The sequence below is a fragment of the Thalia democratica genome, chromosome 3 (assembly GCF_965202585.1).
Source record: "Thalia democratica chromosome 3, ktThaDemo2.hap1.1, whole genome shotgun sequence".
NCBI classification, from domain to species: Eukaryota; Metazoa; Chordata; class Thaliacea; order Salpida; family Salpidae; genus Thalia; species Thalia democratica.
The window spans coordinates 5,109,021-5,181,109 of NC_139167.1; the positions used below are offsets into that span (position 1 = coordinate 5,109,021).

Consider the following 72,089-nt stretch of genomic DNA (forward strand, 5'->3'; position numbering starts at 1 on the left):
CTTATCTTCATACTTTAATTTATAAAAATTAAGTTCAGTTATTGTAAAAATCGCTTCATTAATTTCTTTTTTAATTTACAATAGTTTATTTAACTATTCGAATGTGAAATGTTTTATATTTTTCGAACTATATTATCAAATAAAATAAAAACTACCTTTTTAGCACAAAATAGTTTAGAAAAAAGTTTTTGTAGAAATCTTTCAGCTTATTACATTTTACTTTCTTTAAAGAGGTTGTAACCTATAATTAAAATATCCACACGTTTGCTATTAGTATTGTTTATGTCGTTTTAAAAGTTAATTTAAAGTTATATATATTTTTTTGTTCTTGTGCCACTAACCAATATTTATAGTACATTATTAAACACAAAATTCAGTTAATTTTCGTTCAGTTTTATTTTATTCATTTTATTTTCTTTCGTTTTGTTTAACTGATTGTTTTATTGGTAATTGTCCTGGACATGACTTTGAACTGTATCATGGTGTATGACTCGATAACCGAAAGGTTTTTTCGTACACCAATTCCTTGGACCAAATATTTGAGCGATTTTTCCGTTCAATAAACATTTTAGTTAAAATAATTGGAAGTAAACCTTAAATTGGTCCTACTCATTTGATTATATAATTAAATTTTTACTTGGTTACAGCTATGAAAATTACTTGAATTTATTTATAATCTTATTTTGCTTTTAAAAACAGTATTAAACTAATATAAATCATTTAAGCTTAGTTCAAACCGTTTTGCTATAATTAATTCCATTTTTAAGTATTTTTGGTTTTAATAATTGCCTAAAACTTAATTATACTAAAGCTTTAATTCATTCAAAAAGTATTTTAGAACATATTTCATAACATATTTTAATAACAGTTTAAAGGGGGGTTTTTTAAAGTGGGCGATACAGTCCATTGTTTTAAATTTTAGTTTATCAAGAGGCGATTTTGAAATTTTGACCAGTTATAAAACTTTCATTTTTAGCTTGAGGTCGAATTTTAGATTAAACTAGCACTAGATATTTTCCGGCTCGTAACGACGAGAAAAACACTGACGGATAATTTAAGGGAAGTTTAGAACTTACACTAGATATTCTAAGGTCTATAAGAAAGAGTAGTACAAGATGTGGATATTCTGTTAATCAGCTTTCTTAATTTTAAAAATGAGTCTTGCAAGCTCTGGTTTGACATTAAACTAAGTTTTTTTTTTAATACAAACATGTTAATTTTTCTATACTAATTAATTTGTTTTTGCTAACTAGCAAATTTATTTGAATTAAAACAATTATACTTAAGTTAATTAAACTTAACACTAGATATTCTTAGGCTCGTAAAGAAGAGAAAAACACGGTCTGAGGGATAACTTAAAACTTACATTAGATGTTCTAGGGCAGGGTTTTCCAAAGTGGGCCATGCCAGATATTTAGGGGTCCATGAGCAGTAGGGGGGTAAGAGGGGGTCCATGAGCAGTAAAGGAGTCACAGGGGGGCAATGAAGTCATAATTTGAAATTTACACTAGATATTCTCGAGTTGCAGATGAAAAGCAAAATAAAAAAAACTTACACTAGATATTCTCGAGTTGCAAATGAAAATCAAAATAATAAAACTTACACTAGATATTCTCGAGTTGCAGATGAAAAGCCAAAAATAGGTCTTAGGTGTTTTTAATGGTATTTTTTGAGTAATCTTGTTGACGGGGGCCATGGCTTTTCTACATTCTTTAAATAGGGACATTTGTAAAAAAGTTTGGGAAACCCTGTTCTAGGGTCTCTAATAAAGAGTAATATTAGTAGCTAACATTTTTTTAACTTAAAAAGTGAGTTTAGCAGGACTGGTTTTACATTTAACTAAAAAACTTCTTTTATTCAAATTACAAAGATATTATTTTTTTCTTTGCTAATTCATTTGTTTTTGATAACTAGCAAATTTATTTGAATTAAAACAAGTAAACAGAAACTCCTGTAACTAGTTTCTAAAACAAAAATAAAAAATTTTTCTACCACAAGTTTAATTTAAAATTACAACATTTGTTTTAACTACCTTAACTTTTTAATTACTTACCATTTAACATATTTTAAACAATGGATTTATTTAAATGGTCCTAATATGGAGTCAAAAAAAATTACTTTGAAATGTTTTCACATTTTTTATTAAAAATTTTGTTTAACTGGCTGTCTTATAGTACTTAATATTTGAAAAATAAATTCGCTTTTAACTAAATAATTAGTTAAACTACTGTTATTATAGTATGTTGTATAATAGCTTATACTTGTTTTTTAGAAACATATTTTAAACTAATTATGTTAATATCTGTAATAATTTTAATATTTTTTTAATTTTATCATTAAGTATCTATACAATTTATTTAAAATAAACATTTTCTTGGTCGCTGATGTTTAATTAAAATCGCTACTAATAATAATATATATATATAAATATTTACAATAAAAATTCGAAAACACAACGAAAAAAAGAACTCACATAACAAAATTATATGAGAAAAATTATTAGTTTCCGCAGGTAAAAAACATTTAATATTTACAATATAAAACAATTGTTATCTAATAGCAAAAAAGTATCTTTAAAATGGAAAATTTAGCCTAAAGTTTCCCTTAAAAAGTTACTAAATTATTTAGTTTTTCAGCTAAAATAGAAAAATAAAGTTTTTAATATTCTAGAGGTAGCTATGAGAGGTTATAACTATTTTTTTATTTTTAAATGGAAACTTTTTGTTAAATGTGCAACCAAAATATACGAATATTTATGTAAAAGCTGGAAACTATCAATTGTACTAATAAATAAAAGGTCTTGTTTTCATTATAAAAAAAGACGTGTTTTCTGTAAGCAAATTTAGTTGGTCAAATATGTACTAAGAACAAGTTCAATAAAATGACAAAATTAAATGACACTCATTTAATGACACTAACAAATTTTTTATCAAACATTTTCCTCCATAATCAAACAAAAACCTTTTTTTTTTTTCCAAACAGAAATTAAAATCAATCCACACATTTTTCAAAAATCCTCAACAACTTTATACCTCTTAACAAACAAAAATTGTTTTTTAGACCCAACTTAGTTATTTACAAATTTTTTGTTAGTCAGAATGTTTTTTTTCACACACAAACAAATATATAACAATAACAACCGGTATTATTTCATAATTATTAACATTATTAGTTTTTTTTTTATAGCGAGGTATATATATAGCTAAGTTATTTTTTTATTCAATGCAATTGGTTATTATTTGAAAGTTTGGACTTCTATTGAAAAATTCGCACTTTTAGAAAACTTTTAAGAAGTTATTTAACTATAAAACAATTTGTAACTAAACACTTATATAAAAAACTACTTTTGTACTTGTTAACTTATTTATATCTTACAAATTAAAAATCTAACATTTAAACTTTTTTTCTAATGAAACATTTTTCTTAAAATACCCTGAAAACGTTCAATTTACCCAAACTAAAAACCAAACCCCCCCAAAAAAACCAACAAACATAAAATCCAGCTCAAAACACAACCAGAACAATTATCAAACTAAATTTTAATTCAAAATAATTATCAAACATATTTTTTTGATGTATCTCGACTAGAAGGTTGGCAACAATATTCTCAGGTAGAAATATTTTCAACAAAACAATTTGTGTGCAGGAGAAATGAACTTGAAATATAAATGACCTAAAACATCAGCAACACGCATTATTACGTCATAATAAACAACTATCACGTCATAATCAAGTCACCAGAGAATGTACTATGTGACGTAAAAAACCTAAACGCGCCCTTTAAAAAAAATTTACCCAAAAAATAAAATCCCCTAAATAGTTCCAGGCTAGCAGAGACGTCGCGGCACCCGTGGAAATGTTTCAGCTTCGGGGTTTTCCCTCTTGTACGAGAGAAAATGGCGACATCTGATTGGTTGGAATCACTCATCCGGAAAACTGTTTGGAAAAATCACTGAATGAAACGGGTTCTTGGTTTAACTCATTTTTTGTTTCTTTTTTTATTTCTTTTTTTAATTCTTTTTTTAATTCTTTTTCTGTATGGTTCTTAACAAACAAGAAGTACAAAAAAATTAATTTAGTTTGAAATGTTTAAAATAGTATATATAAATTTTACGAGCTTTATAATGAATATTTTTTAAGTTTTTAACTTAGTTTTATAAAAAGTAATATATATTAATAACATTTTAGAATTTATTTCTTTTGTGTTATTTTTTCACTGAACACTTTAAAACCAGGAAAAGAAAATGTCTTTAAATTAATTCAAGCATACCTAAATATTATTAACTGTTTTACCTATTATTTCAATTAAAAATACTTATATCAAAATTTTTCAATAACTAATACCAATATTTATCTTAAATATTTCTATTTTTTCCGAAAACATTTTTAATTTTTATACCTGAATGTTTGTTCCAAGATTATTTTTTATCCGAATTTTTATTTTTATTAATTTTACACCAGAATACTAATTTTAATTTAATTTAAAATTAAAAATACTTTTATCAAATTGTACGTATTTTTCAATATTTAATAATATATAATAACTAATAATACCAATAACCAATATTTATATTAAATATTTTTATACCTTAAAACTTTTTATACCTGAATGTTTTGTCCCTGATGAAGTCCATACTGCTGGTACTGGTTCATGTTGATCCCTCCCTGCTGCTGCATGTTCATTGACTGTGACGTCATATTCACCGCGTTCTGTGACGTCATATTGAGCGCTTGCTGCTCCATCTGAGAGCTTCCGTTCTGCTGCTGGGCCAAGCTCAAGCCGGAAGACTGCTGACCGCTGCCTCCTAGAAAATGTAAAATTTAATTGTTATATATAAAAAATAAATAATATACCAGTCTTGTAAATTGTAGGGTACTTTTATGTAGTATTTAATTAAATAAAATATTTTAAGTAATATTTAATTTAGTTTCTTGTCCAAAATTTAGTTAGTTTTTTATAAAGTATTGACAGAATTTTTCTGAGTCAAACTCAAAATAGAATATTGCTGACTACAGCCACCTAAAGGATGGAAAAAAAATACAAGAATGCAGTATAATTGATTTAACAAAACAAAGTAAAAATTTTAAGTGTATGTTGGTGTAAAATTAAGCTCAAACCGGAAGACTGCTGACCGCTGCCTCCTAGAGGATAAAAAAATCATTATTTATAAAAAATAACTTAGTTTTATAAATTGTATTATATTTTTATGGAGTACTTAATAATATAACATATTTTTAACTAACAGGCTGACCGCTGCCTCCTAGAAAAAGTAAAATTTAATTGTTATATATAAAAAATAAATAATATATCAGTCTTGTAAATTTTGGGGTATTTTTATGTAGTGCTTATTAAACAAAATATTTCAACTAATTTTCAATTTTGTTTCTCGTTCGAAATATTTAATAGTTTTTCATTCAGTATTGACAGAAATTTTCTGAGTCAAACTCAAAATAGAATATTGCTGACCACCGCCACCTAAAGGATGGAAAAATTTACAAGAATGCAGTTAAATTGATTTTAGAAAAATATTTAAGTGATAAGTTGAAATTAAGCTGGCCATCTGAACACATACTGCTTTTTGTAAACTTTTTTCTTAATGTAAACAAAACTTTGAAATTGAACAAGTAGTTGTCTTATACATTACCTTGTTTATACAACACAAAACAAATTATTAACTTATATACTTGTAGTATAAATTGCTATTTACTATGTATTATTTCTTTATCGAACTTTAATTAATCATATACAACATATTGTATAATTATTAAAATAAATTATTATAAACTGACCAAAATACCTTGGTAGCTAATAAAAAAAGTTTGAGTTTTAAAAAAATATTGTTCTATTTAAATCTACCAACAACAAACCTTTTAATAATAAAAAGGAAACCTTATTTAGTAACTTAACATATGTAACACCCTGATTAGTTCAGTAATCTTTTAGTAATTGTGATTTAATCTATATTTGAAACTTTACAACATTTAAAATGCATTACAAGCAATTAAGTTGAAAACGCCTAAAACATAACATTAATTTGTTTTAAAAATAAACTCATTGAATATTTTTTATAAGTTTTAATAAACAAATTGAACTCATTTGGCATATATCTATAGAGATAACAGATTTCAATTAACTAATTTAATAATGTTTATATGAAAAATTGTAAATTGTTAGCCCTAATTAGTTTTTAAGTTTTATTATTTTAAATATTCATACATTATAAATGTATTGATAAGAAAACTAAATTTGAGTAAGAAGTAAATTTTATTTAGACTCACAAAATATCAATAAGTGATAACAAAAGTTTGAAATAATAACTTTTGGTTTTATCGCGAGTGTAAACATTAACTATAACCCGAGGCTACATAAATATTCGAAATGAACTTAATTTTGTTTGTGTTTCAAAAGTTTGTTATATGTCTCAAACTTTATTTCAAATCTGAATTTATTGTTCAGCTTATTTTTTTCTTAATTTAATTTTGTAAAATAATTTTTGAGTCCAATATCTTATAAAACTTAACAATAAGTTAATTGTTTCTGTGTTCAAAACTTAATCACTATGTTTCTATGTTATTATATCTATTTCTTTATTATGATATTCCTATATACTTTTATACTTTCATAATACATTTTATCACAAATGTTAAACTAAATATCATTAAAAACTTTTAATAAACATAATGTTATAGTAAAACATCTAAGTTTAACAATATTTTAATTGTAATTTCATTTTATATAGCATTAAACAAATTTAATTTTATAATGCCTATTTTTTAAACAGTGTATAAATGTGATATTAAAAAAATATATTTAATAACTTTATCTAACTTGCGAAATAAAGCAAATTAAGTTTGTTTTAAATTAAAAAGTGTTGATATTGATTTTATTAAATTGTAATTTTTTCCTACCGTAGGGAATAATAAACTCTTATAACTTTGGAATTGTTATTGATTTAAAATGTTAGTATCGATTATGTTAATACCTTAAAAAGCTTATGAACAAGTTGTACTTATTACCACTTAAAAACTATAACAGGATTTAAACTAAAACCATGCAAGTGTGATATTTTGAATAGGATTTATGTTATAACAAATAAAAAACTTTTAAAAGAAACAGAAGTTTTTGTTAATTTACTTATTTTTTTAAGTAAAAAATACTTAACTACATAGTTCTTAACTAACAAAAATTTATATTTATTTTATTTAAAACATTAAAAATTAAAACTTATAAACTAAACCACAATGAATGTTTCAAATTTAATCACGATTTGATTTTTTTTTAATGAAACCGGTAGTACTTTGATACTCACTTTTTAAGCTTAACACTTGATTATTTCTTCTGTTAGTATATAATTTTAGTTTATGTAAGTTTTAATTTTTTAATAGTCTTATTAATTTTAAAACTAAAAAACTTACTAATTACTGTTATTGATAATGTTTCTTTTTTTAATATTGGTCTTGAATGGTAAAGAATAAAATATACAAGACACTGTAAACTTTCATTTTGTAAATAAAACATAATTTTATTCTTAAATGTTGTTATGATTAATAATAACATTTTTAATACTGTTTTTTTAATTGATACACCTTTTTTATTACTTTAACAAATTCTTAAACACATAAGTGTAAGTCAACAATTTGTTGCATAGCTAGCCAACCTACATTGTTCAACCGTTCATTACATATTACCTTACCAACCCTTACTATTTATTTTTTTCAATCAATTTACTAAAACTATTTACAATTTCGTACTATATGTACATATTCAACATGCATACCTACCATGCATAGTTGCCAGATTTTTTTTTCTTACCAAATCAAGATCTAGTTATGATTATATCAATTTTTACATTAGTTTATTTTATATATCCATTCTAGAAAATGAATATTAATTATTGACGCTGTTGTTGAATGAAATCAAGACTGCCATTGTTATCATCATTATCTTATTTATTCTATTTATCTTATATAAATATACCTTGTTGCATCAAATCAAGACTTCCATTGTGAGAGTCGTCAATATATTATTTATTTTATTTATTTAATACTTATTTATACATACCTATTTTTTTAATTCATAACCTTACTTATTTTATCTGTTTATTTAATATTATTATACCTTGTTGCATAAGGTCAAGACTTCAATTGTGAGAATCGTCAATATCTTAATTTTATTTATTTAATATTTATTTTTTTACACATACCTTGTTGCATCAAATCAAGACTTCCATTGTGAGAATCGTCAATATCTTATTTATTTTATTTATCTAATATAAATATACCTTGTTGCATAAGATCCAAACTTCCATTGTGAGAATCATCAATATCTTATTTATTTTATTTAATATTTTTCTACACATACCTTGTTGCATAAGATCAAGACTTTCATTGTGAGAATCGTCAATGACTTATTTATTTTATTTATTTAATTCATAATCTTACTTATTTATCTGTTTATTTAATATTATTGTACCTTGTTGCATAAGATCAAGACTTCCATTGTGGGAATCTTTAATGTCTTAATTTTATTTATTTAATATTTATTTTTTTTTACAAACCTTGTTGCATAAGATCAAGACTTCCATTGTGAGAATCGTCAATGACTTATTTATTTTATTTATTTAATTCATAATCTTACTTATTTATCTGTTTATTTAATATTATTGTACCTTGTTGCATAAGATCAAGACTTCCATTGTGGGAATCTTTAATGTCTTAATTTTATTTATTTAATATTTATTTTTTTTTTACAAACCTTGTTGCATAAGATCAAGACTTCCATTGTGAGAATCGTCAATGTCTTATTTGTTTATTTAATATTTTTACACAAACCTTGTTGCATGAGATCAAGACTTTCATTGTGAGAATCATCAATATCTTATTTATTTTATTAAATTTTTTTATACATACCTTGTTGCATCAAAATCAAGACTTCCATTGTGAGAATCATCAATATCTTATTTATTTAATATTTATTTTTTTTATACATACCTTGTTGCATAAGATCAAGACTTCCGTTGTGAGAATCGTCAATATCTTATTTTATTTAATATATAATATTTTATACATACCTTGTTGCATAAGATCAAGACTTCCGTTGTGAGAATCGTCAATGTCTTCATCAATGTCCTGCGGATCCGAATGACTCGACAGAGATCTGTCCATTCCTGGCATCTGACCGTCTCCTGACATGTTCTGCACTTGCGGCGTCTTCATCGCCTGCTTAAAATTATTTTGTTTAGTTGATTTAGTAACATTCATTTATTTATTTTCTGTTGGGATTTTTGGTATTATTAAAACTTGTTACTTTTATACTTTATCGCTGTTTGTAATTTATTTGTTTTTGCAATGTACTTAGGTGTCCTTAATAATGATAAAGTTATAGCTCTTTGGTATGTATTAGCAAAGAATAAATGGAGAAAAGATTGTTCTAATTTTAATTTTTTTTTGGCCATTTAATTTTAGACGATTTTAAAATTTACTGAATCAAAATATCAAGAATTGTCCACTAAATTTATTATATACAACTTAATTGTTTTTTAATACTAGCATAAAGTATATAGCATACTTTTAGGTCGTTTTTTATTGATTAGAAGCAGCATTAATTAACATGAATCTAACAATACTTTTCATTAATGTTAATTTTTGAACTCAACTTTAAAATTCAAATATTTAGCATTACATGAAAGTATTTTCTAACCATACAACATAGCTATATAAATAAAACTTGATGCATGTTTTTATAATAATTAGTATGAATAAGCCGTTATACAAATAAATTATTTTTAATCTTTTCAGCAAACTTATTTGTAATATTTGAACAGATGATTTGAAATAACTCAACCATAAAAAAGACCACCCATAGATTTGTTTAATCTAAAAATAAACGAATTAGCTTTACAAGTATTTTAACGAGACTTTAATTAAACACTATTTGTAATTACTAAGAAATATTTCTAAAATATTGATCAAAACATACTAAAATATTTAGTAAATTTTCCCAAACAATAATGATGAACTACCTTATACAAAACGATACTTAAGTTAACCGAAAAAAATTCCAAAAATTTATTTTAAACGTATAATATTTGTTTAAACTTTGTTATAACTTTTAATTCTATATTTTTCTGAGTCTGAATAAAGTTATTATGTAAAACAATATTTTTGATAAGAAACTAAACGCTTAAATTACGCATTTTAAACAAAAGGAATTTTATTTTATCTAATAATAAATATCTTGTACTCACTTAACTTTGTAAAGTAATCTTTACAACCTAAATATAATATATCACAAAATATCAAATTTTAATAAACAAATATTTCTATACTGGAAAAATATATGCGCTATGTATTATTTCTTAGTATTTTATTCTAAATTTACATATTTATGTTATCTAAACAATAACTTTTTTAGGTTATAGTTCATTCTTTATTAATATTTTTTTACTTAAATTATTTATACTTCTATTTGTCTAAATAAATTTATCAACTTGTGCTAAAATATTTAAGCTGACCGTAGAAAAACGTTGAGAATATTTTAATAATTTAAACAAAACTTTTTTTTCAACATATTGGTAAAATCGATATACTACGAAGCCTAAAATAAACTTTTTTTATTGTCTAAATTTAATCTTAACTTTTAAAAACCATGTATAACTAGACAAATAAAAACCTTTTTTGTTTACACTAAAATATTATATTACTAAAAAAAATGACTCGTATATTAATAAATTAACATTTTATAACTTTAAGAAGTAATAAATATTATTAATATTTTTATATATGGATACTATTTTTAACTTATGAACATAACATAATATAACAGCAAAATATTTACAGTATGAGTCTTCAAATTTTAAAATTGTTTATATTACCTAAACAGTAAGTTTATAAAAACATTAACAAGTTAATTAATAGCTATAAACCATATTAGAATTTTTTGGCAAGTATATATGAAAACATGAAAATTTTTGAAATTTCTTTGGCTGAATACCAATATAAACTTAAGACGTTTGAAGTTTTATTTTTTGAATGTTTTATTCAATTCAATATTTTTATATGACCTTGACAATACAACTTTACTATTGTTTGTATTTGAATTAGAATTTCTGTTTAAATCTATAATACAATTATCCAATTATCTAGCTCAAGTCAAATTAATTTCGTAAAACGTTTTTAAACCTCATTATCTCTTTAACTTGATTACAAAAGCGTTTATTTGTAGATTTAACTGTAAAATTTATAACTATATCCTTTCTTGTAATACTGAATTTTTTAACTACACTGTTTTTAAAAACCTATTTCTTGTAAATTCATAACTTTTGTTTATTTCACTAAAATTGTTTCTTCATTTTGTTATTTTGAAGAAAAAGAAACAAAATATAATATATTGAAACGCATAAAATGAATGTATTATGTTTTTATAGTTTTTTAAAAATGGCTTAACAATTTAGTATTTTGTTTTAAAATTTCAATTCGACTAGCAATTTTACTTATCATTTAAAATTAAAACTCAAAAACGATTTTTAACACTCAAATTAATGTTCGAAAAATTCATAATTGAACACTACTTTTTATAGCTATTAAGTAAAAGTCCATCTTGGTTTAATGAGGCTTTATTGTGTTTATTTATACTAGGTTACAAGCATTTGTAATTGCGATTGTTATTTTTTAATTATTTCTAACTGTTTACCGTAACGTATTTTAAGGTACTTTATATGCATATATATATTGATTATACTAACAGTTGAACAGTTTACTTTTCTATATATTCACTAATTTTTATAATAAATTATGTATTTGATGACAACATTAGCCTTATATTTTTCAAGATCTTGTTCCCACTTATTCCTAATAACTTGAGCATCTCTTACTTTTTATTATTAATAACTTATACACAAATACTAACAGTAGCCTTATATTTTTCAAGATCTTGTTCTCACTTATTTCTAATAACTTGAGCATCTCTTACTTTTTATTATTAATAACTTATATACAAATACTAACAGTAGCCTTATATTTTTCAAGATCTTGCTTCCACTTATTCCTAATAACTTGAGCATCTCTTACTTTTTATTACTAATAACTTATAAACAAATACTAACAGTAGCCTTATATTTTTCAAGATCTTGTTCCAACTTATTCCTAATAACTTGAGCATATATTACTTTTTATTATTAATAACTTATATACAAATACTAACAGTAGCCTTATATTTTTCAAGATCTTGTTCCCACTTATTTCTAATAACTTGAGCATCTTTTACTTTTTATTATTAATAACTTATATACAAATACTAACAGTAGCCTTATATTTTTCAAGATCTTGTTGCCACTTATTCCTAATAACTTGAGCATCTCTTACTTTTTATAATTAATAACTTATATACAAATACTAACAGTAGCCTTGTATTTTTCAAGATCTTGTTCCCACTTATTTCTAATAACTTGAGCATCTATTACTTTTTATTATTAATAACTTATATACAAATACTAACAGTAGCCTTATATTTTTCAAGATCTTGTTCCCACTTATTTCTAATAACTTGAACATCTCTTACTTTTTATTATTAATAACTTATACACAAATACTAACAGTAGCCTTATATTTTTCAAGATCTTGTTCCCACTTATTTCTAATAACTTGAACATCTCTTACTTTTTATAATTAATAACTTATATATACAAATACTAACAGTAGCTTTATATTTTTCAAGATCTTGTTCCCACTTATTTCTAATAACTTGAGCACTTCTTACTTTTTATTATTAATAACTTATACATACAAATACTAACAGTAGCCTTATATTTTTCAAGATCTTGTTCCCACTTATTCCTAATAACTTGAGCATCTCTTAGTTTTTATATTTTTTTTATATATACAAATACTAACAGTAGCCTTATATTTTTCAAGATCTTGTTCCCACTTACTTCTAATAACTTGAGCATCTCTTACTTTTTATTATTAATAACTTATATACAAATACTAACAGTAGCTTTATATTTTTCAAGATCTTGTTCCCACTTATTTCTAATAATTTGAACATTTCTTACTTTTTATTATTAATAACTTATATACAAATACTAACAGTAGCCTTATATTTTTCAAGATCTTGTTCCCACTTATTTCTAATAACTTGAGCACTTCTTACTTTTTATTATTAATAACTTATTTATACAAATACTAACAGTAGCCTTATATTTTTCAAGATCTTGTTCCCATTTATTCCTAATAACTTGAGCATCTCTTACTTTTTATTATTAATAACTTATATACAAATACTAACAGTAGCCTTATATTTTTCAAGATCTTGTTCCCACTTATTTCTAATAACTTGAGCACTTCTTACTTTTTATTATTAATAACTTATTTATACAAATACTAACAGTAGCCTTATATTTTTCAAGATCTTGTTCCCATTTATTCCTAATAACTTGAGCATCTCTTACTTTTTATTATTAATAACTTATTTATACAAATACTAACAGTAGCCTTATATTTTTCAAGATCTTGTTCCCACTTATTTCTAATAACTTGAGCACTTCTTACTTTTTATTATTAATAACTTATTTATACAAATACTAACAGTAGCCTTATATTTTTCAAGATCTTGTTCCCACTTATTTCTAATAACTTGAGCACTTCTTATTTTTTATTATTAATAACTTATATACAAATACTAACAGTAGCCTTGTATTTTTCAAGATCTTGTTCCCACTTATTCCTAATAACTTGAGCATCTCTGTAGTACGGAGTCTTATCTGTGTCACTCAAGTTATTCCACGCTTCTCCTGCCTTCTTTGTGATTTCCTGTATATAAATTTGTTTCAGAATAAATTATTTATTAAGTTTAAAAACACCTTAGTGTCGTCATAATTTTAAATGTATATATACAAACTTTATCTTATAAATTTAGACTAGGTATTGAAAAACTACACTATCATAATATTAAAACAGGTTCAGCTTTAATGTAATTCATTAAAATTTTTGATTGAAAAGAGTTTTTGGTTTATTTTAATATAATAAGATTAATTTGTTCTCAGATATTATTAAATACAAAACAAGTTAGTACAAATATATTGCATAGCTTTTAATATCTAAGATCATTTTTATCTTACTTTTATCATAAAACTATCATTTCTAAAAACAAACCTTAGCGGGGTCGCTCTTTCCCTTGTACTGCTTCCTGAAGTCGGCAAGGAACAAGAAGTAAGCGCTTGGTGGCCTCTTGGGGCGGTTGGGGTCCCTCGGCTTCTTCTCCATCGCCTTGTCCTTCAGCCACCGCTCCCTGTCTCGCCTCGACAGCTCAAGAAAAGGCTCCTTCTCCTCTTCGCACATGTTGCGCCACTTCTCCGCGCAAGCTTGCGTGATTATCTTGGCCTGTTAACAAAAGTGCCCTGGTTTGTTAACAAGCTTGTATACTGTTTCTATTGTAAATAATTAACAGCTTAGGGTTGCGTGATTATCTTGGCCTGTTAACAAGTGCCCTGGTTTATTAACAAGTTTGTATACTGTTTCTATTGTAACTAATTAACAGCGCAAGCTTGCGTGATTATCTTGGCCTGTTAACAAGTGCCCTGGTTTATTAACAAGTTTGTATACTGTTTCTATTGTAACTAATTAACAGCGCAAGCTTGCGTGATTATCTTGGCCTGTTAACAAGTGCCCTGGTTTATTAACAAGTTTGTATACTGTTTCTATTGTAACTAACTAACAGATTAAGCTTGCGTGATTATCTTGGCCTGTTTAAAAAAAACCCTGGTTTATTAACAAGTTTGTATACTGTTTCTATTGTAACTAACTAACAGATTAAGCTTGCGTGATTATCTTTGCCTGTTAACAAGAGTGCCCAGGTTTATTAACAAGTTTTTATACTGTTTCTATTGTAAATAATTAACAGCTTAGGGTTGCGTGATTATCTTGGCCTGTTAACAAGTGCCCTGGTTTATTAACAAGTTTGTATACTGTTTCTATTGTAACTAATTAACAGCTTAAGATTGTGTGATTATCTTGGCCTGTTAACAAGTGCCCTGGTTTATTAACATGTTTGTATACTGTTTCTATTGTAACTAATAACAGCTTAAGATTATGTGATTATCTTGGCCTGTTAACAAAAGGCCTGGTTTATTAACAAGTTTGTATACTGTTTCTATTGTAAATAATTAACAGCTTAGGGTTGCGTGATTATCTTGGCCTGTTAACAAGAACCCTGGTTTATTAAAAAGTTTGTATACTGTTTCTATTGTAACTAACTAACAGCTTAAGCTTGCGTGATTATCTTGGCCTGTTAACAAAAAGCCCTGGTTTATTTACAAGCTTGTATACTGTTTCTATTGTAACTAACTAACAGCTTAAGCTTGCGTGATTATCTTGGCCTGTTAACAAGCGCCCTGGTTTATTAACAAGTTTGTATACTGTTTCTATTGCAAATAAATTTGCCCTGGCATGCTTACTAGCTTGTATGTTGTTTCTATTGCTAACATGCAAACTTATTCTGCTGACTAAAACTCCCAGTGCAACCCTGGGCTACTACATTCGCCTGTTCGGGGAATAAACTTTTATAGTGTTTCTATGAGTCAATGATTTAGTACTAATATTATCGTCTGTTTTCCGGATAGATACTTACAACATACCCTTACTTATTGTTTAATTTTCACAATGATTCACTGTGTAATTCTTATGTCAAACATATAAACCATGTATTTTTAATCAGCACAAATCTTATTATATTGGTCTGAGTGGAAGACTTGCTAATAAATTGTATTATACTGTTTTTATTGTAACTAAATTTGTCCTCATTATAAAATCAAACAATGTTCCAACAATTCTAATGTTGCGTGATTTTTTAAATATTAAAAAAAAAATCTCAACTACTTATTTATTACTTTTAATGTATATGTTTAGTAAATTTCTCATCTAAGTATTTGTTATTTTGGCATTCAACTCAACAAAAGTATATAACTTCTATGTGTACCAGGAAAATAAATGATTGTTTAAAAAAGAGATTGTATACTTATTTACCTCATCTTATAACAACAATTGATCACCATTAGTTGCAATATAATTGTCATTAATAGTTTGTTTGCATAGTTCTTTTTGTTGTTTATTTTTTATTTAAACTACACTTATTGCAGATAAAGGGGTAAAGTTTTCAATATAGTGTAACTGGTATACATTAAATAAAAATTTTAAAAGCAATTACTTACTTTTAAAACTTAAATTTTTTATTCTTTATCATAGTAATAACTAAAACAAATTTAGTTAGCTTATACATTTTAATAATTTTCAAGTAGAATTGTAAATAAATAGATCAATAATACTAAAAAATATATATGTGACGTTAAAAAATAATATTTTGAAATTAATCAATAAATTTTTTTGTACCGACGTCAAATTGTCAAATTTAAAACTGAATGACCAACAATTAATGAAATTGACCTTTTTTTTAATAAATAAATATATTACTAGAAAAATAAGGTTATTGTGTACAAAAGTTATTAGAAAAGTAAAATATTAAATCGAAACTCAACGGACCAAAGGTATTATTTTGAAAGATTTTATTGAATTTATGCTTTTTATTTAAACAATTGAAACCTGTGGTTAAATGTGAACAGCATTTTTGACCTTTATGGAACAAATTTGACATACAATTTGAAATAATTTCAAGAGATTAGCAGGCACAAATTTTTATTTTTATTTTGTAAGTGAAATTTTGTTACAATAATAACCTATATAGAGGAAAATAATAATGTCAAAACTGGTAATATTAAAATTTAATTGACAAATTAGTTGCGAACTAAAAATGATTCAATTTCTAAAACAAGATCAAGCTTAAAATATTATGCAGTTTAACTTTATGATATATATATTAAGTAACTTCAACCCATATTAACAAAAAATATCAGTAAACATTTACAGACTTATTGTTCTTTTCTTTCGTTTTAACAAACCAATATGATTTCGCAATAACCACGTATACGTATTATAATGTATATTTAGGAGTTAATGTTTTTATAGACATATACGTATTATTTAAATACGTAAATACTAAAATAGCAGATTATTTCAAAACAAGCTTTTTCATTTTGTCAACGTTTTTAAATGTTACTACATTGATTTGGACTAAAAAATAAAATTATAAGTAGAAAATTTGTAGCAGAAAAATTTATCATATAATTTGGTTTATAATAAATAGATTAAATATATATAAAGATTCATATTTTTAATATTGGAGAAATATCTAGGCATATTTAAGTAGACTATAACAAATCAAACTAACAAGTAAAAACTTTAATATATGCTAAACTAAAATTATGATACTATTCAATATAAACATTAAGATTAAAATCAAAGATTACAAATAACTTAATGTATAAAATTTATAATTAAAGTATTAGCTATAAATTCTATCACATTAGACATGTTTTAGTCAAAAAACTTTAACATGTTTTAAAATAAATTCAATTAAACTTGATCAAAATAATTCAAAAATATCAATCTTTTTGTACAAAGACAACTTTTTACTAAGATAAATTGGATTAATCTCGAAAACAAGTTTAACTAAGTTGAATGTTTTTATATCTCTTTACAATAACAATTTACAAAAACAAGAAAATCCTTGAAAGTTGTTTTGTAAAATTAAGCATGTATTTATGCTTATAATTAATTTTTAAATTTTTATTTTCATAGCAACAAAATTTTAGCACGATTTAAGTATCATGAAAAATTAGTGACAACTGTTTAAATTTTTATTAAATTAATAAAAACAAATTAAATTTCCAATTAAAATTTATCATTTTGTAATTAGTAGCACACTTATACAGTCTTTTATAATCTGTTTTTAAATTTACTTTAATGATATGTTGACATCATATTCACTTTCAAAATATTAATAAACTTAAACTTATTGAAAAACAAATATAACTGTTTCAAAGATTATGTTTACTTTATTATTATACATATAGATAATATGAATCTTAAATATAACTTTAAAGTAACTAACACATATTTTTTAACTACTATTAATTTAAAATTTTCGCTTATTATTAAACACAAAATCAGATTATTTATTTCAGAAATTGTCGTAAACATACTCATATGTTTTAGTCAATTGCTGTTTTATTTTATCAAACTTTTTATAACCAAATTTTATCAATTCTTATCATTTTAAAGTGTGGGCAAAGATATTTATCAGTAAAAATGTTCCCAAACAAACAGCTTATTGATATAAAAGTTAACTTAAGTTTGTAGTTTTTAAACTTCAAAACATTTAAGACCTTTGTACATATTTTTTTTAATATTATATGGTCACAAAAAATATTCTCAAGTTTAGATCAATGACTTTTTACAAGTTAAATCAAAAACACTAATATAGTTTAAACCCGAACTTTTTTTTTCGGAAGCTTATAATCTGAATTTTGTAAAAAAAATTGCGTTTTTTAAATTTTATCTTAATGAAATTTTCAAACATATACCAAAATGAACTATGCGAATAGTAGTTACACCAAAGCTCAGACCATACAAAAGTTTGTGATTTTTAACACATATTCACTATATAAATAATTTCAACCTTCAGTTTAACTAACAAAGAATTTTTTATTTTTTTGCATTTGTAATTTCCATACATTGTTTTAACAAACAATTTCAAGTAGTAAGAAATTAATATTACTTAAAGTTGAATACAAACTACTTTTAACCTAAAAAATCATAATACGTACTTAAACACTTGTGACTTTTAACACATATTTAATTTATATTATTAAAACCACTTTAAAGAACTTACGTAAAATTTTATCACGTATAATGGCAGGTGATTTATAAAAACATGTCAGAAAAAAAATACTTGAAACTAAAATTAAGTTTATTATTTACAATATAATATTAATTTTCGTTTTTTTTCTCTTAATAATAAAATTAATCATGTATTTATTTATAAACTTAAACTTTTGGGAATTCTAACTATATTTTACCAAAATCAGAATGGAATTTATCTAAGTCTAATTAAAGTTTTAAATATATTTTTAAACAGTTTTTAATAATACTAAAAAATAAATAAATTGTGTATAAATAAAACTAAATTGTAAGTTTGTTTTTCATACAAAATAAAAAACAAGTTACGTAAAATAAAGTCACGTAATTTGGCAAACAAGTTGTTAAAAGTTTAATAAAAAATCTATATGACTGTTTATTTCTTTATTAGGCTGGAATATACATAAAATTAATATTTAACTAAAAGAAAAAAGCTTGCTTTGTGTTTGAACAAAGTCTCTATTTTTATTTGCTTTTTATAAAAGTTTATTTGCGTTTCTGTGTAGTGGTTTAAAATATGTAATAAATCTCTAAGTTTTAAAAACTTTTCCTTTTGTACTTTTTTATTATCATTAAGTTTGAATCACAATAGTTATAATTCTTATTATATATCTATTAACTTTTTTATAAAACTAAACTTAACAGAATAAAAGTTGTAATTAATAAATTAGTTGGTTTGTCAAAAATTGTATACATTAATATTACTTAAAACAAGCAGTTTTAAAAATAGTCAAATTCTGAATTAGTAATTTAATTTACTTAAGAATTATCCTTTATATTGATATAACTAAATATACAAACATATATTTCAGTATATTTATTAAAACAAATGTACCTTTTTTATAATTAAATCAATAATTTGATACCCTGATACGAAAAACCCCAAAAATAAATTAAGTAATCAATAATATTTTGATTCTAAATTAGGGCTAATTTTAATTTATTTGTAATAACACAATTAAACAAAACAAGTTAACCTTAGCTCTTATATTTAGGTGCAACTAACGTAAATGGAAAATTTTATTTTCTAAATTAAAAAAAAATAATAGTTAGATGTTATCAATCATGCCTTATCTTATTTCAAAAACTTTTAAAAACTAATAATTGATTAGAAAAAAGTTTTAAGTATCTTTTATTTTAGCCTATTATTAAATCAGTTAATTTATTTAATATAAACCTAAAATAAATATTTCAGATAATTTGTTGAAACAATTTTGACATTTACGTAAAAAATATACAAAAACACCCAATATTTACTGAAGCCTGTTTAAATATTAATGTAGTAAAACAAAATTTCCAGTTATTTTTAAGGTTATAAATGTTAACATTTAATAATAAACCGTAGAATTATTCAGAGTTTAAGTTTATTTTAAGTTTAACTACAAATTTAACAAACAAAAAATACCCAATTAGTTATTAAATATATCTTTTTTTTATTACTTTACTACAAACTAAACCATTTTGATCTTAATTGGATTTGTTTCATTTATAATTTGTTCTATTTTAGTCGAAGTATAAAGCTGCATAAACATCAATATTTAAACTTATAAAAAAATTCCCAATTATATTCAAGAACAAATCAAATTTTTTTTTACCATAAAAATCAATAAATTTTAATTCAAAATTAATATTTTAAAATTTAACTAATTCAGGGTTCATGCGCGAAATTTTTTTCATTTAGCCTGACTGGGACCAACTTAGCCTGACATTTTTTCAAAGTAAGAAAAGTTCCTATTAGAAGTCATTTTAGGTATTTGGGGGTCTTGATTAGTATTATTGTAGTCTCCGAGTTCAACCAGCTTTATCTCAAAAATATTCTGAGCTTTAAAAATCTGCAAAAAACAACTTTAAGCTTATTTACAACTCAATAAAACAAGACTAAGTTGTGAAAAGCGTGATTTACCCCCCTATGCCCTTATATAACAAAGTCAGTGATAAGTTTTAAAATAAGTGTTATATCTAATCTATTACTAGTGTAAAAATTTAATATATACAACTAAACACAATTGTTCAATTTAATTTAGCACTAAGTAAAAACTTTATAACCAGAACATTTATAATATAACGACATGACGTGCATTGTAATGTTAAATAAAAATAAAAATGATGAAACGCTTACACAAGTATTAAAATAAGTAAAAAATGTTTATTTTAGTATTTTGACTAATACTTAAAATTGATACATAATTATAAATCCTAAACTGTAAATAAATACAGTGATTGTTGATGTCATATCAGATTTAAAAAGCTTACACTTAAATTAAAAAAACCCTTAATATTTTATTCTTGTAAAGAAAAATGAATTGTACCTAAAATTTGTACTCCCACAAAACTTAGTACTTATATCTTAAAGCTAAGTTTTAATATTGTGAATATCTTTAATAACTTTCAACAAACAGTAAAATGTATAAATAAACTGTTAAGAGTTTTAATCTAAAAAGTATTTGGTATAAAGCCTTTAAATTAGAAATTAAAACAGTTCAACCAACTAAGCTCTGAAAAAAATAGCTGGTGTTGACAAATTCAAACAAACAGTCAAGTTGTTAAACTAAACTGTAATGTTTAAACTGTATTTTTTATATGAATGTTTATAGTTATGACGTTTATAGTCTACTCAAAACAAAATAATGAAGATTCTTAATTTTTGTTTAGAGATTCAACAAAAGCATTTAATTTTACAAATTCTGACTGATCTTGTCTTTAATAACTAAATTTTTATATAGAAATGATTTCACATCCCAATTTGATCTTAAAAGATTTCTTAATTTATTTTAATCAAAAAATTTTAAGCATTTGAACTGAGAAAAACTGAGATTCTCAAGTTTTTAGTTAAAAAACTGATCTAGCCTGACGTTTTTCAACTTTTTTCAAAAAAACTGATTTAGCCTGACTTAGCCTGATTTAGCCTGACGCGCACGAACTCTGCTAATTGCTAAAACATTCGTAAAAAGTAAATAATGCTAATGTTTAGACATTGAAGTAAACACAAAAAAATAAAAATTATTTAAAAAAATATTTTTTTTTGTACAATCGATCATATTTTTATATGCTTACTTGTACATCTATATATTAAATTTTTTATTAATTAATTTTATATTTTAACAAGTGAATACTTTTTTGTATTTTAACTTTAACTTCTTATTATAAAACACTGAGTTCAAACTTCGAGTCACTTAGAATCAATAAAAGTGATCAAGAAATTCAAAAGCATGGAAAATTATTTAAACTTTACAATAAACCAAACAGAAAGTTGGAAATATTGATTTATTTTCACTTTTTTTCCCTTACAAGCAAAAATTTGTTATAAAAACAAGTCGCGATTTTCTTATTGTGTTTTGGTTGGAAACAATTAAGTTTGAAATTTGTTAAAACAACACCCTTTATTACCTTTAAAACTTTTTTTTTAAGAACATATATTAACATTTAAAATTTATTTTAATAAAAAAACTATAAAAACTTATTTTCATACTAAACATACACTTTTGTTAGTGTGAAACTAATTTATAGGTTAGTATGTATTTTAAAAAAGCTTTTTTTGTCTTAAAACAAAATCTATTTCCAAAAACAATTGTGTATTTTTTTTGCATCAATTGAATTATACTTGCTTTGTTCAAGTAAGTTAAATAAACTTAAATTCATTTTAAGCTTTTTGCAAAAATACAAACAAAACAACAAACATTTGTTTGATATTTTAATGACCAAGCCTTTTAATAAAACAAACTTAAAATATAAAAACTATTCAAGTTTAATATAATCAGGGTTGCCACTCGTTTTTTCAAAAAATTTTCCAGGTTTTCCAAATTTCTTCCAGGTTTTTAAAAGTAAACATTTTTGGGTCTATTTTTAGTTTTAAGTTAATTTCTATAAAATAAACTGTGTTAAATAGTACAAAAACATTTAAAATATTCTTTAAAGTTACTTTAAATGTGTTTTTTAATAAATTTTTTTTTTGATGATGATGACAAAAAAATTTTATTTATATGATAGATTTTTTGTGTCAAATTGAAATTTTAGTAAAAATTATTAAAAATTCTAGGTTTTTTGATCAAAATTCCAGGTTTTTCCAGGTTTTTTACAAAATTTCTCAAATTCCAGGTTTTTTCAGGTTTTTTTTTGCCTAAATTGTCAAATTCCAGGTTTTTCAAGGTTTTTCCAGGTTTCCATGTAAAGTGACAACCTTGTATAACACAATGGAAGATTTTATAGTTATACTTTTTATTAGGAAATTTGTATTTGTATCCCTTTAAACTTATTCTTATGATAGTAAAAAAAATGTACACATTACAAATTATTACACCCATGATAAGTTAAATACAGTGTTTAGAAGTATCAAGTATAAACCAGTGGATTAAATTTAATAAATATATAAATTAGAAAGATTAACAACTGAGCTATTATAAGAGGCATTATATCTACAAGTATAAGAACTACCAAGTATATTTAACAACTAATAATTAAAAAACTTTTTAATACAAATAATATAATTTTTCATTTACTTTATAAAAGTTAATATTCATTAATAACATTTTTGTCAGTTTATCTAGACTTAAGTTTGTTGAACAGTAGTAAAAAAATCATTTCAAATCATAAGTAATATGAATATTTTTATTAAAAACCCATTAAAATAAAATAAACTTCGAAATACTTTTATTATTTTATGTCAAATATTTTATTCTAAACGTATTGTGGAAAGTCTGCATTGTACGAAATTCATAAATAATTTAAAACTTTTAGAACTTATGGTTATGTTGCAAACTTATTTTATTTCACTTTTCTTCGTATACTTTTCAAATTATATACTGTTTATTTTCATAACTATATTTAAAATATATAAAAAATCATAACATACTTTTAAAAATATCTATACTATAACTATTTTTTTTATTTTTCTTGTATAACTTCTCATTTTAATGCCACAAATTTTAAACAGTTGAAGAACATATGATTTACAAATAAACCAAATAAACTTTTCGACATTTTGTCATCATACCAGACTATAAACAACCAATAATTGGAATTTAAAAAATATTATTTCATTCAACCAGTAGTTTTAAGTGCTAATTCTCAATAATTTTGCAATTTTTGTCTAAATATCGTAACTATGAATCACTTTGAAAAACAAACTTATGATTAAACTATAATAAAATTTTATATGTACTAAAAATATGTTTCTACAAGTATGTACCAACATAGTGTTTAAATAAATAAAAATTATTATACTCATCACAGTTTTAAATTAAATTATAAAAAACTTGTTATATCAATAAAACTATCGTAAAAATTTATCTCATACTACAAAGACCAATTGAGTTCACAAATAAATATTTGCGGTCAAAATTGATATAAACAGTGTAGTGCACTACACATAACAAAATTTAATTTATAAGATAATTTTTTTAGTTTAATCAAGGTTTAAATGAACTCAGTTTATCAGTAATTATGTAGTGAGATTAAATGTTTATATTATTATCATAAATATTTATATTATTTTAATAATAAACTTAGCTTTACAGTCTTTGATACCAAACACATTTTAAATAAACTTTATACTTTCTATAGATTAATGGATATTAATTTTAACTACAATTATATGTTTATCAAGCTTTAAAATACATGGGTGTAATTATAAACAAACTTTAATAATCAAATAATAATTAGTTAAATCCATCATAATTTTAACAAAATGTAATTTGATTTCGTATAAGAGTTAGTTGTCATAACTTTTTTTTTTGGGCGAAATTTTATATTTTTAATTATCAAAACCTATTCGTATTTAATAAAGTATTTGAAACTTTTGTTTCATAAGTTGTAATTAAAAAGTCATAAATCTCACTTTTAAATCAACTTGTATGTAAAGTGCATAACAGTACATAATTGCAGACAGGCTGGTAGAAGAACACAAATTACTTTTATAAATCATCATTCAAAGTCGATTTTTTTATGAAAATTTTGCGGTCTACATGACAGTCTGTTGCATAAATCATAATTTCAATATTTCAACAACTTCAAATTCATGCAATTTCTTATTATGAAAAAAATTGTGTAGTTTCTATCTACTTGGTTATGTTTGGTTTGTTCATAATTTAAAGCAAAAACAGTATCATTTTTTGTTTTTGACCATAATCATTTTATCAAATTTATCACAATTTAAATGATTTCCTGACATTTATTTCAATTCCTGACATCCTATTTCATTTATTTCAAATTACATGACTTTTTTGTTGAGCTTCTTAAGTTGATATACTAACTAGTTGATATACCGACTATACAACCAAGCAGTAAAAATTAAAATGGACAGTTGCTTTTTTTTTCTCAACTATTTCTTTAGTGCTTAATTCAATTAAAATATTAAACCACACTCACCTTTGTAAAGAGATATTTTAAACTAGTTTTGTTGCCAGTTAAAATCCATATAAGTTAGTTTAGTTTTATTTGCAAATGTAAAATATTGTAATGACAGTGCAAAATTCCTTGCATTGTCATTGTTTTAGAGAATATTTAGAGTTAGATACGCTTCAATGCACGAGCCAATGAGAATCATCTGATGTAATGTTGAAACTAAATACTGATGCAACGGGGCGTCAAGGGTGATGGGCAGTTTCATGTAAGCAGTAGTTTAGTTTTGGTGTGCAGCTGGAAGCAACAACATATATTGAACTTGTTTTGTAAATGCTTATTGTAAGTATTGTTTTGTTTTATAAGTGAATATTTCAACTGGTATTTAATTGTTTAAATATTCACTTTAAAACAATACTTACAATAAGCATTTACAAAACAAGTTCAATATATGTTGTTGCTTCCAGCTGCACACCAAAACTAAACTACTGCTTACATGAAACTGCCCATCACCCTTGACGCCCCGTTGCATCAGTATTTAGTTTCAACATTACATCAGATGATTCTCATTGGCTCGTGCAATGAAGCGTATCTAACTCAAAATATTCTCTGAGCTCAACTTTAAACAATGAATAATGCACGTATTCATTACAATATCATATGTTAACTTTTTTCAAGTTTATAAGATTTTAGCTATTTTTGATCTAACCATAATGTTAACATAATTACTAGTCCTTTAAAATATTTAAAACCTTATACTTTATTTATCTGGATATTTAAACTAGTTTTGTTACCAGTTATCCATTCAAGTTAGTTTGGTTTTACTTACAAACTTTAAAAAACATATAATACTTTTTCCAGGCTTATCAGTATATTGAAAAAAAAAATTAACTAAAACAATAACATAATTTACATTTTTTTATTAAATTTAAAAAACCATCAACCTTATACTTTATAGGTCTAAATCTTTTCTAATATACTTATATTCAATGTATAAATTATATTTGTACCACCAAATAAATGTAAATCAACTGAACTGACTTGGAACTTACTTTGGATTTTTTTCAAATTATTTTTAAATGTTTGAATAGTAAAATAAATAATCACTAACAATTTTTTTCCAATCCATATTTTATCTTTAAAACAAGATTACACCAGAAATATCCATTATTATGTTTTTTTACGAAACTTTACTTGTCAACTATATAACCATTATAATTATAAGTCACTGACCTTATTTACAACTATTATTCAATGTCTCTTTAAATTTAAATATAAGTTATTGGCATCTGCACAGTTTTATTCTAAATTATCTTATTTTACAACTATCTTAACTCCTTTATAGAACATGCGAGCATTAATTTTTACAGATTTCTATTATTAAGTGTCGCCACCCTTTGAAGCAGAAAAGCTAACTTCAGTTTATAATGAAAATGAAAAATATGAGTTGAAAACTGAAAGAAATAATTTTAATGATAAAAAGTACCTAAAAGAACTAAGTAATAACAAAACAACTTTGAAGTAAACAAATCTTAAAAAATTAAAGTTAAAAAATTAGCCTGAGATTTTAGAAAAAGGTCTTAACTAGCCTGAGTTTTGAAAAAAAAAATTAAAACTAACCCCCAAGTTTTGAAAAAAAATCTTTATGGCAACCTCGACTACATGAAAACTTTTCTTAAATAGTAATTTCCACCCACCCTAGTAGGAACGACTACATTAGATTCTTTCCCTGTACTTACTAACGAAATACAAGTTAAACGAAACTCACTTTGTAAATAACCTACCTAGCCCCTCATAATCTGACAATTACTTGTATATTATAAAGAAGTATTCGAATTCCTACCTAGCCTCGTATAACCATCCTGATTTTGCATACAAAAATACAAACATCAAAATATTCACCTTGGGAACGACTTCCCCGGCTTCCTTCAAAGTTTCCCTGTACTTGGACACGAAGTACAAGTAAGCTGTGGTGGGCCTCTTCACGAAAGTGTGCCTCTTTCGCTTTTTCTTCTCAATCAGCTTCCTTCCCCTCCTCGGTGATCCGAACGCTTGCCCCTGGACGAGGGAATTCATTCCTCCTACAATTAGCATTGCTACAAGTTTGAGCGGTTAATATTTGGTCGGTTAATTGAATAAAAACTACAAGTTTGTTTAGTAAAAAGGGGTAACATATCATTAAACATATAAACTTTGGTTACATAAGGTAACAGATTATTTTTATTTTTGTTGCTAGAAGTTTGTAGATTTATGTTTGGTCAAAACTACGAGTTCGGTAAAAAGGGGTAACACGTAGTTAAATATAGTTCATTTAAAAAGGGTAATGGTTAACTGAACATTGGCTTGAACACAAAAACTTTGTGTACAAAACTTTCAAGCTAGAAAGTTTATTCTTGTTTATTTTAAAGGGTAGCTACAAATTTGTTGTGTTAAGGCAATAGGGGATTCAACTTTTTTATCTAAACTTATATTTTATGAATATTTTCTGAAAAACTGACGCCAATTGCTAAAAAAATTTAAATAGAAAAATATTTTATGTTTATTTTTAAACTTCCGAAAAATTGGAAATGAAAAATTCCTTTTCCTACGTTTGTATTGGAAATTTTATACAGAAATGATTATATTTTCAAAAAAAATTAGAGTTATTAAATTATATTAAAAAAATATATTTTTTAAACTTAGAGCTTTCTTATAGGACCTAACGTTATTTTTGTACAAAACTTTATTTACCCCTATATTTCGTCATCAAAATATTTTTCTAAAGACTTGGAAAACAAAATTGTTATTTTAAAATTACGATATCGCGAAATTATGTGTGAAATTTTATTTTTGTGGTAACTTTTTTGTTGAAGTTTTAAAGTGTCTACATAATTAAAACATGTATTTAACTAATTTTATTGTAAAATACATGTATAAAAAGACACGCAAAAGTCACGTTATTTTCGAGCGTACTTTAAAATGTTCGGTTTTTATTAAAATTTTCCAAAAAGATTAAAATAAAATGTTAAAGATAGGTTTTTTGTATTATTTACTTAAAAAAAAATTTTTTAATTTCAAGTATTAACTAAAAAATTTTTCTTGTCAAACTTATAAGCAATATACGCGTACATTCGCATTTATACAAGTACGTATTTTTCTCTTCCATAGCTCAACACCGACTTACACTTGTGTTTACTGAACTTTTAAACATTTAAAAATAACATATTACTTACATATACTTACTTATTTTTTTAATTCAAGTTTTTTCTAAAATATTTTGTTGTCAAACTTATAAGCGAACAGTACATTTCCTAAAGTGCGCATCTTTATAAGTACGGCTTTTTCTCTTTCATAACTCAATACTAACTTAACATTGTGAATAATGAACATTTAAAACTTGTAAACATCAAAATGCAAGTTTAACTTGAAAACTTTAGTGTAAATTTTTAGATACTAGTATTAGGACTTTTATAGGCTGCTTTAGTTTAAATATTACAAAAAAAAGGCCTCAAGAGTGATAAAACATTTTTTAATAATTCTCAGCTCCAAGTTTTTAGTTTTTTTTTGTTTAACAGTTTTTCATAACATAATTTTTTATTGCTTCCTTAAAATTAAATGAAAGATATAAAAACTTTATTTTTAAGTTAATTTGAAATTTAACTTATTTAATATTTACAACAGTGTAATATAAAGGGGAGTTTATTTTAAACAAAATGTTTAACAATTTTAAACAAAACAATTACCACTTGTAGGTACTTGAATTGTTTAACACAAAAAAACAGTTCTGTGTTGAGCTTATTTAAGTGTATATTAAAACCATTTACTAGTATTTCAACATTTATCAACTGGAAATATAACTTGGAGTGTAACTAGTATGTTTTCTGGTAAATATTTATAATAAATGAGTCAACAGCTATACTTTATTCATTAATTTTATCAGGCACTTATTGTTTTTAGTTTAAAACTTTTTACTTAAGTTTTGGTAAAGTTTAAAATTTTTCTGATTTTTTTTTTCTTTTTTTTTCTATTAATTATGTGGTCAATGCTTGAAATTGTAACTAATTCTTTTACATTCAAACACTTACTGTTATTTAAATTTTTAGTTACTACCACAGAAAATTGCTTTTTATTAAAATTGTATGTGTATTTGACTTTTCTGAGAAATTTTAATAAAATGTTTTTATTCCATATTATTTATAAATAAATTAGGGCCATAGGGGGTTTCTAGATATTTTTTTATAAAAACTATTATTGGCCATTATATGAATGGGTAAAGAATATTTTTATGTTAATTATTATTATATATCCTATCTAAATTTTTATAACCCATATTTTTATGAGAAGTACCAGGTTATTATTTTTAATTGTATATGTATATCTACCTTGCTGATTACTGTTGAAGTTGTTAGCAAAACCATGTACACTTATTGTTATACTATAACTATTACCTATTTTATGATTCTGACTACTGTTAAAATAACTAGCAAAACTGTTCACTATTTTATATAACAAACTATCATATGTACCTTTATAACCATTTTTAATAACTAGCAAAACTATTCACTATTTTATGTTTATTTTTATATTAATCTATCATATGTACCTTGCTGGTTATTGTTGAAGTTGTTAGCAAAATTGCTGACATTAACTTGATTTGTCATCTGGGTTGAGATGTTAGATGGAAGCTGAAACTGGAATTGCTGTTGGAACTGCTGCTGCATCTGCTGTTGTTGCTGTATTAAAATTATAATTGTTATTATAAATATATTAAATGAATTGCATTTAATATCAAATATTTAAGTTAATTTGTTGTTGGAATTGTGCCTGTATCTGTTGTTCTTGCTGTTTTAATGAAAACAATTCTAATAGTTAATAAAACTTTGTAAAATAATTTAAAAAAATCATAAAATACTCTTTAATTATTTGTTAAATTCTTAAAAACTAATTAACAAGTTTATAGAAATATTTTGATAATAATTTTAATAAATTACAGAAAAAAATACACCTTTATAATAAGTATTTAAGGTTTTTGAGATTACTGTATGGTGGAATTGAACATTTTCAGAATAAAAATGGGAGATTTAAGAATTTCTACTTTTTGAAGCAAAAATTACAGCCTGAGAAAATTGGAAAAAACTATAATAAAAATGAGCCAAGAATTGAAAAAAACTACTGTTATTCAAGTTTAGTCAGCTAAAAATACCAGAAGAAATGCAAAAGGACTTGTTATAGAAAATTTATGAAAAAAAAGTTAAAAAAAATGGCATGGAATTTATAAAAAAAAAATAATAACTAAGCTGAGTGTGTGGCGACTCTATATTATCAGTATTATTTATGCTTTTCTGTTTTCTTAGTGAGAAATTTCATGGTGTGCAAAAAACATATTAAATAAAATTTGCATGACTGTACTTGGAATATTTGTAGTACAATAGAACTTTGGAAAGTTCATGATAATTTAAGTTAAAGGACAAATAGTTTGTTAAACAAAAATTCAATTTTAAAACATTTTCAGGGTTGCCACTCGCTTTTTCAAAAAATTTTCCAGGTTTTCCAAATTTCTTCCAGGTTTTTAAAAGTAGACATTTTTGGGTCTATTTTTAGTTTAAAGTTAAGTTTAAGTAAGATTCTGTGTTTAGTAATATAAAAACATTGAAAAGATACTATAAAGCTACTAAAAATATGTTTTTTACAAAAATAAACTTTTGATGAACATTTTACAACTGAACATGAGAAAATTGTTAAAATTCCATGTTTTTCCAGGTTTTTTTACCTAAATTGTCAAATTCCAGGTTTTTCAAGGTTTTTCCAGGTTTCCAGGTAAAGTGGCAACCCTGCATATTTTTTACAAATCTTTGATTATGTAAACTATGGTCAAAAACTTGAAATGGTCAAGTATTCATTTTATGAGTCATTAGTAAAATAAGTTGAGTGAATAGTTTAAGCATCTATATTTAATTTAAATTCTTTTATGAAAGCATACCATACACCAAACTAGTTGTATCGGCTTTAGTTTAAACTTTAAAATTGTTAATTTTTTTTTCTAATTATTCTCTCATGTACTTATAAAATTGGAGCACACTTGTAAATACTTAAAAAATTAGTTTTAATCAATTGTTTTTATAACTTCTTTTGTTAGGAGTGTAACTTAAATTGTACTTATATTCAATATTCCCATGGCTTTTTACAATTGTATTTTCTATATCAAACTAAACTTTAATATTAGACATTTTATTGAGTTGGCTTTGCTTAAAATAAACACCAATTTAAAATAAAGTAAACTATAAGTAAAATAAAGTTCATGGTGAAAAATTTATTAAACTTAACTAATACATTTTTATAAATTTTATAATAAGAACATATATGCATTTTTTAACTTTAATTTTTTCTTATTGTAAATCATCTGTTGAGTTCTAATAAAACACATTCTTACTCAACCATATTTAACTTGCTAATTTTTTTTTTTTTTCAAACTTATAAACCTTTTTAAATAAAAAAAAATCACTTTGATTCCAGTGAAGTTAAACTATAAGAGCTACTGTATAGTAGACGGTTTTCAGAAAATCCATGTATGTACAAGTTAACAAAGTTTATTTAGTTTTTAATTTCACACAACAAACTTTATTATTTTTATTATGTTTAAACACAAACAGGCCAGCAAATGCAAAATTTCAACAACAAATAAAAATGTAATGTTTGTATACAAACTGAAATGTTTGTGAGGCCATTAAAATTAATCTAAATATCTTGACATGTTTTGTTATCGCAGGATATTGTTGTGAGTCATGTTTGAAATATTTTTTATTTGTGAGTCTGGTTTCAATGGACAGTTTTTCTAGAAATTTACCCTCCTTCTATATTGTAAAAATAATTTAAAATCTTTATTGAAAATCATTAAAATTATCCTAAATGTTTCTTTATAGTATAAAATTTTTAAGGCAATTAAAAAGTTTTATTGTGAACATCTTTATACAATACAATATAAATTGACTATTTTTAAATATTTTCTTTATCTTTATCTGAAAAATGTGAATTTTTCAATATTTTTCAACTAATTCTATTAGAGAAAACTTGAATTTTCAAACCCATTAAATGTAAAGTTTTAAAAGATTTTTGTTAAGGCAGGATGTTATGTAATTGAGTCATGTTTGAAATATTTATATTGTTTTTGTAGAAATATTTTGCAATGATTTGTTTTCAAGTAATATTTCAGCCTGAAAAGAGTATTTGATTGATTTTAAGATGAGGGCACTGAAAATTGGCTAAATTTTTGAAATACTATCAAAATTATTTGAGTAATTTTATAAAAGTAATGAAAGCATTTACTAACTTTTAAGTGATAAATTAACATTGAAAACCTTAAAATTTTAACGTAAAATACACGCTGCTTGAAAATTTTAATTTTTTTACACAGTGATTTTATTAATATGGTATTTTCGATTTCGAATTTTAAAGTTCGTACTTTTTGCAAAATTAAATTTTCTATAGCAATAAAGTTAAATTTAAAAACTTATTAAAATATTTTATGAAAATAAGGTACAAAATGATTATTTTTCTTAAGTCCATATACAAAATGTAGTGCCTGAGGAATATTTTTGATTTTCAGTTGTAACAATATATTATGTATATGCAAGTCTAACATGAAAACTTGGACCTGAGAACTTTTGTTATTTTTTTACAGTTATAGCTGTTTTTATAAACTTCCTTTTTTTATGACATCATCAAGTTTTATTGCGTCATAAATGTTACAACGCATGTTTTAAAAACATTTTGTGGGTAAAAAGTTGCAGTATTAATCACTTTCTAAAATTTGACCAAACTTGATATTGATTTAATTAATATTTATAATAATGTTTAAAAAATGTGGGTAACAACTTCTAGACTAAGCAAAACTTTACGTTTAATATTTTCTTATAAAATTTAGTTTTGACCAAGTAGTATATCATACAAACCTATTGACTTCTATAAATTAAACTTGACATAATACAGCTTGAAAAGTTTTGTCTTATCTATTTAGATAAAACTATATTAAAACACGATTTTATCCATCCAAATGTAACCATTTTCTATGCTTATTTTTACTTACCAATAAACATCTATGAACATAGGAGATTGTCTACCTAACACATTTTTAAAGCTGCTAAAATCATTTTTGTAAATATTTAGTGACTTTAAGTAACTTTAGCGACTTAATTTGAAAACAGCCTAAATCTTAGAAAAGAGCTTTAAAAGATAATTTACACCTAAAAGTTAATTACCCTTTTTTTTAATTAATTACATAAATTAGACACATAATCAATGCAAAGTAATTTACACACAAGCACGGATTTTTTTCTGAAAATAATTTTTATTTGCTTTTAATTTATTTTAATTTTAATTGACAACTTACATTTTATTTTTTAATTTGTTCAGAATTAATTAGTGAGTGGACAAAAACAGAAAACTTTTAGAAAAAATTTCAAGACTATTCATTTGTTTATAACTAAAAGTTATTTTTTCTGTTTATTTATACTCAATATAGAATGTTCATTTTTTTTATTTTATTGACCTTTATACATAGTTGCGTGTGAAAATTTCTTTATTAAACTTTTACAAATTTTGTAGTTTATTACGTAAAATATTGAAATTTTACAAATTTTCGGTTGAAAAAATTGAGTTTTATCCATACTTTATTATTTCATCAGACTATTAATAATGACATGTGTTGAAATTCTTATGTTTTGATAAACTTAATTGTAGAGAAGGACTCGGTATAATTTATTAGAACTTCAACTCAAAAAAAATACAAACAAAATGGCTTAGTTATTTTTTTTATAATCCAGGGCATCTCAAAATATTTAAACCGGGTGCACAACTATTCAAATTCGGACAATTTAAATTCCGACAATTCAAATTCCGACAATTCAAGTTCTTAATTAAAATTTGAAAAGGCCACAACTATAAAAGTAATGTATATTTGTCAAATATAAAAAACATTTATGTAGGTTCTTATAATATCAACAAGCCATTTTTTTCTTTATGTAAAATATTAAGTATTTTTCGAGATATGGCTTAAATAAAGTGAAAAAACACAGTTATTTTTAGTATTTTTAAAATATATTTAGAAGTATTGAAGATTTTGCAAAAAAAAAAAGAGGCATGTAGATTTTAATAAGATCAACATATATATTTTTTATTTTTTTCAAGTTTATCTTACTTTTTGAGAAATAGTCCTTTAAATAGTTTTAAAAGAATTTTAATTGTCGGAATTTGAATTGTCCAAATTTTAATTGTCATGTAACCATTCAAACCTTAGGCCATAATTTAACTTTATTCATGAAAATTTATCGTGAACATAAGTTTTCAATTAATTTTTTTAGCTAAAATTTTCAATATCTAATAAAAACAAAAATACATAAAAAATACAACATATTAATTTTAAATGTCTTTTTATAGAAACTCAAGTTCAACATTTATTTTATAAATAAACATATTGGTATATTTGTTCTTCCATTTTTCTTTTAATTGGAAACAAGAAAACTTTAAATGATGATAAATTTGATGTCATTATATAAACTGGGGGTATACGTCATTATTTACTATTTCTGTGTTTGCCTTCACATTTCACGTTAAATTATTACAGACTGGCATTTTTACTTTTTTTTATTTGTACTTTAAAAATATGTGGGTTATTTTAGAAAAGTTCTTACATTGTTAATGATACTTTTTTTTACCTAAAAAACCTATAACTATTTACAACTACTGTTAGAGTTTCCAAACAAGTAGGGGTTCCCAAATATATTAAATTATGGCCTTCTTTATTAGATATATCCCATTTACTTATTAACTACCATTCCCCACTGATAGTTAGAATCTGATAATTAACTCAACAAACATGTTACTGCTATGAATACAGTAGACTACCGCTTAAGTACGCAAATTGAACCCGACCAAAAAGTGCGTACTTAGCACGGGTAGTGCGTACTTTTTGACGACATAGTATAATATGAAATTTAGCTCACAATTTTTGACATGATGAAATAGAGCCAAGATTTATTTATTTATTCTGACTAGATTGCTAGTCAGGCTAAGTTTAGTTATATTTATTACTTAAAACCATGTTTCTGTTATTTGCTAAATTGTTTCGGTTTAGAATAAACCTAGTTTTGTTTTTTATAGCTGAGATTTTTATTAAACATTTAATTCAGAAAGTGTCATACATTTATTATAATTTTCCATTAGCTAAAAAGTGTTTGATTTTTTTTTTTGAAAGAAAAACGTTTCAGGACTGTATTCTAAGAAAGTTTATATCAGAAGAAACATTATAATGCATAGTATAAGTGCAAAATGACAACATGCTCATTATTTTTTTTTAACTTTAGTTTTTTGTTGTTGTTGATGTTGTTGTTTCTTTTAATATGCTTACTTTGACTTTATAAAATTTGTAACTAGTTTTTGTGGTTAACTAGTTTTTTATTATGTCACATTAAAATTAGCCTTTCTTTTGCAGATATTCTGTAAGTTTTTCAACAAATATAAAATTAGAATTTTTTTGTCTTTCTGGATAAGTGCGTACTTAAGGCGGGGTGCGTACCAAAAAAAGTGTGTAATTAAGCGGTAGTCTACTGTAATTTTTTATCCTTTTATAAATTTTTACTGTTTTCTAATTATTTATCAATAGTTAGTTTTACAACAGAACAAATATGCTACTGCTGGAGAGTAATTCTACTACCCTGTTTATAAATTTTTCATGTTTTTTACAACAATTAAACAACAAACATGCTGCTGTTGCTGAATCTGTTGCTGCTGTTCAACGTTCTGCTGCGGCTCGACCCTGAAGTTCATCTGCTGCTGCTGCTGTTGTTGTTGCTGGTTCATGTACATTGAAGTTGACACCTGCGGGTTGTTCAGGCTGTTCTGCTGGTTGGAAGACATTGACACTTGCGCGAAATTGTTGTTTGAATAACCTAGGAATTAATGTTATTAGATACATAAAAACAATTATAGTCTGGTTATAAAAATTTGTTTATAAAAATATACATAAATTTATAAACAAAAGTTGATATACAGGAGACTTTATTTGAGTTATTAGTATCATTGACCTGTATAAAAAATAAATATTTTAGATATATAAAAATAAAGCGACACTTAGCAAAGTTGTAGTTAGAATAACCTAATATGAAACTTATGCTTAAGAGATTTTTTTGAGTTATTAATATTATTATTATTATAAATATTAGTGTGTTAACTTTATTTGGGCAACTTTTATATATAAAGAATCATTATATATAAAAACAATTTATACAAAAAAACTATAACAAGTATAAAACTAAGAAAAATTTATGTTTTAAACTAACAAAATTACTAATACTTTTCTACAATTAGACATTTCTAGAATAATCTTAAATTTTACTAACATACGTAAAAGTACCTTTTACGACTTATAAAGCAAAATTTAACCAATTTAAAATAAAATTCTAATCAGTTATAAATATGGCATACAGAATGTAGGCCATAGCAAATCTAACTTATTCACATTTAATTTATGATCTCTATCTAATATATCAGTGATTGTAAAACCGTAAAACTTAATCTTTAACAGTAAAAATCGTAAATTTTCGGGCTTGACATCTTTGATCAATTTATATAGCCAAAAAATTTAACTCATACTGTTACTTATTTAAATTTAAGTAGATTTAATTATAACTATAAATAATACTTTTCCATTTTACATATTAGAAAACCATTTTTCATTTTTTTAGGACTTGGATATCTTGTCAAGCAAAAACAAAAAAACACAATTTGGAAGTATAACAAGTATAAATTTAATGAAATAGAGAAGTTAAAAATGTTAAAGAACTTGAGTTAAGAATAAACTTTTAATATTAAAAAACTTTCTTATAATCAATAATATTCATGAATTTACAGCTTATCTTTAAATATATGCTGAAATATAATTTATCTATACCTACTTTTTTTTTACCTTACAGGATTATTATCAATAGCTTTAGAGCTTCCTGAAACTGTTTTAATTCTTGGGTAAAACATTAAATAATAAATTGAAAAAGTGTAGAGTTTTTCACTATCAACATGTACTTTTCTTAATTCTCAACAATTTTTTTATACATTTTTATTATTTGTTTGACAGTTTTTTATGAACTCTGCACATATTATTCTTATTAAACAGTAATATCAAACAGTTGTTCCTGATCAAATAATATTTTTTTAATCTTTGAAAACAATATATTTTCATATACATTTAAGTTTTATCAATAACTACGTCTCTAAAAGATTTCAAAATTTAGCTATTGAAACTAATTAATAAATTAACTACTAATTACCTTTAATTAGATTATCTATTATTCTATTCTATATCAACTCTTTTTACTACAGGTCCAAAAATATTTTGAAAATTCTTAACTAAATTAAAAGCTGTTATAAAAAAATATTATAAATTAACTTAAAAAAGTAATATACCTTCTTTTGACATCCTTTCAAAAAGAAACCAAAATTACAAAGAAAGAACAAAAGAAAATTTTCTGGAAGTCAATTGAGCGGAAAAATGTGAAAAAGCCAAATTAGTTAAGCTGAAATTAAACATTCAAAAGATTCGACTAAATTGCTTAATGCACTGCTAAAAAACTAAACAAAGAAAAAAGTGCTGAACTTTTAAACCTGTTTTATGGCCCTGCATTTGCAAACATTATAATAAAATTTGAATAGCATTTATTAAACTAAATTTTTCTAATTTTGTGTAAACAAAAAAAATAAATAAATTTTATTTTACCTAAGTAAAATTCAAAAATATTTTTGATAAAAAAAATTTGTAAGTAATTCTTATAATCAAAAAAAAATAATTTATCTTACTTAAACTTAAAACTTAACTTATGTATTTTGGTATTTTTTGTTTGAGCTAAATTTCAAACTATTTCAATACTTAGTTCTTAGTCTAAAACTTTTCAATAATGATTTTATTTATTTTTATTAACAGCTTTTAGTTTAATCTAAAAACTTTTCAAAATTAGTTAATTGATTTTAAAAACTGGATTTAACAATAAAGCTGAACAGTGTACAGTGTTTTCATAAAGTATTAAATGTAAAACAAACTATAAAACTTTTTTTTAATTTTTTATTTATTTTTTTAAAACTTTGAAAGGAAATATTCATAAAAAACATACTTATTAAATAACAGTAGTTAACTTGTTTATTTTTTTATTGTACATCACCATTCAACAAATAAATTCAGTTTTACAGATAAGAAATAACAAACAATTTAGTTATTACATAAATGTGTTACCATTGTTGTATGTTAAACTGTAAAAAGTCTATAATATTCACCATTTAATAACAGTTTTCACATTAAAATTATCATTTTTTGATGTAACACAATATTTTATCTTTTTAATTCTATCTATAAACATTTTTATTAAAAAACAAGTAAAAAATCAAACTCTTTTAATCCAAGCTAAATTTTTCCATCTTTTTTATTACTTATTTTAAAATAATTTCTAATAAGTATAAATAACAACTCCAAACTTGGCTTAGACTTTATTTTTTAAGAGTAAACATATTTTTTAATAATCATAATAAATAAATAAAAAATCAAACTTGTCTAAGTCAAGCTAAATTTTATGTTATTTTTTTATTTTTTATAGTATATTTTATAATGTAAATAAAAAATTAAATTTGTTCATGTCAAGCTAAACCTTGTGTATTTTTAACTTTTTATAATATACTTTTAACAAACATAAATAAAAAAATCAAATTTGTGTATGCCAAGCTTTTTTTTTTCTATTTTTTATAATATACTTTTAATAAACATAAATAAAAAATTCAAACTTGTGTATTTAACTTTTTATAATATATTTTTAATAAATATAAATAAAAAATTCAAACTTGTGTAGGTCATTGGTGGTTCATCTGTAGTGCCCAAAGCAAGCAGTAAAAAAATAAGAAAATAAAAAATTAATATAAATACTTAAAAACTTTAAAACAATAAAAAACATAATCATAGTATATTAAGTAAGACTAGACCTTAATGTTAGTAATTTATTTAGCATCAAAAAAAAGAGTCTTTATTTTACTCTATTGATAGTATGATTATTTCAACTATTTAAAGATCTAAAAAACACAAATATTTTTTGCCAGTTTTTTTTTGTTTTAAGGTTTGCTACTGAAAAAAAAATAGAAGGACTAATGTTAATATATCATTTGTGTTTATTTATTTCATATTTGTACTAACTATGAAAGGATAGTTATAAAATAAAAAAAAAAAATTATGTTTGTACATATTACCCATTTTACAGTTAACATGAGGTTAAACAAAAGTAAAAGCATGTAGTAAGTAGTTTTTTACTACACAAAATTACTATACTGCATTGTCAGCAGTTTTTGCCATTCATGAAAAAAAATGCTTAATAAACATTGAAGTATAAAAGCCTTATTTACTAGTGTATAGTAAACTGTGTACTAATTGTATGAACTAAATGTCTGTTTATTTTGGGATAAATTAAATGTTGTAAATAATAACTTCATGATAAACACTATTTTCATAAAGTAACTTATATCTACTAAAAAACTTTATTTCACAGCTTTTATTTTAACTAAAATTTAAAAAAAAACTTTGAAGTACTTTAATTTACTTTTTGAATAACAAAATGCTAATAATTACTCCTACACAATAAGAAAATCTAAATTTCTAACAAGTTTAAAACTTTTTAGATAAGTTACTTATATTGATACAACTTGTTTTGTTATGTCAAAAAACCAACAAAAATTTAGTAAATTTGTAATTCTTAACAACTAGTTTTAGTTTTTTATGTGTGAATAATTCTTAAAGTTTTTTTTAATAGTAATGTAAATATATCTTTTATGACAGTTTATGTTTTAGAATTTTATTTATTTTCTAAAAATAATAAAAAAACCTTACACATACAAATTTGTCTATCATCATTACAAGTACATAAAAGCAAAATTGAGATGATTAAAATATTTTTTATCATTTTTAACATGTAAACTAGTTAAGACTTTTAATTAAGTAAGTCTAAAATAGTTTTGCTTAAGTTAGTATTCTGGGCATATTTAATAATTATATTACATTTATTGCTATTTTTAATTTTAATTTTTACAAATTTTGTTACAACATATTTCAGAGTATTTTATACTAAGAAAAACTAAATCTATTTGATTTTGTACTTATTTACTAAACAATATAAAATTTATTTAATATAACTGACTTTTATTGCTATTTGAAATTTTAATTTTTATACTTATTTATTAAACAATTTCAAATTTATTTAATATAACTGACTTTTATTGCTATCTTAAATTTTATTTTTATACTTCTTTATTTATTTGAAATTTATTTTAATTTAAAACTGACTTTTGTTGTTAATCTGATTCATCATTCTCTCTGCTTGCTCCTTGAAAAAGAAGTCTTCTGGTTTCTGGTTGCCATAGTTCGGCTCCCCCTGGTTTTGCTGTCCGTCTACAAATATTTTATTCAAATAATTGTAAAAGCTCAAGCTATTTGCTAACGAAACACAAATTTTTGCTGTCCGTCTACAATTTATATCACTTGTAAGTCCCTCTACAACTTGTACTACTTGTAAAAACTTCACAAAAAATATTAGCTCAACAAAGTTGTTTTGTTCCCAAACACAAATACAAACTAACAGTAAATTAAACTACAAACACAACTCAGACACATTACAAGAAACTTAGATTTTTTGCTCAAAATAAAACCCAACATTTGCTAAAGTTAGAATTTTTACAGAAACCTGATTTTTTTATCCATTCACATATAGTGTAAGTAAATCAAAACATACTAGAGCATATATCAACATAAAATTGCTCATAAACATTCTTTTACAACAACCAACTACATAATTTAAATTTATCTATGAAACATCAAAAGCTATAAAATACAAAAAGATGAATTTTATTAAACAATACTTTATTAACCATATGTAAGGATTAAATACATATCCAACAATAAAGAAAGTATATTTAATTTGCTATAAATAAATAAGCTTTGAAAGTTACTAATCTTTATGTACATTTTGTAGTTAAGTATATACTAAAAGAATTTCTGAATTGCAACTTGACCACATAATCTAGACTTACTATTTATAAACTTTTAAAAGCACTATTTACATTGCATCTTATGTTAAAAGATAATCTTTAAATTTAATTATGAAATTAAATCTTCAAGCTATTTTGTAAAATCATTGTAGTTTGTATATCACAAATTAAATAAGCACAAAGAGCAAATATTATGCAACTAAACAGGATTGAACTTTTTTTTTACGAATTATACTACTATAATTTAAAGACATTCTTAAACAAGCAATTGAGTAAATAGAAAGGTCATAAAAAATCATATTCAAACTAATTATTATAAACATGTCACAGTTGCTAGCTGATTTGTTAAAAAATTTTATTTATATATTTATTTGAATTAATTAGCTTGTAATATTAAAAAAAGCAAAAATTATTATTAACTAAATATATGAGTTCATTTAATAAAACAAGTTTATTTATGTTAGTTGTTTCTATTTTACTTTTTAGTATAAGGTTGCTTAAGAGCAAAACATTAATAAGCTAAACAAGTATAGATATATAAATAACCAAGTTAAATTTCAATCACAAACAATAAATACAAACATTATTTATACTAAAATAATTAACCAAATCATTGTAAAAAAAAACTCAAGTAAAATTTTTATTAAAGTGTTTTACATTGTAGTAAACTTTATGCCTTAATTTCGTAATAAATAAACTCTATTATTATTGCTAGTACCAAATATTTATAGGAGAAAATAACAATTTTTGTTATTGAGAAAAGTTATTATTTTAATAATGTTTATATTTTAAAACTATTTACAATCTACATTCTTTGAAAAAAATTTATAGTTACAGGGTGGCCCTTGAAAATTATTCCAGTTTTTTAAAAGTAAAAGTTTTTTTATTGAATTTTTTAGTAGATAACTAAACTTAAAGTCTAAAAATTAATATTTAAAAGCAACTGACAATTTAATGCCACTTTAAACATGTTTTAATTAACTATACTCTTAAAACTTTTTTGTTGTATATAATATGTTTTTTTTTTATTTAATTATTAAACAATTAATTATTAATTAATAATCTATTTTTCAATTAATACTCTTTATCTTATGTTACTCTCATTATTTCATTTACAAAAATTGTTCAAACTTTCAGGTTTTTCAATAATTATTTTGCCTAAAATTTCTAATTTCAGGTTTTTTCTAGACAAAGTGGCCACACTGTAAATAGTATTAACAAGTATTAATAAACATTAAGACATACTTACATTTTAAAAATGCTTTGGGCATTGTTGTTTGAATTTGACAAGTTCCTTTTAGATAATAAGATTTCAGAATTTATTAACTAGGTGCTTAAATATAAAACATTTGTTTTTTTTCAAATCAGATTTTACAATTATTTTTATTAGTATAAGAGATTTTTTTTAATCTGATAAATAACACCATTTTATGAATTAAATTGAAAACACAAGATTCTAATTTGGAGTTATTAACAATAAATTGACTGTTCAAAATTTTAAATTCATTCAATTATTTTTTGTTGTATTATTTACTTTGCTTACTTAAGAAAAATAACGGATCATGAAGCAAATTTATTTTTCAAATCTTTTATTTATTTAACTGTTGGCAATGAAATTATAACTTATTAAAATCAGGTCTACTGTATATCATAGCTTAATTTCTACTCAAATAGTGCATAGATTGAGTTGATCTTTTAAATATCAAAAGTCTTAAAATTTTAAAACATTTACTAAATCATGGCCCAAAAGACACTAATTAACATCCTTTTTAATTAAAATAAATAAATAAACAGGAACCATTTTAACAAGCTAGATAATGCGCTAATAATTTAGTATAAACTCAAGGTACTTCAGACATTTCAACAAGTTTGAATGAACATTTATCAATGGTTTTAAAATCTAGTAAACTTTCTGGACTTTAAAAAATGGTATCCATAACGAATATTCACGAAGGACATTTTTGCTTTGGCTAAAGTCTCGGTCAAATTATGATTTTAATATAAGCGTTGTCATTAGTGAGCTTTGAGCACACGTTTTACTAAACAAAAGAAGTTATTATAACACCTAAAGTATATAATATAGCGTTTAAAATTTTATATCAATATAATTTGAAACGAAAGTATTACGCTTTTAATTCAGGCATCTTATACTTTCCATGAGACTTGTAAATATAGCTTTGTATATAAATATAAAAGTTGCTGTTTTTTATTCGCTGTTATGTAGAGGTATTTTAGTAAGATAACAACATTTTATAAGTCAAGAAAGTTTAAATATAACCATAGTAAACTGAATACTATGATCAAACATTTGTTATCTGAGATAACAAAAATATTGATATCAAAACATCATGTTAAAAAATCTCATGATGCTAATTTAACTTAAAACTCATTAGTATTACTCATGATCAATTTCTACGAAATTTGTAGATTAAAAACGTGTATGCTGTTGAATTAAGTTATTAAATATGTATTTATAGCCTAACGTTTTTTTTTTATCTGATGGCTATAATGAAATAATTGGATAAAATAAACAACATTATAAGCAATCAGTTGAACGTGAGATGAACTTTTGATAGCATTTCGGTAGCTACGTTGAGATTGATGTATTTCAAGATCGTGCAGCCCTGATCATTGAAATGAGTTCAAATAGTTGAATGCCGAACCTTGGTGAACTTCGATGGCTTTAATTTAATGGCGGTTTGCGGTCTGCAGTGCTGAGCATTTAAAAACATAAGAAGTGCTTATTGTAAGTATGTTGCTTATTGATATTAGGCATAATTTTGTTAACCTGTTGTGATTTGTAACATGATCTAAGTTAAAAATTTTATCATTAAACGTTGTTTTTGTTTTTTTAAACCATGGCTTAATATTTTCTGTTAGCTATAACACAATTTAAAAAGTAAATGAGAATAATATTTTACAAAAACAGATCTTATACTTATTTCGTAATTTCTTTTCATGTAAATCAAAAATTTTTTAAATTGTAAACTGAATAATTTCTATATTATCCAGTTATTTTTGTAAAATCAAAGCATTTTTGCCTATAATCATTTAGATTTTATACTAACCCTTAACTTTGCTTATTTAAAAAAAAGAAAACTGTTTTCCTCACTTGTTATGGAAACAAACATAGTTCAATGTGTTTTATATGTACTTGAAAACTTATGTAAACTTTAATTCCCTAAAGGTAGTCTAAAATGTAATATACAGGGACTTTTGATGGACCAGTAGTGAAAATAAGCCATTATGGTCGGATGTCATCAGCTTGTGATGTTGTGATGGCAACAAAACGCATGCAACTTCCGTTGCAGTCTAGCCATGAATTATTCAAAGATAAACATTTTCATCATAACTCGATATATTATGTTTACTTGTTGTGCCAACTAAAACTAACTGTTCATTTTTTGTTCTTATTGTTTTTTTAGCAGCTTAATTTGTTTAATATTTTTTGTACTTTTTAATACTTAACAATCGTTATTTATAATGCATAACTTAAACTGATACTAAAATTATGTAACATTTTTTTTTACGTTTTGGAAAGACATAATATTTTTTATTGAGAAAACTGTTTTTCTTATGTTATAAATAAATTTACATAAAATAAAGCAATTTTTTTTCTTAAGTAATTTATATTAATATTCTGTACAATACTTAATGAAAATTTTATATCAACTTTAAGAATTTAAGAATAATATGTTCACATTATTTTTGAAATAAGTTTTAAACATTAAAGCTTAAAGCACTGCTAAATAAACAATATTATCGTAAAATCTAGAGGCTTAGACAGAGATGATTTTCAGAGCAATTTTGTCTAGTCAGTAGTTGTTTAAATATAAACATTATTATTAATTAAAAATATATTACTTTTAAGTTCTAAATAAGTTTTGTTGTATTGAAAAAGATAATTACCTTGATATTAAGATGGTAATTTACTTAACCATTCATACAATAACCATATTTTAAAAATAATTTTTAAACAGTTTAAGATAACCATAACTAAAAAATAAACTTAAAACTTTAAGTTTAAAAACATTGTTGTATTTTTATAACCTATGTACAAACTTTCAAACTAGTAAATATTATATAACAAGATCTTTCCAAATCAATTATAAAGACAATTCTTTTAAATAATGTTTAAGAAAACTAATTTGAAAAATGAAAAATTTTGATTGGAAACACTGTTGATGCTTTTATAACCTAAATTTACAAAATAGCAAAGTTTTAAACAACAAAAACTCAAATTTTACAAAAAATGAATAAAAATTATCAATAACTATAATAGACAACTTACGAAAAACAACTTAACATTATTCTAAGTTACAACCACTAAAATTATAACTTACTCAGCAAAATAATACAACAAAAAAGGGATTTAGATTTACTCAAATAAAATTTAAAATTATTATTACTATTTAGTTCATCCCATAAAACAAAATAATTCAAGCATTAAAGCCTACGAAATTACGAAAAAAACTTACCATTTTATTTCGTTGTTACGAAAACGCTACGAAAATCGAAAGTTCAAGCTTCGAGAAAATTCGCTTCAAAGTCCTAACAAGCTGCAAATTAACCAGACAGAAAATTTCCACGCAAAAAAGCAACTGCTCGCAAATCACACAAACAAAAATCACCTATTTCAAAACTTGATTGACTTGCAGACCTTGCCACACGCGAACCGGCTCAAAGCTTGTCTCTTTTCCATTTCAAATATTCCACACACTTCTACCACGCACATAAATATGTGCACCACACGAAAACGCGGTAAAACTCTATTCAAAAATGAAAACTTTGAACAAAAAAGCAAAAAGAAGCAAGTTTTTCACACACACAGTACTTCAATGCGAAACTGAAAATCTTTTCATCGAAAAAAAAAAACTGCGACGCGACTAAGTTCAAAAAAAACTTTCTTACCTGCCATAGTAGTAGTTCGGTTTGTAGTAGTTCCGCGCCTAAATAAAAGATATAGCACTACGTTTCTGTATTGCCTTCTGGTTGAAAATAAAATGAACAAAAAAAAGAAGACCGTTCTTTTCTGTTTGGTTGCAAAAGCAAAAAGAAAAACCGCCGCGCCAGTATAAAAGAGAGCGAAAAGCTGCTTTCTTTCCAATAACGCGAGCAAAAGTACGAGCAGCAGAAGGTTGTCACCGACGTAAGAGGCGAGCAATTTCGAACGCACACTGGCGCGCCACCATGCAATGAGTTCTGTTCTTTCTAGATCGCACAAAGCTTCGCGCGCGCTTTGCAATTTCGGTGGTTGTGCTTTTTGAATTTTGGCGCTTTTTTGTTCAAGTCGCGTTTAAGTTGTTGAATGTGGTGACTGGATTTTATTGCATTTATTTTTTTATATTTCGCAGCACGTGGAATTCTCGCTTGCGAGTTTTTCTTAGTGGGTTTTTAAGTATTATATAAAAAAGTGTGGATTTGAACATGCCGTTTGAATTTTTTTACCGCTGTTTTCTGTACATTAACTTTTACAAAAATATTTGCAATCTAAAGTATTTGAATTTTAACTTTAAGCTAAGTTTCTAAAAGTTCAAAAAAAAAAAGTTTGACCTTTTTTGCTGTTTTTTTCACGTTTCTCACGGCCTTTAACCTACTGAGAGCCACTTAAATTTTCGAACACTCAACATAAAAGTTTTGTGTTGAGAAAATTCGCAAAAAATTAACACAAACCCAGCAGCTTTGCGAAAAGTTTTCGCGAAAAACAATCAATAATTCAGCAGAAGTTAACAAACTTTTTTTTTTCGAAAACTTTTAATTCGAACAGACTTTCCGTAAAATTCTCGCTGCAGTTTCCAGCCATTCGTTGCTAATTAACTTTTTTTGCGAATTTCCGTAGCAACTGTTTCCATGACGACGCTAATTGACGACGCATCTGATTGTGACGTAACATAGAAAGTTTAATTGGCAGCTTTTTTTGGATCGAAACTTGTTTGTTTTTGTTATGAAACGTCGTTTTTTCGTGATTAGCTTGTTAAATTTTTCGAAACTCGTTTAATAAACTTTGTAGATTTTATTTTATTTAGAGTGTATTTTGTAAAATAGTTTTAAAAAAATATCTCGTTTAATTGAAATTTTAATCAACTACTAAGTAATAGTCACTCTTAAAAAAAAAATTAAATTTAAAATTAAACTGATTTATGTCGATGTTGCTACTTAGTCACAATTTTATACTGCAATGTAAGGTTTTTTATATTTTGCACAATAAAAAAAAACCACGATATCCAAAAAAGTTCTTTTAATCAAACAAGCAAGATTTTTTATTAGGTCATAAGCATATTTTGTTTTTTTTATCGTCATTAAAGTTTTTGAATGTAGAAATTAATGTTATTTTTCATTAATCATCCATGCATTTTTACGCTATTTAGGAAAACACAAATTTTACCATAAACAATTTTTAAATAGGTTTTTGACGAAGATGTAGGTGTAGGACTATAAATGATTAAAGTCGTTACGTTAAAGTTTGATGAAGTTTTTAAAGTATTACGACTTTAATTTGAATCGATGTGCGAACAAAATTTTACGCCTAATTGAGCAGAATAAACACAAAATGAATAAACTAAAAAATAAATTAACTGTGATGTATTACAATCGCTAAAACGTGTCAGAAAAAGGTTAGAAATAATTTTATAAACACTTTTCGCGATCATCCAAGCGTAAAATCCGCGAACATTATTGTAAACAATTTTCGATTTAGCTTTACGGCGCAGATTTACATTACAAATTTTCGTGTTCACTGGACCGTGTCGGAATCGAAATACGTTGCAGCTTATTTTTGGGCGAAATTGCCCTTTTTCGCCTTTCGCAAGTTTTTACAGCTTTTCTTATGTCTTTCGTGGTCACTGAGCCTTGACCGAATTTCTTAACTAAGTTATTTAAGCTTTCTTTTTTGTAATTTTTTTGCCGCTTTCTTGTGAAGTTAAATAACTTTTTGGTTGTTAAATTTATTACTTTCTTCGTAATTTTATACTTGGTTGTAAACTTTATTGACCGTTTAATTGCCTGCAAGCTCAGATAATTTTGATTCTGTGAAAAATAAAAAGTAAAACTTTTATATGAATAATACTATTCATATAGTTTTGAAAATTTTAAACCGAACTTAGGTTGTTAAACAAAATGTTATACTTTACTAGAAACTTTAATCCCGTATTTTTTCATAGACGATATTGAAATCATTAGGAGTTTTAAATACGCTAAAAGTATTATGCTTACTAAAAACATATTTGATTAATTGATTGTTTAGCTTTAAAACTTTTGACAAATATTTTTCAATTCCTTTGTTTTTATCTTAACATTCATAAGCCTAATACTAAATATTATTTAAAACCTGTCAAGTTTTGAAGTTTTTACGAATTATTTCGGATAAAAGGCTTTATTGTTTTTCTCTTAACTATAAGTTAGTTGCTTTGATTTAAAAAAATAAGTAGATATAGTTTAAGTATTAGTTTTGAAACAATTATACAATAATATTTTAAAGTTTAATATAGAAAATCTTATTTCAAAACATTTTAATTCATAAAAGCGATAACAGTATTAGTTTTTATGATAGTCACAGAATTTAAAAAATATTAAATATTTCAGACTATAAGCATAAACAAAAAAAAAAGAAAAGGTTAAATAGTTTGACATTAAGGTATAGATTTTAGAGTTTATTTATTTAGTATTCAATAAAGCTTGCCTAATAACTTGAACAAACATTAAACATAAATATGAACTAACCTTTAAATTTTTCAACATTTTAAAGTGTTTAGTATGTAACTGATAAGTTAGATAATTTCAATATGAAAAAAATATTTCGATAAAGTTTGCAATAATTAGGTTTGAAAATAACTTTTTTAATGTTTTATAGTAAGTTAAAGTGTATCGATGAACACTTTTTTTAGTGATAATAATTAATAGTAATATTTATACGTGCTTTAATATCAACTAAGAGTTGTGTATTGTATATTAGAAAAGTTTTAATTGTCAAGGGTATTAAATATTTCTAAAACATTACTTTCTACTCAAAAAGTTTAGTACTAGTTATAATAGTTATAGTTTACGTGTACTAAAAGGATAAAAATTAATAAATTTTAAACATAACAACAATAAATCAGTATAATATTCAAGTTTGATAATAAGTTGTATTTCATATTTGTATAGAATGTTTATTTAAGCTTAGTATAGAAAGATATTCGTAAATATTGAACAAACACTACAAAAAAAAGTTAAGTGCTTGTAACTTTAGTACAGTAAGTTTAAGAATGTTTTAGCTTACAGTTCTTTGTTAATTTTTTTAAAGTTTTTGATAAAAAGATTACTACTTAAAAAAAATATATGTTCTTTATATTTTTTAAACAATCCTAAAACATTTGAATAAGTGTGAAAATTATAAAAGTTTAACATATTTATTTAAAAATGTTTTTATTAACTGAGAATTTATTAACTACACAAACATATTGATTCACAAACCTATTTAAAAACAATATTTTCATTTAGTTAATAAGATTAACTGTTATTAGTTTGAAGAAGATTTGTTATAAAACAATATTAGATAGTTATAAGAAGAAATAAATACTGGCTAATATTCACATTAATTTTGTCTGTTATAAAGCTTTTTCTACAAATCTTTTAACTATTTTTTTTTTTTGCAAGCTTATTAAACACATTTGTTTAAAGTCTGTCAGTTTTTTAAAAACTACATTAAAACATACGTATAAAACTAGTTTAGTTTCTGAAATTATAAAAATAAACCTTTTAACGCAAAAAGTCAGTCAATCTATTGAAATACTTGTAAAAACCCCTTTAAAATTGGTTCAATGTTTGAAATTTATGTTTACAAAACCTTACACCTAAAATGAGTTAAAAGTAGTACTTTCTATATTAATTTATTTTAAAGTTAAGGAATTAGTTTTATTTTTTTGCTTAAAAGCTTGCTTGAACAAATTTTTGTAAAAATTATATGTTTTAACAAACAATTTTAAAGTGTTTTAAAACTTTTTTTTCCACATAAAACATCATCTGTTAGAAATATTTTATAAACACTATTTTTTTTTAATAAAAATGCTTTTAGTTAAAGCTATGAACATAAATTAAAATGTTTAAAAGCTTGTTAAATAGTTCTTTGAACAACTTTATGTTTGAAACATATATTTAAGTTACTTATTGTAATTTAAGCTCATTTTAATAATAACCATTCTTATTTTAAAAGTTGCTTTATCAAAATACAGGCTTTTATTATAAAAAAAAAAGTTTACCTTAAGATTTTAATTAATTTGTTGAAAAGCCTATTCAAACAAGGCATGGAGATTGTCATATGGTTAAACAAACATTACAAGAAGATAAAATATTTATAAGTTTATCGGGTTTTGTGCAAGCATGAATAATTTATTGAAAACTTTTACAACGTACTACATTGTTGTTAATGTATTTCGCTTTTTTCAATGTGGAAAATTAACTCGAAATGTTTTAAAGTGTGAAAGTATTTTTGTTAAGTATAAACTTTATATTTATATACTTTTTATAAAATTGTTTTTTAAGTGTTGTACGATTCTAAATTATATTAATACGCTTGTTCATGTTTTTACAGATTAAAAACTCCTTTAAGCTTGTTATAGTCATTTAAAAATATTCTAAACTGTATAAGTTTATTTAACTTTATTAAACTAAATGTTAAACTAATGTTAAACATAAATGTTACCTTTATTAAACTCATGAAAAAAACCAAAAACTTTATTTTGTATTCTTTTAAACTTTCTAACAATTTAGAGTCTTGTTTCTTAATTAATTGAAAAACACTATTACTAAGCATATACTAAACATACCCATTTTTTTGAAAACGATTAACATTACTTTATCTTAAATGAATAAATTCGGTACAGCTAGTTTATTTTTATTAAGAAAGTATTGTTAAAAATGCTGTTGTTGAACATTTATGTAAAAAGTAAAATATAATAAGTTACACTAAAGGTAGTTGAAACTTTATTAACGTTTACAAAAAAATTACTTTAAACGTTTTTTTAATAAATCATTCTTGTCAATGTGTTTCCTTGTTAAAATTTTTTGAAAAAAAAAAACGTTTTTTTATGTATAAATTTAGTGAATGCAATTCAAAGCTATGTGTTGTATTTTGTACGTTTGGTTGTTACGACATAAAATTATAATTAACTACGGTGAAATTAAAAAAAAATAAACACAAATATTCATAATTGTTTGATAGATTTAAGTACTTTAAGTCATTATCACAATTCATATAAAAATATTTTGGCCTGACTGAACTTAATATTTAATTGACATACACAAGTACTTATAAATTATTTTTTGACATATCATAGCTTTATAAATAAATTTTACAACCAATATGATGAATTGAAAATCTTTAAAAAAAAAACTATGAAGGAAGGTTTTAAAAAAAGAACAACTTTAAGCATTAAATGAAATAGTCTTGTAATTTTAAACAATTTCTAAAGATTTTTCAAAACATTTAGGTGTTTTTAAAATTTTGGTATAAAAATATTACCTTTAAACATTTATGCGCATTTGAAAATTAATTAATTGAAAAACCTTTACTTTGTTTTTTCTAACTGAACAAAAACTTTTAAAAATAAAAGTAAGACCCAATTTGTCATTTGTTAAATTTTGAAAAAGTTTGTATACACATACTTTAGAAAAAAGTTACTTTTATTTTTATTTAAAAGTTTCATCGCGTAGAAGTTTTTACATTTTGAAAATATAAGCATACACAACATTAAATAAAACAAATTAATTTGATTTTTTCTTATTTTAAACAGACTTAACAGAGCACAAAAAAATAAAAACAAAAAGAAAATAAACTTTGTACATATAAAGTCTGGTTAGTGTTCAAAATCTGTTTAATGTTAGCATCAAAAACCGCCTTAAGGGATTATAAACGTTCTAAACAAATTTTAATGTTTACGTTCGAAACTTTTTGCTGATTATTTTCTCGTCTGTATATTGATAAGTTAATGCTGAAGCTTTATTTTATCAGTAAGCTTTATTATTTACAGCACTATATGTATAGGTTAATAACTACACATTTTACTTAAAAGTCTGTTTAAAAGTAATTCTAGTTTAAACTATTTCATTGATAATTTTCAAAAGTATTATTAGTCAACAAATTTTATAAGTAAGTTTTTAAATAAGCCAAATAAATATAATTTAATAAAATCTAAAGTAAAATTACTTATATGTACACAACTTATGATAGTTTTGATGCGCAAAGAAGCCGTAATATTTTAAAACTGTTGCTGTAATTATTAAAGTATGATAAAACTATATACTTAATTAAAATTTGTTGCTTTATTTATTCTATAACAATACAACTTTATATCTTTTTATTAACTTTTGCTAACAGGTTCGTTATACTGCTAATACGGTTAAAAATTAGTTTAATATTTTGATATTTTGTTAATTTTAGCAGGTGGGCTATTAAATGTAGTGTAAAAATAAAAGTCAAATATATATTATAAATAAACTATACAATATAAGCCAAGCACATGATTATTTATCGAATTATAAGTGAATTAGTCACGTTAAATTTTTATTTTTATTTTAAAATTTACTCCCTATATTTATAGAAATAACTTAGAACTGCGAACTATGACGTAAGTAACATCTACCTTTGGTATATAAATATTTGTATCAAGAACTGTTGTATAAAGATTTATTTGAGTTATTAAGTAGAATTTTTAAATACGTAAAACCACTCAAAAAAATAAGGATAAAGTCGTTACTAATTACTGCATGAATTTAATTTAATTCTTAGTATAAGCTAGTTTCTCGTGTGTTTATTTTAATTTTTACTTTATTTAGAGTAATAAAATTACTACTTTAAAGTTTAAAATGGTTTATAAAAATGCACGTCTCCATATGTGCAACTTATATTTTCAAAAAAATCAATACTTATGCACGTTTTATGAAAATATTTTTCATAGGAAACACTTTAAAATGTTTTAAAAATCCAATAGTGAGAATTTTTATCAATAATATAAAATTAAAAATTAGCCAATATATTTTGCGAATTGTAAAGTTTTACTATTTTAGTATTTTAATTTACATCTGTTAATGATTTTCTAATTTATTTCTTTATTCAATGTGATTTGTACATATTTTTTGTACCATTAAACAACTCTGAATATTGAAATAACAAACTATTTATATTTTGTATTATTTTAGATAAATATAAAGCATATACCTAAGTATATGATAATTTGTTTTTATCGTTTACTTTTTAAAGAATACATTCAAAAAACAGTTTACTCGACTTATAAACTTATTGTTTTAGTTAACAAAGGTTCAACTGCAGTTGTAAGACTTTGGAATTTTTTTTATTCATAATTTTATGCAAATAAGTTGTATTAAGAATATCTATCCGCTTATCCCTAACCACCTTAGCTAAATGTACAAAAAATAAAGAAAAAAATTGTACTAAAAACTTTAAAAAAAAAAATGTTAGCCAATTAGATTTGCAGCTAATGCGTTAACTAGATAAATTAGTAAGCAAAAAGTAGAAACTTAACTTTTTTCGGTGATTAATTATAATTAAATTTGTTATAAAAATTACAGCTTATAATTAGTTTTTTTTTTTTGCCAAAAGCTGACTTAAAACTTTTGTTAATTTTAACACGTAAAGGAAATCTTAAACCAAAAAGCTTAGTTTAATTACATTTTAAAAATCAATGGTAAAAGCTGTTATTCACCATAAAACTAGATAATTTCAACACTCTTTTTTGTTTTCAATGACAAACTATACCTAGCTAAATGGTTGTTTTAGATACAAAAAACATTTTTAAACGAACGTAATATAAATGATTTTTTTAAACTTTTGTGTTTACATTAGCCTGAATTAAAGCTTTTTAAAAATTGCTATTAACTTTAAAAACTATTGTCTTATAACTGTGTTAAGTTATGTTAAATCATATTTTATAAATTTTAAACACAACTTGAAATAATTTCGATTAGAAATATATTATAAGTCTGCTGTTATTAAAGCCAAAACAGTATTAGATAAACCTTTTACAAGTTTTTGTTCAAATGTTTCATAAATAAACGCTGTTGTTTTTACATTCAAGTAAAATTGTAAAACAAGCTAATGAGTATGTTTTTAATCGTTAAATACAATTGAAAAAATATTTTACTTATATTTGGAAATATAACTAGTGAAACAAACTAGAGAAAATCTAGCCTTTTTGTACCTAAGATCAAAGTATATTTACTAAACCTATGTTTGTATATATTTATTTATAATAATACAAATTTTTAGCTTGAATAATAAACAAAATAGATATACAAATTTAATTATGTTGTTTTTTGAGAGTTTTTGTACGAGTTGTTTGATTATTTATAATGTTTTGAACTAAATTAATCTTAAACTAAGCTGTCTAAAAGGTTTTATTTGTTCCTTTGTATGAAAGTATGATATTTAAAACGAATAAATCTACCTATTATGTAGTCTATACACTGTTAACATATATATCTTTGCTTTGTTCGAAAAGTTTGCCTAAAGTTATTGAAAATTATACTTTTTTAAACATTTCTTTTTTTATAATAGGCTATAACTTTTTTTTTTGATAATAATTTTCAAAATTTAAGGGCATAACATAAAAGTATATTCGTGATTAACGTTTTGTATATAAAGGTTTAAAAAGTTAGATTTTTTGGTTTAAAGTTTTAAAAATTCTACTGCTGTTCATGTTTAGTTTTTTAGGATAGCTTTGATTTTTCTTGTACTTTTATAAAAATTTAAATTTTTAAGTTCTACAACGCGAAATGTTCAACAAAAATCAGTATAAACAAGTATAAATATAAAAGTATGCTGTCTAAATATATTCAAAGCTGTACTTTTTATCAACAGTAGTTTTTGTAGAACTACAGACTTTTGAATTTATAATTGTAATATATATGGCAAAGATTGGCAGCGTATTAAGTTGACAGGTTATATATGGAAAATTTTGGTCCTAGACGGGTCGGAGCATTTCAGATACACTTAATTAACCATAATTACTCAGTTACCGAGTTAATTTCCTTGAAATACTAACTCTATGTGATTATTTTAATATATCTAGTGTAAGTTTCAAATCTCCCGTAAATCTCCCGTAAACCCAAGACCTTTTTTTTATTTCTTAATTCAATCATGAGAATGTCTAGTATTAGTTTAAAAATTTGACTTAGTGAGTTTACATGCTCGAAGGCCGCAGTTTCACCTTTTCCGACATTTGCGGTCCGTACATTGCTAATTTCTAATATAATCAGTAATAATGGTGGCTTAGTGAAATGATTTACTTATTGTTCAATCTGTTTTTAGTGCTTCTTGCAAAAATAAGCGTACTGATTTAAAGCTGATTATATGTGTTTTATAAAAACGATTGTTTTTACTATACAATGTTTTACTAAAATAAACAGTATAGCAATGGTTAATCTGAAACAACATACTTTATCAAGTAAAAAAAAACAACTATACCTTAAAATACTATTTCGATTCAAGTATATTTAAATAAACTGTTTTTAATTCAAGAAATCGTAGCATTCAAAGGTTAACTTTGTTAAGGACAGTTTAATTTTAAAGACCAATTTATTATGAATAAGTTTCGAAAAAAACTGAACTTAAGGCTTTTTAATAATCTAATACTATTTCTATAAGAATCATTAGTATTGCTTTAATTGATTTATGTAAATGTCTGTAAATTTTTATAAAAAAAAAGTGTAACTGTGTTTTCTGAATTTTTATTATTTAATTATGATAACACTAACAAAATTATTTAACTACAATTTTCGGTTAGTTTTTATATATTCTTTTTGAGCTTAGAAAAACAAAAAAGATAAATTAACTAAAGTTTTTAATTTAAGTAAAGTTTTTTTTTTCAGCCCATTTTATAATTTCTCGTGTGATTTTTACGAAATCGGAAGTGTTTAAATGACTTAACTTTACAAATACAATTTTATTACTGGTCAATAGTATAACAACCTCAAGTTAAGGCAATAAATTACCTAAAATAATCAATTTAACGAGGTTGTTGAGACAATTAAGCTTGAAATTCTAGATTTACTTTAAACTTGTAAATTAGCTTATCATAACTTAACATTTATAATCATATTTTTCTAAAAACATTTGAGTTGAAGAAAACCATAACTAACCTGTTTGCAATTATTTAATTTAACAGCATATATTAAATATGTCTTAATGTAGAACATATATTTTAAACTCTTTTAAATATCTTATTGTAAAATTTTGAAGTATTAAAAATTTAACTTAATTTTTTTTTTGAAAATTGTATTTGTTTGTAGACTAAAAGTAGTTTGCTGCTTTTGAAGATCGATAATAAAATTTATCCGAACCGACTAGTTCCAACCCGCGCATAATTCTCACCCGATCAAATCCCACCCGAACAAATTCCCACCCGAACAGTTCCTACCCGAACCAATTCCCACCCAATCAATTTCACAGGACACTTTATCTCTTTGGCATGGACAGTTAGTTATTTTTGCATAGTGTCAGTTTTGCATAAGTGTCACTTTTCCACGAGTTATCTATTTATAATGACTGCACTTTGCACAAAGCGTTCCGTTTGCATGACATCAATCTTTTACTGCTAACATATTTTGCGCCAGTCGTCTCTGTTTTACAGCTCAATTTTCCCAAAATTTGATAAAATTAAGTTGATGATATTTATTCAAATTAATTAAAAAAAAAATAAGTAAAATTGTATTAAATGTAAATTTTACCTGTTTAAGCATTAATTACGTATTAAGGTAAAACTGAACTTGAATGGTAATTAAAACAAGTTTGAAATGAAATTGATATAAAACTAAATATAACTAAAAGCTAATTGAAAACTATTTTAAGTAGAGTAAAAGTATATCCAAATTTTTTATTATAAAAAACGGACGATTCAGGGTTATCAAATTTAATCTTTGTTTTTTTGGACAAAGTTTTCTATTTTTACTTGCATATTAATCTTTTTATTTTACAAGGTCAGAATATCCACACTTAGTTAAAACTATTAGTTAACGCTGTCAAAACAATTTTTTTTTTCAAAAAAGAGTCTGACAACACTATAACATTTAAAGAGAAGTTAACTCCTGAAAATAAAAGCAATATATGTTTTCTTAATTTCATATGGTATTTAATCAACAAAATTTATTTATATTATAACTTATTTTGAATTTAAATTTTTAAGATTCCTACTTGCTAAGAAAATTTAAGAAAATAATATAAATAATTTTTAATAGTTTAATCCTATATTGTTCATTTTATTCTTTAAATATGTTTATGTATGAACAATAAAAAAAGTTATATCAATTTTCTAAATATAAAAAACGGTTAATTTGGTTTGGATTTGATTTAAGTGTGAATTGATCAGGTGAAATTTGATTCGGATAGGAATTGAGCGCGGGTGGGAAATGTTAGCATACCGAAATTTAATAAATACAAAACATAATGTAGTATTGCGTTTTAATACTGTGAATCGTGTTTTGATATAAATACAGATTTGTATCTAAATTAAGAAAATTATAAACATAATAAAACTATATTAATAGAAACAACAAATATAAATTAGTTATAGATAATTTTGGTAGTAGTCTCAATTCTAAACGAAGGACCAAAGAATTTAATTTTTCATGTCATAAAAAAATTTATTTTTGCACCTAATAGTCGCAAATAATATATAAAACAGCGAGCTAAACTTTGCTTGATAAAACATATCAAAAGAAAATTCAAAAAGTTAAGTGTTGTCACTTTTTTAATTTAAATAACATTGCTTGTTTATCTAGAATACTTTGTTCTACAAATAACATGTTAAACGACCATATTAATGCCAGTAAACTTTTATTAAAACTGCTTAAGTTTAAATGAAAAACTTTAACAGAGTTTTTCTCATATAAAACTGATAAATAGTTAAAAAATCTGTTTAAATATATTTTTAAAAGAAAAACACTTTATTGCTCCTATGATTCATATATTTACATTTTGTAAATTTCAGAGTTCATTGAATATCTTTACAGTTTTTGAAAAGGTTATTTTAAAAGTATTAAGTATAAAGTTTATGTTTAAGTGGTTAGTCCAAACTTTTAAAGTCCCAAGTTGTTTATCTCTTAAAGTTACCTATAGACTATGTAAAAATCTATTAAACTTTCTAAATTTAAACGAATTCTTTTTTACTACGCGTAGATTAAAGCAGCAATGCTACTAGCGTAACAAGTTGTAAAATTAATATAATTGTTCTTTTTAATTAATTTGATTCTTTTTAGCACTTTACTAGGAGTAAGTTTTTTTTTTGTCTTCTGTGTGAGCCTGAAAAAAAATTAAACAAACGTTTTAATAAAACGTTTGAAAATATATATTGTTAATTTTTTTTGCAAAAAATTCATATGCATATGTTAACTTTTTGATATTAAATAAAATAAACTTTACATTTATTAAAAAAAAAACATTAAAAAAGCTACTTTTCTAAACAAACTTTGTACTTCAAAAAAGCCAATCAAAAAACTTTTAAAAAAATTTGAATGGTTTTACAACTCCCTAAAAAGATTTTATTGTTAACTAAGAAACTTTTGACCAATTGATATACTGCTTTAATATTTTTAAATTTTAGTTAAAAGTTTTTAGATTTTTGTTCACCAAGTGGTAATTTATCTGTTGACGTGTGCTATAGTGTGTTTTAAAAGAAAATTTTCTTTAATATTATATTTTTTAGGAAAAGAAAGTTTGACTATGAAATTTGTTTCCAATGTAAATGTTTTTGGTCACTATAACAGATTAATTACTAATTTTGATTAGTACTTCATTTTTTATTTCTTATATATAAAATATTTAAATAAAGCTTCATAATGTTAGGCAAAACTTTCACATTGTCGATAATAACAGGACTCAGGTCTTTAACTCAATGTTGCTTAGAGTAAAACCATTCAATACGCGTTTTGATAGAATATAGAATTATTCTAGTTTAAGAAATTAGACATAGCTCAACCAATTTTGAAATTAATTTCTTTTTTGTTGTTCATAAATTTTTTTTCTTTTTTATCTCTTTTTAATTTATTCTTAAAACTGCCGAATGAATAAGTTTATTTTGTTTCTGTCTATTTTTTCAGCCTTGGCTAGCAAGCAATAAAGGCTTTTTAGTTGAGCAAGGGGAATTAAAAGTATAATTTAGGTTTGGAAGTTTCTATTGCAATAGAGAAACTCAATTTGACCTTCAATTGGTCAAAATTAATTAATTATTTTTGGACTAACTTTAATTACAACCTTTTGGACAATTGAGAAAATCAAATTATAATTCAATTTACATAAAACTGACCATAGATGGTTGTTGTTCACTTTTTTTGGAATCATAACATTGGACAAGCAAAAGAAAACTTGAAAATTGTTGCCTAAACAAGTACAACTTAAAATTTAAAATTAATTATATAAAGGGTTGCCACTTTACCTGGAATTTAAGAAATAATGAAAAAAACCTGAGAAAACCTGGAATTTTGAACAAAAGTCACTAAAAAGACCTGGAAAATCTGGAATTTTAACAATTTTCACATTTTTAGTAGTAAAATTTCAATTTGACTCAAAAAATCTATCATATAAACAAAATATTTTTGCCCTCATCAAAAACAAGTTTACAGTATTTTTTTAATGTTTTTATACTTTAATACAGTTTCTTACCTTAAACTTAAGTTTAAACTAAAAATTGACTAAAAAATGTGTACTTTTAGAAACCTGGAAAAACTTTTGAAAAAACAAGTGGCAACAAGTGGCAGTATATATCAATTAAAAGCAATCACACGTTATAATTAATCATAGACACTGTTTCAAAATAGACTCTGTTTTGTGTGATTACATCATGTTTTAAATACATAACCATATCCTATTATTGAGTCAATCAATTTTTTGTGGTTGTTCTTGTAGAAAGGTCAATAAGATAAATTCAAAATAAAAATTTTCTAAAAAGTCAAAACACCAGGAATTGTACCTGTGTCAATAACTATTATTGTCATAATTGACTTTTTGTCATAACTAGTGTCAATATTGATAGTAATTATTAAGTAAAAGAGTAAATACCCTTTTTTAACTTTAATTTAATATTTGGGTAAGATAAGGAATATTAATCTTGGAGTTTTTTTTTGTTCATGAAAAATGAAACAGTTAAATACATGGTTGCCAAAAGACCTCAGTAATTATGAAAAACTAGAATTTGACAATAAAAAACCTGGAACTTGAAAAAATTAAAAAAATAAAAACTTGAAAAACCTTAAACTTTAAACAATTCTTATATGTTAAAAGTAAAATTTTGATTTGACACAAAAATCTATCATATAGATAAAAAAATTGGTCATCATTAATTTTTTTTTGAATTAAAAAACACATTTAAAATAGCTTTACAGTATCTTTTCAATGTTTTTATACTATTTAACACAGTTTTTACCTTAAACTTAACTTACAACTAAAAACAGACCCAAAAATATGTACTATTAAAAACCTGTAAAATTTTTTGAAAATCTGGAAAAATTTTTCCAAAAACATTTAGAAATCCTGTTTAGAACTTTCAATCTTAACAATATGACCTAAAAGTTGTTATCCACACACAGGGAGATAAAATTTAATCTGAAAACTTTAAATAACCTTAAATATAATAAATTAGAAAAAAAACCTGGAATTTTTAACAAGTTTTACATGTAAAATAATAAAGTTTACATTAAGTAAAAAATACATTTTATGTTTTGGTCATTGGACCACATTATCATATTTTTCATTACTTTCTTCACTTTCAGTAAAGAGTTATTTGAAATAAAACCACATTAATTTTTGATTAGTAAAATAAAAAAAAAAAGTAAAAGTTAAAATGTCAGTATGAAAGCATTATACAATTTAGCCCTGGTAGTATTAAAGTATATTTTATGTATAACTAAAAATTATTTTATACTCAAAATCTAATATAAAAGAAAAAGTTGTTATGTCATATAGCAACATTGTTGTCAATAAAATACTAACAGTTAAAATGACATTATCAGTTTCAGATGGTGAAATTTATTTAGTGAGTTTTAAAATGTTTAAAGATATCAGTTATTTAAATACAAATATCATGCTGAAAATATTGTACCTGACCGATTTCAGAGTGGCCAATGGTTTTTGAGAAATTTCCTAAAGCTTTTTACAGGGTTGTCAAAAAACCTGGAATTTGACAATTTATGATAAAAAACCTGGAATTTTTAACAATTTTAACATGTTCAGTAGTAAAATTTCGATTTGAAACAGAAAAAAATTATATAGATAATTCTTTATTGTTATCATCAAAATTTATTTTAATAAAATTACACATGTAAACTAGTTTTAAAGTATCTTTTCAATGTTTTTATACTATCTAACACAGTTTCTTTAAACTTAAATTTAAACTAAAAATAGACCCAAAAATGTGTATATTGAAAAAATGGTTAAAAACCCTATTTTTAAAGTAAACATTTCTTGTCTTTTAACTGTAAAATTATATTAATTAAATAAATGTTTTTAAATGTACAAAGTTACTGAAAAAATACAATAATCTTACTTTTAATGTGTTTTGTTGATATAACGAACACATATAGGTAATTAATTTTTTGTAGTTGTTATTTAACATAAATTAAATTATTTTTAATTTAAATTTTTTTAGAATTTATCAGGGTTACCATAAGACCTGGAATCCTGGAAAAACCTATAATTTTACAATTTTGGTTAGAAAAATCTGTAGTTTGAGAAATTTTCAAAAAAGTCTGAAAAAACCTGTAAATTTGAACATAAATCACTAAAAAACCTAGAATTTAAAACAATTTTACATGTTTGCTAATTATTAAAGAGTAAAATTTTTGATTTGATACAAAAATCTATCATATAAATAAAAAAAATTTCAACTTAAACAAATTTAAAACTTTTTCCTAATTTTTATCTTATTTTATATAGATTTTACTAAGCTACAAGATGCTTTTTAAAGATTTTCAGAGTTCAAAATAATTTTTGAGATATAGCCAGTCAAAGTCGGAGGCAACAATAGGAATCTTATGGGAGGTGCAAACTAAAACACCAAATAACTAAAGATCACTAAAAATCTATCTCCTATGTTTTTTGAGATATATACCTCAAATATTTAAGACATTTTCCTTGCAATATTTAGAAGATTCTGTTGGAAAGAATTTTTAAAAGACTAAAAAATAAAAATTTTATAGCATAAAAACAAAAAAAATGTTTTTTTTGTTCATTTTTAATATTAAATTTTTATTTTTTATTTTTTTCTAAACTATTTCTGACAGAATTTTCTAAATATATCACGGAACATTTCATGAAAGTTTGAGGTAGTTATCTCAAAAAACATGGGAGGAGATAGATTTTTAGTGAAATAGTCTATTTTCAACGTTTTAGTTTGCCCCTTCCATAAGGAACATATTGTCAACTGCAACTTTGACCAGCAATCTCAAAAAAAATTTGAATTTTTAAATCTGTAAAAAGCATCTTGTAACTTAGTAAAAACTATATTAAATAAGATCAAATTTTAAAAAACGTGTTTTAACCCACCCACCCCCCTATGCCCTTAAAATATGAAACAAAAGCAGGATTGCCACACACTCAGGATACTCAAGATAATTCAAAATGATTTGATTTTTTTAAAAACTGAGGCTGACTGAGGATAGTTTTTGTTTTATTTTTGCTATAGATAATAAAAGATTTTTGTACAATTTTAAGACATTTATTTTAAATTTTGAAGATTGATGAATAAATTTTGAAGATGATTTAGTTGTTAATGTTGCAATAACCAATTTAGTTATTGTTATTTTATAACCAATTTAGTTAAAAAACTATTTTTTTTTTAAATTTTAAAAAGTTAAAGAAAGAGTTTTTTTAAGAATTAAAAAACTCAGGATGACTCAAAACATTTTTTTGGCTATAAGAGTGGAAAAACAAGTCAGTTTAAAAATTGAGTAAGAATTAAAGAATTTAAAAGGAAAAGTTGAACATTAAATAAAACAATAGTACTTTTCAACTTATTGAAATTGAAATAGTAATTTGTAAAAATTAAGTATATTCATAGCTATAGAATGACTAAAATTATTTTACACATTCAGTTTCAAAATAGCATGCAATTTTAAGGTCTTATTTTTAGATATTTGTTTTTTTTGGATAAAAAATATGCATTTGAAACCAATGTAAAACTTGTTTAGTTTCAAATAAAGGTTTAGTCTGTCTTGTAGATATTTGTTGTTGTTAAATTTCTATATTTTATTTGCTCAACTAAATTACTATTGTATTATATTTTAGAATACATTCAAAAATTAATGCTCCCAAGACTAAACTTTGTGGTTCCAAGACTCACAAATTAAATCATACCTTAAATTAAAAGTCACAATTTTGTTTATTCAGTTTATGGTACAAAAATAAACTTAACAAATGAACAAAGACAGCTTTATAATTTTATTTAAAAGAAATACCACTAGGTTGCAGCATCCTTGACCTTTTTAAAGTTTAAAAAAGTTCAGGATAGTTTGGGTATGTTTCCTTGATAGCAAGCTAGGTTTTTTTAATTGAAAAATAGTTTTTATTGGATAAGAAGTTTTAAAGTTAGTATTATAAAGTTGATAAATATAGGTATTAAAACTTGGGGCCAAAGCAAAAGGGAGTAGATCACTTTTTTTAAACTTTATGTAAAAATAAATATTTAAGTTAGCATTTTACTTTTTAACTTTTTAACATTTACTTAAATTTAAAAATATTTAGACTAATGCGATCAAAATAGAGAGTTTTGTAGGTTCCTTATGGAAAGTGTAAACTAAAATTAAAAAAAAATGTTCATTTAAAATCTATAATTTTCTACAATAGTATAGCAATCTTGAAAAAAAACTTTTTCATTTTAATCTTTATGAATTTTATGAAAACAAGTTAGAAAGAGTTAACTTTTTTACTACAGGGTTGTCTTAAAACCTGGAATCCTGGAAAAACCAGTAATTTCAAAATTTTTGAACAAAAAGCTTTAAAATTTTGAACAAAAATCACTAAAAAATTGGAATTTTAAAGTAAATTACTAAAAACCTAAAATTTCAACAGTTTTTATATGTAAATTTGTGAAATTTTGACTTACCACAAAAATTCAATCATTTAGATAAAAATATTTTATCAACATAAATTTTTTTTTATTAAAAAACATATATAAGGTAGCATTACTGTATCTTTCCAATGTTGTTATACTACTTAATACAGTTTTTTACCTTCAATTTACTCTAAAATTAAAAATAGACCAAACATGTGCACATTCAAAAACCTAGAAGAAATTCAGAAAACCTGAAAGAAAATTCTCAAAAACCAGTGGCAACCTTGTTACTATAATTCATACTTATTCAAAAATAAGTAAAAAAATATGATTTTATAGTTTATTGGTCTTAAAATTAAAGTATTCAATTTTAAAAAAGACTAAAATAAGTTTTGCCAAGTATTCCCCTAAAAGTTTAAGGGCTCTAGCTCAAAAAAAAAGTTTATAGTGAATTTATGGCTGAGAAAGTTAACAATAGTTGGCCCATCTGTTTATGTCAGAAAAATTTTACAAAAGTTAGTTAAGAAAGTCAGTTGAAATTTTTATTTAATAAGAACTTTTTATAATTCACATTTTAGACTTTAACTTAAAAGCAGTATAAATTTTTGTATGAAAAATGTCCTTTATTAAAATTGCTACTGTGCAAACTTGCACTTATATCATTAAAAAGAAGTGAATTGAAACTGTATTAAAGTTTAGTTTTACATGCAAATATATGAAATTGTAATAAACTCAGTCACTGTAATCACTGCTACTCAGGATAACTCAAGCTGTTTTTAAATTTTCATTTAAAAAATTTAGCATATTGAACATATATTTTTGAAAACTAAGTCTTAGTTAGGACTATTTTTTTTCAAACTCAAAATAGTTCAAAAATAACTCTAGAACTTGAATGAGATTAAGTTCTTCATATTTCAATATTTTACTATTTTAAATAATTATATATGTAAACATCAAATAAAGAAGCATATATATAAAGCTTTTCTTATTATTATTATGAAGAAAAATAAATATGAGCTTAAAGTAGTTTACACATAAGATGAAAAACTTTTTAAAGAATTAAAAAAAATCTTAGGATGTGTTTAAAGGTAGTTTTTTTGGGGTAGCTGTCAAATTTGCCCAAGCATACTCAATTGCACAAGGGTTCAAATTTGCACAAGGGCACTAAGTTGCACAAGGGTTCAAATTTGCACAAGGGTTCAAATTTGCACAAGGGTTCAAATTTGCACAAGGGATCAAATTTGCACCAGGGCACAAAATTGCAGAATAAATTTTGCATAAGGGTATGGGATAAAATTGCATGAAGATAAAATTGCACAAAGACAGTTTTGCATAAAAACAATTTTGCATGGTTTGAATTTATCTTTCTCTAATAATTTATTTTAAAATCTTAAAAATTTATTATTTTCATCACTGTTACCGCTGACCCTTACCCTTGGTTGACAGGTTTTTATTTTTTTAATTCTTTTATTAAAAATTTATTTTTTGGATAGAAATATTTATTAGTTATTTTTTTATTTTTGGTTTTATACAGGGTTGCCACACACTCAGGGAACTCAGGGAATCTCAGGGAATTTTCAAACTGTAGAAAATCTCAGGGAAACTCAGGGAATTTTGGCATTTTTCTTTTAACCCAGGGAAACTCAGGGAAGTTTTGATTTTATCTCTAAATTTCAGGGAAGTTTTTGAAAATCTCAGGAAATTTTTTTCTAGATCTAGAATGAGGTTAAGTTAATCCAGTTTCAATATTTTTTTCATAAGTAGTAATTTTTATTATTTAAGTGGTTATTTAGAATTTTTTTAGCCTTGCGGCTAGTTCTTCAATATTCTTAGTATTAACATTGTAGTTTTTTTAAGTTTAAAATTTATATTTACTTAAGTAAAATCAAACAGTTAAGAGAAATGAAAGTTGTTGTTAACTATTCATTGAAAAGTGCATTCAGAACAGTTGCTAGGAAAGACATTAAAGTCATAATGAAGTTATTATGTATGCATTTAAGTGAGTTCTTCATGTGAAATTATTATTATAGTATAATTAAATTTTGTCAATTAAAATGTCAAACAAATTAATTTCTTTATTCTTTTATGTTGAAAGTTAACTAACAAGTTTACACAAAGTTGTGCAAAAATTTAGTTTTTAATTTTTAATTGGTTTAAACCTTTTAAGATTTAGTTTTTGAAAACAGTTTTTTTCATAAATTTAATGCAGAAGCATACACATACAACCTTCCTTTTATTATTAAAGAAGAAAAATGAGAATGAGGTATTAATAATTTGTGTTAGAAGAGAAAATTTTTTTTTTAAGATTTGAAAAATACTCAGGGAAACTCAGGGAAATTTAAGGTTACTCAGGGAAATTTTTGGTCACTCAGGGAAGATTTTTTGGCTCAAAGAGTGGCAACCCTGTTTATAATCACTGAACCCCTAACCCTTGCCCTTGGTCATTAACTTTTTTTAAAACTTTATCTTTTAGTTTATTTTTTACTCCCTGTCAAAATTTGTAACTTGTGCAAAATTGACCCTTGGTGCAAAATTGTTTTTGTGCAATTTTGTCCTCTTGTGCAAAAGTATCTTCATGCAATTTTGACTTGTTCCCAGTTTTTTACCAAAATAGTTGCAACTCTGATGACAGTAAAGAAAAAAACATTGATACACTTATAAGCAGTTACAAACATTTTCTACAAGTTGTCAAATAATCAGTTTAAATGTTATCATAAGCATTAGATAATCATAACAAGCGTTAAATAACAATAATAAATAATATACCTTGAAACAATTATTTGTTTTTATTCCAGATTGTTATATAATTAGGCAATACAATGGCAAAAAATGCAGGAGATATGGCCGGAAGAGCCACCAAGATGGCAAAGCAATTAGGAGGTGGGGGAGGCCTTCTTGCTGTGGCAGGAGGTTTGATCTACGGCATCAAGGAGTCACTTTACACCGTTGAGGGTGGTCACAAGGCAGTTATCTTTAGTAGGATAGGAGGGGTTAAGAATGAGACCTACGGGGAAGGATTGCACTTCAGAATCCCCTGGTTTCAGTACCCCATTATATATAACATTCGTTCAAGACCAAACAAAATGGGTAGCCCCACCGGTTCTAAAGATCTTCAGATGGTCAACATCAACCTTCGTGTTCTGACTAGGCCTGACGCCACAAAACTGCCTTACATCACTCAATACTTAGGCGTTGACTACGATGAGAAAGTGCTCCCTTCTATTGTCAATGAAGTTCTTAAGTCGGTGGTCGCAAAGTTCAACGCCAGTCAGCTGATCACTCAGCGTGCTCAAGTGTCACTTCTGGTCAAGAGGGAATTGGAGCAGAGGTGCCTCGATTTCAACATCATCTTGGACGATGTGGCCATCACTGATCTTGCTTTTGGAAGGGAGTACACCGCAGCTGTTGAGAGGAAACAGGTTGCCCAGCAGGAGGCACAGAGAGCTCAGTATTTGGTTGAGTCTGCCAAGCAGGAGAGGCAGCAGAAGATAGTTCAGGCAGAGGGAGAAGCCAAAATCGCCAAGACTGTGGGAGAGGCTATCACCAAGAACCCTGCTTACTTGAAGCTGAGAAGGATCGAAGCAGCAAGAAAAATTGCTGAGACTATGAGCAGGTCGCAGAACAAGATGTACTTGGATGCCAATTCGTTGATGCTCAACATTGCTTATGATGCATACTCAAAGGATGTGCCTGAAGAGCTTCTCCCAGTTGAAGAAGTTGCTGCCCCAGAGGTTGTTGCTGAGGAAGTGCAAGCTGCCTTGTAAATTGAATGATGATCTGAATTCCATTGATGAACTTGAGTTGGATTTGATAAATTGAACTCTCAGCACATTAATTGAATTTTGAACTGAATTGTTGTGTATTATTTTGATTAAATAAAAAGTTTAAGTTGCATTTTACATTAAAAAGTTTTTATGTTTAGGAAATTAATCTTACTAAAGTTATTTTTTGTAAATTAAGAAATTTTATTAGTTGTAAAATAATTTAGATTCAATAACAAACATTCAAGTTGTATCATTTGTTGCAGGTAGTTTTAAAACAATATGTTAAAGTAAACTTCTACATCTCGGAAGAAAAACTGTCCAAGTTTCTGGTTCAGCAACATGAGGATTCAACCCGGGTCTCAGTCTACCTCTGAAGCTGTGGTCTAATCACTAAGTGATAACTTCATGGTAAAACATGGTAACTGTTAGTAGATTTAAGACTGCAGCTTTTTTGGTTATGGCTGACTGATGAGTTTCTAATAAGAATGAAACTCGGGTTCATTAAGCTGAGCTAACTTATGGTAACAATTTAGGCCAAAATAAAACTTGGAATTTGGGAAATTTTGAAAAAAAACCTGAAAAACCTGTAATTTTAACAATTTTCACATGTTCAGTCGTCAAATTTTGATTTGACTCAAAAATTCTATCAAATAAATTAAAAATTTTTGTCATCATTGAAATTTAATCTTTACTAAAAGTTATATTTAAAGTAGTTTTACAGTATCTTTTTTATGATTTTATACTATTTAACACATTTTCTTACCCTAAACTTTACTTAAACTAAAAATAGACCCAAAAATGTGTACTTTTAAAAACCTGGAAGAAATTTGGAAAACCTAAAATTTTTTGAGAAACAAGTGGCAACCCTGTATAGACAAAAAAAATTTCATTATCATTATGAAAATTTTTTTATTATAAAACACCTTTAAAGAAGCTTAAAAAATCTTTTCAATGTTGTTATACTATTTTTATTATTATTATATTGTTTATTGTGCAATGTTGGACTCAGGCATCAAAACCTGAGCCACTTAAACAGGACACACAAAAAGAGAAAAAGAAAATAAACTTATATTCAAAACTTTAAGATAAATTATATATATATATATACAAACATAATTTAAATGAAAAGACAAAGTTAAACACAATATGATAAACAAATGAACTAAATTGAAAATTCAGTTCAAAAAATTCAAATTTATATATTACTTAGTACACACAGTAAAGAAGTTTGTCTAAAATCATGGCTTATAAAACAAAATTCATAACTACAAAATATATAAGTAAACTAATAGTTTGTAGGGGGAGGCGTAGGGAAACGAATATTTTTTCTTTTGTTACAGTGGAAAGTTAGTGAATTTTACTGGTATTTATCTTATTTAAATCAAATCTTTTTAGCTTTAAACGAAATTGTTCTACCCTCTCACAAGATACTATATCCTGAAGTAGTCTGTTCCACATAGCTTTTGCTCTGTGAAAAAATGCGCCTTGCCACTGACTGTTTTGAAAATCATGTTTACATTTTATTTTCAAATTATTTCCTCTTAGTTGATATTTATTTTGGGAAAAACTAAAAAACTGGTTAAAAAAACTTTTATATTTGCCATTGATAATTTTGTAAAGAATTAATAAATCAAATTCCCATCTTCTATATTCCAGTGATTTCAAGCCAAATTTAATCATTCTATCATTATATGACGTGTAAGATATGTTGCAACGACTACAAATATGACGGGTAAAACTCCTTTGCACAGATTCAATTTTGTTAATATCCTTTTTTAAATGGGGTGATCAAATTTGGGTACTAAACTCAAGTTTAGGGCGAACGTATGTTTTAAATAGTTTTGTCAGAATTGAAGCAGAATTAGTTTTAAAACTTTTCAATATTTGATAACATGTAGTTTTTGCAATCTTATATAAATAGTTGATATGTTCATTCCATTTCAAATCTTTGGAAATATAAATTCCTAAATCTTTAAAAACTTTAATTTCTGGTAACTTGATGTTATTGATTAAGAGGTCAGTTGGAGAAGATTCTTTTTTGTTAATGGTTAGAATTTTACATTTGCTAGGATTTAAGTTTAGTTTTCTTGTTTTTAACCATATGTAAATATTATCTAAAGATAGTTGTATTGAAGTATTTGACTGACTAAAGATTTTGGCATCATCTGCAAATAAGCTTAACTCACTTTTAATATCAATGTTTGAACAAATATCATTAATATAGATTAAAAAGAGAAGGGGACCAACTACACCACCTTGTGGTACTCCACTGTAGATTGTTAAAGAGTCAGAAAGCGTATTATTGATGAGTACTCTTTGTGATCTATTATTTAAAAAGTTATCAAACCAATCAATTAAGCTTTCATGTAGCCCATACTGATTTAAAATTTTTAATAATCTTTTGTGTGATACTGAATCAAAGGCTTTTTGAATATCCGTATAAACTACTTTAGTAAATTCATTTTTGAGATAACTAACCAAGAATGTAAGCATGTTAACAGTTAAATGGTTGATGAGCGGTTTGGAACAAAACCAAACTGTTTGTTAGTTAATAATTTGTTTTCAAAGAGGTGATTGAGAATTTTTACAGATACAATATGTTCATAAATTCTTGAAAAGCCACTTGTTAGAGATATTGGTCTGTAATTTAATGCATCGTGTATATTACCTTTCTTGTGCACAGGAATAATAAAAGATGTTTTCCATTGTTTAGGAACATCAGATAGTTCTAGAGAGCAATTAAATATTAATGAAAGTGGAAAAATTATTGATTGTATAACATGCTTGATATAATAGGGTGGAATGTTTTCTGGCGTTCTTATGATTTTATCTTTTAAGTGGTTAATTGAACTTATAATGTCTTCATAGGTTATGAAAAAATTTTGCATCTTACTACAATTCTTTTGGGGTAGCTTAAAAGACTGGTAACTCTCGTCTTTTTTAAAAACTTTCTGAAAATTTATGTTAAAAAGTGTTGCTATTTCAAAATCTGAGGTTACTGTTTTGTTTTTATCATTATCATATAAGAGATGTATGGAATTATTTAACTTAAGTTTAGATTTCACGTAGCTATAAAACTTTTTTAAATTTGGGTTTTTGCAGAATTTGTTTTCATATTCAAAGTTGTATTTTTTAACAGCTAATTGATATTCTTTAGACTTGTTTTTGTATTTTATCAAAAGTGATTTATTTGTCTTAATTTTTTTGTATAGATTCGCTTTTTCTTTTAATAACTTTTTAATATGAGATGGATATTTTTTACTTTTGTTATTTTTTGAAAAAATTGGAACAAAACGTTTGATTGAGATTTGGATTGAGCTAATGAATTGATCGTAGAAATGCTGGAGATTTTCTGAATTTTTAAATAAAGAGGTCCAATTAATTTTTGACAGGAAATCATTGATGCTTTCAAAATCTGCTTTTTTGTAGTCATATGACACTTCTTTAGCAATAGGTATTATTTTGTTTTCAATTTTAATTGTTAGTGAAAGCAAGTTATGATCACAAGTGTTTGTTAATGGAAAATTAGTTGAGTGTGATATGATTCTATCTAGACAAAAATGATTGCAAATTATGAGATCGAGAATGTTACCATTCTTATGGGTTGGATTTTCAATTACTTGGGTTAAAAAAATTGTCTGTACAAAAATTAAGAAAACACTCATGGGGTTTATTGAAATCTGTGCTAGGAATCCTCCAATCTATATTTGGCATATTAAAATCACCAAGAACATAAAAAGAACACTCTTTTGGAAAAACCATTTTAATCATTTTGATTACATTTTGAACAGTCAGTGCGCATCTAGCAGACAGTGGAGGAAGGTAGACACAACAAAATCTTAATTTCATCTTTTTTAAAATTACATCTACACATAGGTATTCAAAATTGATGTTGCTAGTAGAGATAGAATCGTTTTTAACTTTAATAACTTTAAGCGAATTTTTGAAAAGGATAGCAGCACCTCCACCCCTACTAGACCTATCACTTTGGTAAATGTTATAGTTAAAAGGACACACTGTGGCATCGTTGGCCTTATTAGTCAACCATGTTTTAGTCAAAAAAATAAATCAATGTTATTCAAATTTATATAGTTCTCTAATATATAAAATT

General features: G+C 24.3%; 1 protein-coding gene and 1 pseudogene across 3 annotated transcripts; one reads left to right on the forward strand and one right to left on the reverse strand.

Moving 5' to 3' along the window:
• Positions 1-2,650: 2,650 nt before the first annotated feature.
• On the reverse strand, positions 2,651-46,223 carry LOC145831346 (uncharacterized). Of its 3 annotated transcripts, none has more exons than XM_082938572.1 (10): positions 46,093-46,223; positions 40,481-40,585; positions 35,878-36,065; positions 29,726-29,855; positions 27,046-27,224; positions 14,152-14,379; positions 13,684-13,809; positions 9,072-9,219; positions 4,606-4,805; positions 2,651-3,936 (listed from the first exon to the last, which is right to left on the reverse strand). In XM_082938572.1, exons 1-10 carry the CDS (start codon positions 46,097-46,099, stop codon positions 3,925-3,927), a joined length of 1,323 nt encoding a protein of 440 aa, XP_082794698.1. In that variant the 5' UTR covers positions 46,100-46,223; the 3' UTR covers positions 2,651-3,924. The 3 variants fall into 3 exon arrangements, with proteins under 3 accessions (XP_082794698.1, XP_082794697.1, XP_082794700.1); XM_082938571.1 differs by having other exon boundaries at positions 9,072-9,222; XM_082938574.1 differs by lacking the exon at positions 46,093-46,223 and adding an exon at positions 45,660-45,734 and having other exon boundaries at positions 9,072-9,222.
• Positions 46,224-67,013: 20,790 nt separating this feature from the next.
• Positions 67,014-68,241, forward strand: LOC145831400 (prohibitin-2 pseudogene; annotated as a pseudogene).
• Positions 68,242-72,089: the final 3,848 nt, after the last annotated feature.

Excerpts from the sequence above, each read along its gene's own strand:
- LOC145831346 (XM_082938571.1), bottom strand. Across the intron at positions 36,066-40,480 it reads GAATCAGATTAACAACAAAA|GTTATTCAAACAACAATTTC; the intron begins GTCAGTTTTAAA and ends ATTAATTCCTAG. Across the intron at positions 14,380-27,045 it reads CCGGGGAAGTCGTTCCCAAG|GCCAAGATAATCACGCAAGC; the intron begins GTGAATATTTTG and ends TTTTGTTAACAG.